Source organism: Thamnophis elegans, chromosome 3 (assembly GCF_009769535.1).
Source record: "Thamnophis elegans isolate rThaEle1 chromosome 3, rThaEle1.pri, whole genome shotgun sequence".
In the NCBI taxonomy this organism is placed as follows: Eukaryota; Metazoa; Chordata; class Lepidosauria; order Squamata; family Colubridae; genus Thamnophis; species Thamnophis elegans.
In genome coordinates this window covers 58707627-58779715 of record NC_045543.1, presented here as the reverse complement: position 1 = coordinate 58779715, position 72089 = coordinate 58707627, and the positions used below count along the sequence as shown (strand labels likewise).

The window sequence follows — 72089 nt, the reverse complement described above, 5'->3', positions numbered from 1 at the left end:
CTGCACCCATCCCATCCAAGGGTGAAATGGATGGGATGGGTTCTGGAGAACCGGTAGCAGAAATTTTGAGTAGTTCGGAAAACCGGTAGCAAAATTTTTGAGTAGTTCAGAGAACTGGCAAATGCCACATTTGGCTGGCCCCAGAGTGGGATGGGAATGGAGATTTTGCAGTATTCTTCCCCTGCCATGCCCACCAAGCCATGCGCCCCAAGCCCGCCCACAGAACTGGTAGTAAACAAATTTGAATTTCACCATTGAATCTCATCCTATAGAATATCATTCTCCCCAGGCCCAACCTTGATGGCCTTCTGGGCTGACCTGAAGACCAGGCTTCCCCACCTGGCCTGATCAGAGAATGGTGTGGAGCCCCTAAAATGCCTATAGTGTTCTTAAATTTTCTGTGCTCCCCCATTTATTTATTTATTATATGCTTTTAATTGTTCAAATGTTTTTATAGCTGTTATTTATTATGTCTTTATTGATTGATTGGTATTGTTTATGTTTTAATTGTATGCCACTAAAAATCACAAATGTAAGATGGACAGCCGTATGTAAATTGAATAAATACCAAAACATAAGAATGTAAATAAATAAATAGTAACATCTGTGAAGACTTTGAATGCAACAAGATGTGAAGCCAGGGATACATTATTGTGGATAAATAACAGGCTAGTAGATAGGATGTCAATCTAGGGGATCTTAGTGTAGGCATAGCTTATGGCTACCAAATCTGAAACTGCAAAAATATGACGGATCACTAGTTGGCTTCCCAAGATTTGCAGCTTTGGTTTTCTCTTTGCTGCCAGCTAGTACTTAACTGGAGGTTTGGTGAGTGAACTATTGATTCTTGTGTAACTAGTTCTTCAGATGACTTAGACTCAGCTCAAGTAAGTCCAGAAATACCCTGGCAACTGGTTTAACTGGTACAGGACAACCAATCTCTCCAGCCCAATGATGCATTTGACATTTGAGGGTGACTGAAGCTTGCATGGAGTGTTGGACCACATTATACATATGTATAGAGCTGGCTTTAAGAAACATGCCTTTTTTCTTTTGTTCTCTCTATACAGACATGCTTATTTTAGAACTTACACTACATTATCCATCTGTTTTCCATTTGAAAAATAGCAAAATATTTTCCCATTAGCTTCCAACATTCTTGCTAGGAGCAGAGGATTTTGTGCTGTGAAAACCACAAAATGGAGAAGACCTGGTAAGCTGCATAAGGCTATACGATCAGCCAATGGCCCTCTCTTCACTTTAGCCCCAACAAGAAGCCTTCTAAATCTAAATCTAAATCTAAATCTACTGATTACATTCTGAGGTTTCCAAGTCGTAGATCTGTATAAAATATAATTCAGTGTTGATGCATAGTTGAGGATATGTTCGTTATGCCCTCTGCAGCTGATAAAAGACATTACTGCACATTGCCACCACTTGTCTCGATTCCATGGGCCTCAGCAGATCTAGAAACAACTCCAAGCAAGGAATAAGAACACTAATAATGCTGACACAATTTGAGAGCAGCACTAAAATTGGAAAGTGCAAGAAAATTCCATTCAATACTTAGTCTGGAAGTTAAGAGAATAGTTATATTCCAGATCAAAAGGAGAAGGCCAGTCAAGATTTGGATTCAATTCATTGTAATTTAAGCATGTGCATAAAATCCACCCCTATTTGTTTTGGACTGACCTCTCTTTAAGAGCTTCAATAGTGGCATGCCATTCAAAAGACAGGCGTCATTTGTGACTTGAGAAAAGCTAGTATACCCTTTGTTTATGTGTACACAATGTTTGAGTTGATAGCAACGGAGTTGCGTGAGTATATGCAAGAGTGAATGTGGTGTATGGAAGAAGATCCAGGCAACTCTATAGAAAGGATTTCATGGCAACAGAAGAATGACCTCTTGGGTTATGGTCAAAGCATGTGATACCTAACAAAACAATTCAATATTAGCACACAAAATAATTTCCATCTTCAGCTTCCATCCTTTCGCCCACAACTGTATTCTTATTCTTATTTTTTTATTTTATTTGTACCCTGCCTTCATTATTTTTACAAATAACCCAAGGCAGCAAATGTATCCAACACACTTTCCTACTACTACTTTTTGTGAGCTGGATTGAGAGAGATTGACTGGCTCAAAATCACCCAACAAGCTTTCATAGCTAAGGTGGGACTTCCACTTTCTACTTACAGGGATTGGGTATGTCTAGTCTAGTGATGTGATCTAGTCTAGTGATGTGATCTAGGGGTACGATGGCTCAGTGAACTGAGCTTGTCAGCTGGAAAGCTGGCAGCCTGGTTTTAAGACCCAAGTATGACAAGGTTTTCATTACTTGCCTCAGCTGCCCACCTAGCCGTTGAAAAGCATGCATATGTGATAGATAAATAGGTACCCCTTCAGTGGGAAGGTAATAGCATTCTATGTCCCTTGGAATATAGTCATGTTGGCTACAACTTATCAATTAATGGTGGACAGGATCACATGGCTTGAACTCCTTAGCAGAATCACATGACCTGAGTTTCTGAGCAGAAAAAGGGCAGAGATGCTGAGAGTCCCTGGATTTATGCCCACTCTGGGGGTCCATTTTTGTTTCCTGTTCCTGTGTAAGAAATGTATTCTGATTGGTTGCCTGGTTCCTTAACCACTAGATCAAACTGGCTCCCTTTTATATTTTCTTTCATTAGTTGTTTGCCATTTTACTTTACCATATTTAAAGAACCCGAATATGCACAAAAGCAGCTTTACATAACTTCCTTTAACTTGGTAGATTGGCTTGCATCCCACCACATGGATTACTATGAATACACGGTAAATGTAAATGAAAACAACAAAACAGAGGGAATCCGATTGTTCTAAAGCTACCCTGGATATTCTTGAGCACCATCTACTCACTATATTTAGGATCGAGGAGCTGGAAAACGCATGAAGTGATTGATCCCAGAGGCTACACGCTTTTTCTCAGTTCACAAAGTTTAATAGGTCTTTCCATTTACCGATAAAAACCTAAGCAGGGTTGGATTGTCTGAATCACATTGTAACTCTGTGGCAGCCTTTCTCCAGTATTCTCAATCTCCACCATTTTGAGAATAATGAAGTGTCACACGTGCATTGCATTATGCTTTCAGCACGCAATGACAAAAAGGTTAACCATCACCGGTATATACCATTCAAAAATTCTCTGTTCCCAATTTTCACAAGAACTGACTATATCATCTCTATTATCCTCTAGGCCCTGTACTGTATCCAGTCATGTTAGCTACTTGCATTTCAACAGATTCTTGTGAAACCAAGCAATCATCTGTACTGAGCCGGATCTGGTTTTCCATCCTGCTGAACCACAACTGCTTTCATCCTTCGCCACATCACATCCGTCATGCCACTAGATAACGTACCTTCAAAAAATTATCAGAAGGGATAAGAGGACAGATTGGGGACAGATCTTCATGGAGTAAACGTATCTAAATTATTGCTAAAGACTGACACTGAGTTCATGACACATGATCAAACAACCAACCATCCATCAAAAGGACTGCTGCTTGAGAATATCTTGATGAATTGTGCCATAAATGTATAGTAACAGGATGTACAGAAAGAAGTAAACAGTGTCGTAAGATACCCATCTAAAGTTGTTTTTAATGGAGTAATACGGCAGAAAAAGACAGCCTCCTTATCATAGAAGTGAAGATGAAAAATAATGACAATGCGTAAAAGCACATTTCATAATTATAAATGACAATAGTCCAAACTCCCAGATGTCAAAATATTTTTCAGTTTCAGCTGCAGCATCCCAGCCTCCTCGAGTCATTTGTTCCGCATTTCATTCGGAATGGCCTCAGCAATAGCACTTAGATTTATATACCACTTCAATAGTGCTTTACAGCCTTCTCTAAGGGTCAGCATGTTGTCCCCCATAATCTGGGTCCTCATTTTATCCATCTAGGAAGAATGGAAGGCTGAGTCAACCTTGAGCTGGTCAGGATCGAATGACTGGCAGTCGGTAGAATTAGCAATACTGCATTCTAACTACTGTGCGACCTGAGCTCTTTGGCAACAAACAGCAATTGAAATTTCAGTCTTTGCAAGAAGGATATAGGGGGAAAAAGATTTTAGCCTCGGTGTTGTAATGTCAGCTGGATCTCATGACTCAAGTCCATGGGCTAACAACTGGGCAGCTGTGGTGGTGGAGGGGAATAGGGGGGAAATGACTGGGCAGAGTGTCAAAGGCTTAGGGCATGCGTCTCCAAACTTGGCAACTTTAAGACTTGTGGACTTCAACTTCCAAAATTCCCCAGCCAGCAGCTGGCTGGGGAATTCTGAAAGTTGAAGTTCACAAGTCTTAAATTTGCTAAATTTGAGAGACCCCTGAATTAGGGAAAAAGCAAATTGGCCCCCTCTTTACAGGAGGAATGTTGGAGTGACAGAACATTTCCAGTATCCATGTTAATTTATGTTTGCTGTGTTTTCTTAGAAATTGTTAGCTGGAAGATATAAATGGAGTATTTGTATAGAGTTTTTGTCTATTTACCAGTATAAATAAAATAATGATTTATCAAGAACCCTTTGGGCACATCCAAGTTATATACTACAGAAGCTGATTTGATAGCCTAAAAGTGTTTTGCTTCTAAAACATGGTGCTTTTGTCACAACAAAGTGGGCCTCATTCCCAGATAGAAACTAAGCACTGAATTCTGTTTTGCTTCTTGTAGATATAGTAGTATTTCTATTTAATAGGTTTTGAAATGCAACAATTCTGACTATGCATAGTTAATCAGAGGGGGCTTGTGCTTACTGTTAACAGTCTGGCTCCCTGTGCTGTAATTCAGCCCTTTCGGGTGAGAAGGGAGAGCTGAGGAAGTTATAAATGACAGTTTTGGCAGCCACAAGCAGACATTGAGAGGGGAGTAAGAATATAAATTCACTTTTAGTTCTTATCCCTCTGGCTTCCAGGATCAACAGAAATCCAGGAAGCCCCAAAGCTCCAAATCCAACTAGAATCCAATTTTTAAAAAGTGGAAGGAGAACAGGAAAGGAAAAGAAAGGGAAAACATTCAAAGGCTTCAGTTAGTAGATATCATAGATGGTAAAGACAACAAACCTAGAAAGTCCTTTGACAGAACAGAATGTCTTCTTTAAAAAGGCTGGAGCCAGAGATGGGTGGGTCTTGATATCTCAATGACACGGCATGCAATCTTGGGTCTCCAGGATTGCTGTCAATATCTGTTTCTGGACAGTCCTTTTGGACCTAAACTGTTCTGATGTGATAGAGAAGAGCATGTCCTGCTGATCTCAGGGGCATCGCAAAGCCCCTGATTGATCCAGGAGAAAGCTCTTTTTGCCCAGCTACAAGAGAAGCAACCAAAATGGCTACCAAAGATTGGGACAAGCCTCTGAAACAGAAGTAGGACAGGAATGGTGTCGAATTGGTGAGAAAAATGTTTATTATTAGAGAAGGGAAACCCAAAAGAATTGGATTTTTTTAAAAAAATGAAGACAGAAGAAAACAAGCAGCGAATCAACTCTGGTTTAAGACAATTGTGTTATCTTTTCTACCTTAACTTTATTTGTTTTCTATGGATGGACTTTTTACAAATGCCTCTTACTTTTAAACTGGACTGGTCTCTTTTTCTTCCTTCTTTCTCTATACTTTCTCCATTTTTGGTATTCATGAGTTAAAAGTTTCTTCTCTTGTAAGGCTGGGAAACAGATGGAAAAGAGGTAACACTGCCATCTAGTGGCTAGAGGCTTGGCAATATCTGATAAAGCTATAAGCTTTGTTAACTGAAAGGCGCAGTGGAAAACATTTTGTTGATTCAGGTGTTCCTTTGAAGGAAAGAGAAAGCTTTGATTTGAAAAACTCCACTGAATTTGTTTGACCTAAAAAGTCTCGGATGTTTTGGCAGTGTTTATAATTTGGAAAATGGCACAACGTGAAGAAGAAAAGGCACTAACTTTGCAACGATTTTTCTTAGAAATTCAAAAAGTTTTAATAATTACAGAGAGAATTGAAAAGAGATTTGAATTATAGATCAAAATACAAAAAGTAAGGAGACAGCGATGAAGTTTGAGGACAGAGCTGAAAAAATAACAGAGACATATGAAAGTGATAAGAAAATTGTTGATACTGACAGCAAACTGAGAGAGGAGGGAAATGACAGGTGTGAAATACGGAAAGGAGAAATTATTGAACCGGATCTTCATTTCGGATGTCAGAAAATAGATGAAGAAAGAAGAGAAAATTTGGCAGAAATAATGAGAGTAATCTCGGCAAAAGCACTAATGATAACAAAAGTGAAGCTGATAAATAGAGCAGATAAAGGTTTTGAATTCTTATAATGAACAAGTTCTTAAGAGAAGTCCACATAAGACTTATCAAGAAAACATTTAGAATACAGACTTTACAAATGGCAAGAGATATTGGACTACACTATCTCTGGAAGGATACAGGATGATGAAATGAAATGTCACAATAAATTTTAGTTAAATATAGTTAAATTTTGAGTACTATGTACAACATAATAATAGCTAGTGTCAAATAAATGATTAATAATGATAACAAAGCATTTATATATACTGGATTGATAATATGAAATTTTATACAATATTGTATGTGAGGATATGGAGATGATGTTGAAAAGTCTTTTTATAAAAATTAAATGATTTTATATAGAATAGAATATAAAGATGTAATATCATTGGATAATTTCAGGATAATGTAATAAAATGTTATAATATGAATTTACTTCAAATTTAATATACCTTATGTTGAAAGGATGTAATAATAACTGGACTTAATGGATGTTTAATAATTATAACAATTTGTATACATGTATATTAGATTGATGATACTAATAATGGGAAAAACATGGAATTGGAAATTATTAGAGAATGTTATCAATGCTAAAATAATAGAATGACTTAGAATAGGAGGAAGCATAATAACAAACAATGTATACAAAGATATCTTGATTGTCAATATGTGAATTTTGATAAAATTCAAGTGAGGACCACAGAAAGGACACAGAAAGACTTTGTAACCAATCAATACACTGTGTGTAATTGAAGAGGCTTTTATGTTATATGTGTTGTGTGTTTGTGTTTGTCTGAAAATAAAAATTTTATTTAAAAAAAGGGCTGGAGCCATGCATAGTAGGTTCCTCTAACCTAAGAGATCTAATCTAAGAGATCCTGGAGCACCGGGGAACTACCAGAGGACTGGAAAAAAGCTGATGTGGTTCCCATCTTCAAAAAAGGGAAAAAACAGATCCAGGAAACTACAGACCTATCAGCCTGACCTCAATACCAGGAAAGATTCTGGAAAAGATAATCAAGCAACAAATTAGCGAACACTTAGAAGCAAACAAAGTAATAGCCAAAAGCCAACATGGGTTTGTCAAAAACAAATCATGCCAGACTAATCTTATTGCATTCTTTGACAAAATGACATAATTAGTGGACCAGAGGAATGCAGTTGATATAGTTTACTTGGACTTCAGTAAGGCATTTGATAAGGTAGACCATAACCTACTACTAGATAAAGTAGAAGAATGTGGGTTAGACACTATCACCACCAGATGGATTTGTAACTGGCTGATCGACCGCACTCAACGTGTAATCCTCAATGGAACTGCATCTTCATGGAGGGAAGTATGCAGTGGAGTACCCCAAGGCTCTATTTTGGGCCCAGTACTCTTCAACATCTTCATCAATGATTTGGATGAGAGAATAAATGGGAAACTCATCAAATTTGCAGATGACACCAAACTGGCAGGAATAGCCAACATTCCAGAAGACAGGCTTAAGATACAGAAGGATCTTGACAAACTTGAACATTGGGCACTAGCTAACAAAATGAAATTCAATGGTGAAAAGAGTAAGGTTCTACATTTAGGCAAGAAAAACGAAATGCACAGGTACGATATAGGCGGTACCTTGCTCAACAGTAGTAATTGTGAAAGGGATCTTGGAGTCCTAGTGGACAACCATTTAAATATGAGCCAGCAGTGTGCAGCAGCTGCCAAAAAAGCCAACACAGTTCTAGGCTGCATAAACAGAGGGATAGAATCAAGATCACATGAAGGCTTAATACCACTTTAAAATACCTTGGTAAGGCCACACTTGGAATACTGCATTCAGTTTTGGTCACCACGATATAGAAAAGATGTGGAGACTCTAGAAAGAGTGCAGAGAAGAGCAATAAAGATGATTAGGTGACTGGAGACTAAAACATATGAAGAACGGTTGCAGGAACTGGGTTTGTCTAGTTTAATAGAAATAAGGACTTGCCATGTCCACCAAGCCACTCCCACCAAATCGGTAGTAAAAAAAAATGAATTTCACCACTGCCCCACCCCCAATCTCCAAAATGGTACCAATCCATGGCTCATTGGGAACTGGGCCATGCAAGGGGCAGGCAAGCACATGTAGCTCCATTTGTGCAAACAGCAGGCACACATGTGAAACCATCCCCTGCCTTCCAACACCACGTCTGCCAGTCTATGGAGCATGAAAGGTTGGGGGGCAGCTGCTCTAACTTACTCAGGTGGCCTGAGCGACAAGCTCCTATTCTTCTCTCAACCACCTCTACTGATGGCCAGCTGGGAGTTGACTTTTGTAGACTTGGGCTCCCTTTTCCAATCCCTCCATAGTTCCTACCTCAGCTGTGCCCAAGAAAGTCAGCCAATTGTTCTGCCAAGCCAACTTCTAATGGCTTGACAGGAACTCAGTTTTAATCATGGTTAGTCTCATGTTACTCCTTTCTGAGACACCAGAGTGTTCTGATGCAGTAGGGTTACCAGATTTCCATTAAAAGGAGGTCGTATTGTCCAGTTTTGGGAGTATCTTGAGGTTGTCTTTTTTTTTTTACTGTTTCCACAACAGTAGTTGTTTAAAAGTTAATGAATTGTGACTTTGTAAGTTTCTTTTCCTCATCTGTTGACAGACTCAACAGTCTAGATTTACATTATTTAGTTTATTTCCTGATCCCACAAATTGGCATTAACCCAGCCCCTTCAAATTTGCAATCACTGGAGTCTGTAGATTGTGTGACTTGTCATGGGTTTCTGTGGTAAAGCTCGAAAAGAATGCAATTTATGATTCTATATAATTGCTGGCATGTGTTCCTGAAAATAAAGACTTATTGGGAAAATGTTACAATGGGTGGTGGTGTGTGTCAGCCTTTCTGATGCTGGAAAAAGTATATTCATTAAAAGTCCATTTTCACTGTATTTTTTTGTTGTGGATGCCAAGAAAGATAAATAGTATTTTCTTCTCTTGACCCTCCTTTGTCCTTCTTTCCAGTTGTATGTTTCCATCTTTGCTTGTTCAGATATCTGGCACCCACAGCTCCAAGGAGTTTGTGGGATCAGTTCCTAGTCACTAGCTCCTATCCTCTAGTGGCCATCTGGATTTTTTCAATCCAGAAATGGAAACTGTTATATATTGAGTATATAAATTGTGTTAAGCCCTGCTAAAGTGAAACTAACCTTTAGATGACCCTACAGTTAACTTTAACTGTTTGGAGGGAAATTTAGAACATTCATATTTGGGCAGGCTTTTTCAAGTATTGTGATTGGTTGGTTACAGGGATTTGCCTGCAATTCCTCAGTTCCAGTTTTGAGTCAATAAATGCTGTTGTATCTATGCTGGTCTGTTCTTGCCTACTGCAGTCCACTACACAATATAAGCCTTACTGTAGTTTTAACTGTAGTTACTGTAGTTTTAGCGTGCATTTCCAAAAGCAGCATTTGCAAACTTAAGATTCTATGAAAGCACGCGTATTCCTATATTAAAAATCCCTCAGAGGGCATCAGAGGAAAAGATGCGTTATTCTTTCTCAGATTGGAATCATGTTTCTCCACATCCTTCCCATCATCATCAAACTTCCTTTGATTCTTCCTCTCTAGATCCAAATTACTATGTGTTATGGAAGGAGCTGTTCTACATTGATTTCTTTGAGAGAAATGGATACAGATCAGAGCATTACCTTCCAAACTGACCACTGCAGCATAGATGGTTTCTTTTTTAAAAAAATATTTTTATTGAACAGAGTTTTTTCCCCAGTTTTATAACACCATTGTCATCTTTGCAACATTTCTACATTGGTATATCTCCGTTATACCATTTTTCCCTTTATATCCATACATGTGTACTTATACTTCTTTTATACATATTAATCTACTAATGTACTAATTTATATACATCTTATATCCATACATGTGTAGATGGTTTCTAACGTCGGAAGTGCACATCACATTTATGCTGACTAAAGAACAGTTCACTTTAATTTAAGAGAAATAATAATTTGGTGAAGTCAGCATTCTGCTGAAATCTTTGTCCTCAAACATAGGTGGAGATCTGAATGCCTATCAATTATGCTGTGAGCTTGGGGAAGTACACTCTTCACATAACTGATGGAGACAGCCTTCCCCTGAAGCTCAATTTTGGGAGAATTAATCTTTTTCCTTTGAAGCAAAAAGCAGCTCTGCATAACCACATGGGGTTGTCCCTACCTCAGCGATGTAATAAAATCTGCTAGGTTGGATTAAGGAGTCCTAAAGCTAGAGCTTAAGTGGAAACTAAACATTACAACAGCCAAGCCAAGCGAGGAAACTACTGTTCCTGCCCCATAAGTCAGCAACCTATTTTAGGCGGCATAATATAACATTCGGCGTCTGAATTATTCCTCTGCTTTTCCTAGAATGGTCATATTTACACTCCTTTGTTTATTTAGTTCCCAAATGGCCATAGACCAAAAGTCCCAATTCTGTGGAACTATATAATAAAAGAAGTAAAGAGAGGCATTTGTTAACTAGCAAAGGTCAACATCTCAAGGGCTAAATCTAACTCAACCAAAGAATACTGTAATGAGTAATAAGTTTCTATACATAGATTAATAGAAGGGTTAATAAATGTAAAAATGAGTAATAATGAATAAAATGAATAGAACCCTGCTTTGTGGAACATCCTCCCTTGGTAGATCAGAATGCCCCCCCCCCAACCCGTTAGTCTTTCGCAAGACCCTAAAATCCTGGCTATATTTCCAAGGTGTTAAATTTATTAAGGGCCCATTTTCCTGGCTATATTGCTAGCTGGGCAAGTATCTCAGTTACCAGGTATATTTAGTTCGGATGTTTTTATTGTTTTGTTATTGTTTCAAAAAGTTTTAGAGTTTTAACTGTAATATATATTCTTGGACTGTAAGCTCATCTCAGATCACTGCTTGAGATGAGCAGCTATAGAAATTGAATAAATAAATAAATAACTTGAGCTTAGCTATTTATAGAGCAAACATGCTGGTTTCTGATGGCTGTTAATACAGCTAAATATTTTGTGGACTTCTCAGATATTTCAGTCTGCTGATCTTGCAGCGGCTGATCTGTAATCCCAGACTGGTAGATGAGGAAAGTTACCAATAAGTGGTTTGATGACTTCAAGACACCCATTGTAAGAGAAGGATCACTTGGTAGCTTATGTGCTATAGACTCAACCTTGTTCTTTGAGCATGCACAAAAGTGCTCAGGAGAAGATAAGATATGGTACAATATATACCTGCAGTAACCATTAAGAGCAGGCAATGAAACCACAGCAATGAAGAAACCTTTTTTTATGTGGGACAAGAAAATATGATGTAGGACATTAAAACCCACCCCTCTCCTAGAAAATGAAATATTTTAGGAAATATTAAAAGGACAGAATATTTCCCCTAAAAATGGCTGGAGCTGGAGAAGCCGCGGCAGGGCGTGGCTGAGCAGGAGAGACAGTCGCTGGGCAAGCAGGCCCCAGCTGTGGTGGTTTCAGAGCGTTGGTTTCAGCTGGAGACGAGGAAGCCACGGCTGGTGGTGGCTGGGTAGGCAATGCGGCTGCTGGGTAGGCAGACCCCGGCTGCAATGGTTGCTCGGGCCTGGCAGAGGTTGATTGCGGTCTCTCCGTTGCCCGACGCCGAAGTTGATTTAAATGGCGCCGCCATACTCTTCCATCAGCCAGCAGGACCCTGTAAGAACAGGGCCTTGTTAGCTTGATAATAACCCCAGGCAGCCATTTTGGGTCCCCCGCAAAGTTTTGGGCGAATACCCCCTCACCCACCAGAAATGCCCTCGGTGGGTCAAGTGTGGGCCCCGAGGTGGGGGAAAAGGAAGGGTGCAGCCTGTCAAGGGTGGTCCGCAGGCGGCAGCCCATGAGGACCTCGGCGGGGCTCTTCCCGGTGGACTGGCAGGGGGTAGTATGCTGGGCGAGCAGATAGGTGCGAAGTCTAAGTGGCCAGGGCAGGTGGCTAAGGCGGGCCAGGCCTTCTTTAGCTGACCGTACAGCTCGTTCAGCCAAGCCATTGGCAGCCGGGTGGTAGGGAGCAGTGGGGGTGTGCCTGATGCCCAGGGATTCCAAGAAGGAGAGGAAAGGGGTGGATTGGAATTGGGGCCCGTTGTCGGAGACAATGATGTTGTGAGTTGTAAAGAGGGACTGGAGGATTTGGATGGTGGCGGCCGCGGTAGTGGATGCCATGGGAAAAACATCCACCCATTTGGACATGGCATCCACTACGAGGAAGAAAGATCGGCCGTCCAGGGGACCAAAAAAGTCTATATGGAGGCGGCTCCATGGGGAGGAAGGGGCCTCCCAGGAACGGGTCGGGGCGGCAGCAGGTGCCGGCCGGCCGGCCTGGCAGGGGGAACACCGCTGGACCCAGGTCGTGATGTCCGCGCCCATGGAAGGCCGCCAGGCATAGCTGCGGCCAAGGGCCTTCATCCGCACTATGCCTGGGTGGCCTTCGTGGAGACGATCCAGGACTTGCTGGCGGAGGGCAGTGGGTATGACGACCCGGGAGCCCCAGAGTAGGCAGTCTTGTGAGACTGACAGTTCATCGCGGCGGTGGTAAAACGGAAAGAACTCGCCGGAGCAAGTCTCCTCCATCCAGCCCCGCCGAACTGCGTCTAGGACCCTCTGGAGGATGGGGTCAATACGGGAGGCCTGCGATATGTCGGTGGCCGAGAGAAGACAATTTAGGTCGTCGGTCAGGGCCGCGACCGAGACGGAGGGAGCTGGATCAGAAACTGGAAGGGGCAAGGGGCAGCGGCTGAGGACGTCCACCTGGCCCATCTGTTTCCCCGGGTGGTAGAGGAGAGTATAGGAGTAGGTGGAGAGAAACTCCGACCAGCGGCCCATGCGGGGAGACAGGATGGGAGGGGTGGGTCGGTTTCCTAAAAGAATGCAAAAGAGAGGCTTGTGGTTGGTTAGAAGGGTGAAGGGGCGGCCGTAAAGGTAGAGGTGGAATCGCTTTACTCCCGCAACGGCCGCAAGGGTCTCCTTGTCCAACTGGCTGTAAATCCACTCAGGTTTGGAGAAGGTGTGGGAGTAGAAAGCGATGGGGCCTCGGAGCCATCGGGGTAGGAGTGGCTGAGGACAGCCCACACCCCGAAGGGGGAAGCATCGCACGCTAGAAGTAGGGGGAGGTGCTCGTCATACTGGACGAGCACAGGGGCCGTGGTCAGGAGAGTTTTGACAGCCGCAAGCGCATGCGCTTCGTGGTCTGTCCAGACCCAGGGGGCGGAGGCATCGAGGAGGCGATGCAAAGGCTCCGCAATGGAGGCCTTATGCGGAATAAAGGAGGAATAAAAGTTTAGTAGCCCCAGGAAGGCCTGGAGCTCCACCTTGGACGTGGGGGTGGGGGTGGAGGCGATGGCCTCTATTTTGGAAGGGGTGGGGTGGATTCCACGGGAATCCACAAGAAACCCCAGGAACTCCACGGATGGCACACCGAGCTTGCACTTGGAGCGCTTCAAGTGCAAGCCGGCGGCACGGAAACGGGAGAAGACGGCCCTCAGTGTTTTGACGAGTCCTGATTGGTCAGGGGCGGCAATCAGAACATCGTCAAAGTAGGGTACGACCCCCGGGATGCCATGGAGCACGCGCTCCATCAGCCCTTGGAAAATCCCAGGAGCCACACTGACCCCGAACTGTAGCCGGCGGCACCTAAAAGCACTGCAGTGGGTCACTATAGTTTGCACCGTGGCGGAGACCTCATCCACCGGCAGCTGTTGGTATGCTTGGGCCAGGTCCAGCTTGGCAAAGATCTGGCCCTGGCCCAAGGAGTGCAGGACGTGCTGCACAACGGGAACAGGATAAGGGTACGCCTGCAAGGCCTTGTTCAAAGTGGCCTTGTAATCGGCGCAGAGCCTCAGGGAGCCATCAGATTTTAAAGGAAGGACAATAGGGGTTTCCCAGGGGGCGTGGTCGACGGGTTCCAGGACGCCTTGAGAGACAAGTTTGTCAATCTCGGCATCCACGCGAGTCCAGAGGGTGAAAGGAACCCATCGGGTCTTTAGGCGGATGGGCGCCACCTTGGGGTCTAGGTTTAGGGAGATTGGGGTGCCGGTATAGCACCTCAGGGAATTGGAAAAAACATCAGAGAACTCTGACAAGAGGGAATCTAGGGAGGAGGTAAGGCGGAGGGAATTTATCCCAGCTATAGTAAGACCAAAGGCACGAAACCAGTCGAGCCCTAGGAGGGACGCTAGGGGTGACTGGACAACTACCAGAGGAAGGGAGCCCTTGAATTTTCGGAAGGAGACAGGGAAATGGCCACAACCCAGTATGGGGATGGAATTTCCCTGATAGTCGCAGAGGAGGCAGTCAGCAGGGCCCAACTGGCTAGCCTTGAGGGTCGGTATAAGTGACCTCAGGGTGGCCCACGACATAATGGTGCGGGCGGAGCCCGTGTCCAACTCCATCTTGCAGGGGCGGCCTGCGAATAAGATGCGGAGATGCATCCTACCCTGGCCGCCATAGGAGGAAACAGCAGTGGAATCGGTCTGCCAATCGGGCAGGGAAGGCTCAGGAGCGGAGACAATGTAGCAGCTCATGCGGGCTGACGAAGAGGGACCGGCAAGCTGGTGTCGGCTAGCAGCAGGCTGAGGAGGAGGAGGAGGAGGAGGTGGGGGCCTCGGGTTTCAAGCGTCCCCTGAAGCAGAGCGGCAGACATTCAAAATGTAGCCCTTCTTGCCACAACGGCGGCAGATGGTCATGCGGAACTGGCAGGAAGCTCTGGGATGGTGGCCACCGCAACTGAGGCACAGGCCGCCATCTCGAGGAGGCTGAGAACGGAGGCGGTCGACTGAGGACATGGTGTCTGCACACGGGTCGAGAGCCAACATCTGGCTGTGGACAGCGGAGTTGGGAAGCGCCGGCATCGCTGAAGGCGGGAAATGGCAGACATCAGGGGTGGACTGCCCAGCCATCTTGTAAGCCTGGGCTTCGTCCACAGCTATCTTCATGGATAGCTCAGTGCGCGCCAGGATCTTCCTGTCAAGATTGATGTTGAGGAGCCCGTGAATGAATTGTTCGAGGAGGACATCCTCTAAATCTGCAAACTCGCAGTTGATGGCAGCTGCGCGCAGTTCGGTGACATACTGTGCTATGGATTGGCCCTGCCTCTGAATACACCGCCGGAAGTATTGACGACGGGTGTACTTGGAGGGCGAAGGCTCATAATGGATTTTGAGCCGCTCCATGAGAATGTCCAGAGGCAAAGAATGTACTGGGGCCAGTGCAGCTAAAGCCCGGGCAGTGGCAAACATTTCAGGCCCGCAATAATGAAGGAAAGTGCCTCGACGCCTCCCCTCAGGGAGCTCAGAGAGGTCGTGGGCCATGAGGAAAACCTCAAACCTTTCTAAAAAGGTGTCCCATGATTCGGCCTATGGCCTGAAAGTGGCAAACACTGACGATGGAGCCAGGGCAGGGACGATGACAGGGTCCGAGTCGGTCATCCTCGTCGCCAGTATTAAATAAGAGGCGTGAGGTAAATGGCAACAGCTTTATTAACAGTTAGAACTACAACAGAACTTCAGGACTCGGACAGTGCTCGCTCGCCTGACAGCTCTTTATATACTAGAGCTGTCAGGCGGCTGACCAATAGTTGACCAGCAATTCTCCCGCCAGCCGGCGGGCGCGTCAGGGCCAGTCAGGATCTTGCGACTCTGGCCCCTTCCACCGGCTGGAACGGCAGGACGTAACACTTAGCACATAACCTACGAAGTTAGTTAAGGTCCCCCCGCCCCTGGGAGTCTGACAACTAATCAGAGTACATTTCTTACACAGGAACAGGAAACAGAGAGGTGGGGCCCCAGAGCGGGCATAAAACCCAGGGACTCTCAGGTTCTCTGCCCTTTTCTGTTCAGGAGTTCAAGCCGTATGATCCTATCCCCCATTAAATCATCTTTCCAAGCAGCCTTCATGTTTCCAGCGGGGGTGGGTTGCTGCCAGTCCCCGACGGTTCTCACAAACTGGTTGATAACCGGACCCGGAAGTAAGCCTGCCCCGCCCCCAGCCCTGTATATCCGTCCCGGATGGACGGTATTTTGTCCCTTCTGTCTCCCTGTTGCTCAGAAAAGCAACTTTGGGAATATCCTTTGCTAGCAGGCAGGTTCTAGGACACCTACCGCCACCAAAGGTCCTTCCCAGAGTTGCTTTTCTGAGCAACCGGGAGACACAATCTCCTTTCATTCTCCCTCTGCCTCATTCACTCGTTCGGGCAGCAGAGAATGAAAGGAAATTGCATAGCCGAAGACAAAGGAGCCTGCAGCCCGCCTCCTTCATTCAAACGTTCAGGCAGCGGGGATGGGGAGGACTTTCTCGCATGCCTTCTTTCTCTGAAGCTGCGCTGGATTCAGCAAACTGGGCAGCACGTGCCCTTGGCCTTGTGCAGCAGCCGAAGAACAGGAGGCGAGGATTCGGCTGCTGCACAAGCCCACGGGCACGCGCTGCCCTCTTCTCTCTGATAGCTGCCTGGTTAAAAGGAAGGAGGTGGCTCCACCCCTGCGGATGGGCTCCGGACCAGCGGAGTCTCCTCCTCCTTTTTAACCAGGCGGCTATCAGAGAGAAGAGGGCAGCGCATGCCCGTGGGCTTATGCAGCAGCCGAAGATCGCCTGGTTAAAAAGATTGCCTGGTTAAAAAGGAAGAAGAGGGGAGTCCGCTGGTCCGGAGCCCAACTGCGGGGGCAGGGATCAGATCATCTGGGGACTTCACGCACCTGCTCACTCGCATGGCCTGCATGCTTCTAGCAGGAATGGGAAACACAGGGATCTTAATGTAGTAGGGCAAGGGAGACTGGAGCGGGAGGCTCCCCGGTGCTTGCGGTCACGGCCGCTGCTTTAGAGAAAATCAGCCGGATTCTCGAGTGAGAGCTGCGGGGCGAGCCACAAGCAACGAAATGGGTCACAGCGGGCATAAAAAGCACTGTCAGATCGCCTCCCATGGTCTCGGAACCAACCAACCAAATAAATAAATAAAGTTGGCTTTGCTTCCTTGTGCGGCAAGAGAGAAAGTTGCCTGAGACGCCGCTGGGAGAATGTCCCCTTCAGGTTGCCGGGACACCAAGTTTCAAGGCAAAACGCAGCTGCTGCAATCAGTGCGCCTGCAAATTAATGTTCTCCAAGAAGCTTGTGTTACCCGGAGCAGCAGCAGCAGTGGGCACTACCTCCACCTCCCGGTGTCCAGTGTCCTCCTCGGGAGGTTGATGGCCATTTGCACATCTTTTCTGAGATTATCTTGGGGGGCGACCGCGGCAGAGCCTCCAGGTGGAAGACGAGTGAAAGGCACACTTTAGAGGTCAACGGAGGATCGGCTGTGGCAACCTGGCCCCAGCCGCATTTCGCCAAACTGGACAGTACTACTCCCGCTTCCAGCGCTTTTCTCCAGCCAGGCTGCAAAGCACAGGGAGCAGAGACCAGCCGCCGCCACCGCTGCTAGCCCGCTGTTGCTGCTGGTGATGATAGTAATAGTAGACATGGACGCATCTTTGCTGTATGTTCCGCTGCACCCAGTCTGGTGGGAGGAAAAATGGGAGACGCCCCACTGGCAGAGCCTCCGGGTGGAAGGCAAGTGAAGGGTGCAGTGGTGGGAGAGGCTGGCTGTCCTCGAGGCTAGGCCCGGGGCTCACTTCTCTGCCTCCTTCCTCCGAGAGCTGCAGGCGGCAGGGAAAACAAGTCTTCTTTGCCAGCCTCCCAGCTGGCAAAACAGAATTTTTCACCAACTGGAAGGTATGTGTGTGTGTGAGAGGGGGGGGCAAGAGAGAGAGAAAGAAAGAGAAAGAGTAAGAGAGAAAGAACGGAAGGAAGGGAGAGAGAGAGAGAAAAGAGAGAAACAAAGATAGAAAGAGAAAGAGAACGAAGGAAAGAGAAAGAAGAGAGAGACATAGGAAAGAAGTAAGGAAGAAAGTAAATAAGTAAGTGGGGGAAAGAAAGAAAGAAAGAAAGAAAGAAAGAAAGAAGGAAGGAAGGAAGGAAGGAAGGAAGAAAGAAAAAGGAAGGGAGGAAAGAAAGAAAGAGGGAGAGAGAGAGACAAGAAAGAAAGAAGAAAGAAAGAAAGAAAGAAAGAAAGAAAGAAAGAAAGAAAGAAAGAAAGAGGAAAGAAAGAGAACTTGTAATCACAATTGAGCCCAAACTTTTGGTTGCTAAGCAAGAGTGTTGTTAAATGAGTTTCACCACATTTTACAAGTTGACCACTCCCACCCAATCACATGACCACCAAGCCATGCCCACAAAATAGGCCACACCTACAGAATAGGTTCTAAAAAAAAATGAAACCCACCACTGGTTTCCAGTGTCTTTTCCCCCACCTGGAACTGAACCCAGAAGGACATTTCTTCCAACAATGATAAGAACAGGTATGAAAAAAGGAGACATGTAAGCTTGAGACAATAGACATGTGAAATGTCTTCTCTATAATTTTGGACATCTAAGATTTCCCATTTAAGCTATGTCAAGACTCTACCTACACTCCATAGAACATATAGCTGGGGGTGGATGTGAAGGCAATTACAATAAGTCAAATTCAAATCTATTTTTAAAAGAAAAATATTAAACACCTAAAATGCCCAAATGAGCCCATTTTTAAAAAATTTTAACCAGAATTTAAATCTGCAAACTGTTAGCAAACCTCAAAAAAGATGCTGTTAAGATCCAGCTAAGGGAGTATACATGTTGTTGATCACAGGACACAAAGCAGAGTCTTTAAAGTTGAATTGCTCCCAAGGTAGATGCATCCCAGTTAAATACAGAGTTGCACAACAGGCAGCAGCAAACTGAAGACTTTTGCTTTAAATAATTCGATTACTGCAGGCACATTCAAACCCTTTACGACTTGAAAATCGGATACTGAGTCTTTTTTGTGCTCTGAACAAAAGCTTACTTATATGGTGACTCCAGAGTTGAATGGCTGGAAGGGAATTACTAAGACAGTCAAAGCCCTTGAATTGCTCTGTAGATTTAACATTAAATCTATTTATTCATTCAGTCAATCAATTTGTATGGCCACCCATCTCAATAAATGACTCTTTCCAATTATAAAAAAGGTCAAAACACTTTTTGGTTTTAAAAAAATGTAGGACCTTTGCTTTAATTATTAATAATTTATTTCTATGTTTTCCCAAAAACAAAAGGATGCTAGTGTATTTCCGAATTCTGTAGTGCATTTCCTTGGCAACTGTGAAGACCAAGAGGAGATATAGGTAGAACAATTACACTGTCTGCATAGAGCAAAACTTAAATAGGCTACTAGATGAGGACTGGTGATGGAATTTGTATTTAATAAAGGTCAAAACAACATTGATGCTATAGAAATTAAAGTCCCAAAAGTGCTTTTTAAAAAGACCACATGGGCTTTTGTTTTTTCCTTAAAGATTTTTCATTTCTCATCCAAGAAGCTTCTTCAGTTCTGAAACTTGTCATCCAAGCTTCTTGGATGAGAAATGAAACCTCTTCAAAGAACAAAGTCCAGTTAGTTGCTTGTTAAAAAAGCATCTTTGGGACAACCATGACTGAGATGACTGAGAATCTCCATAAACATACAGAAATTAAACAAGGTGTGGCAGAATACACCCCTGCTTCCCTCTGTTTGAGATGGAAATAAGGGCAACTATGGTTCACCATTGTTCTTGCATTTAAATTGCATTTCGTGGAATGGCATTATTTTCATGAGAAGATAACCATTCTTTATTAAAAGTATCTTCTGACTGAAGGGCTGTTCTGCCCTATGACCACTGTTAAGAACAGTGTCTCTTTACATATCTGACTCATTCTTATTTCATATGACGCAGGCTGAAACTTGGTTTTCTGTCATTATTTTCATTATTCTCTTGTCCAAATCTCTTTTTGTTCATGTAGAGCCATCAATGCAACATCTCAGATTTGCACCTCAGATAAACTTACCTCACACTGCAACATGCTATTCCAGTCAGCCAACTGCTCTTCCACAATACGCCATCCTACTTAATTCCACAATTATGTGCCACTGCCAGCCAATCTTCTATACCTTAAATTGCTTTTGAATCCTCACTCCACCTAGTGTGGGATTATTATTTTTAAAATTGCAGGTAGTTCAAACAATGGGACATTTCCTAATCCTATCAGTCCCTGCTTTTTATGTGGGAATAGCATCATTGCAAAAATAGCATTGATACTCCTCTTCAAACCCTGAGAAAAACCATCTGATGTGGTTTTTTTATCTCTCCAGTCTAAAATTATAGGAGTTCTGAGTGGCAAAGAAGAAGTGTGTGAGATAATTTTAAGTCATCTGATCATGCCAAAGATTGCTTCACCAATCAGCAGGATGATATGTTCAGTATATGGCCACACATCTATGGAGAGTCTCAATCACCCCGAGCATGGTTGCCCCAAAAGTGCTTTCCAAAAGGCAACTAGACATTCTTGGGGGGGGGGGGTTCCCCTTGAAAACCTTTCATTTCTCATCCAAGAAGTGAAGAAGCTTCTTAGATGAGAAGTGAAATGATTTCAAAGGGGGGGAAACCTGCCAGGGAAGTCTAGTTGCCTTTTGAAAAGCACTTGTAGGAAGTTAACATCCACCCCTCTCCTAGAAAAATGAAATATTTTAGGAAATATTCAGAATATTTCCCCTAAAAGGGAGGCAGAAATTCATCCCCCGCCCCCTTTGTCAATGGGCCATTAAGACCTGAGCCAGTCTATTCTACATAACAAAGATCTATCTCCTTCAGGCAGAGCCATAGTAGGAATTGTCCAAAGCCCTTTCATTACATCATCATCCAGCAAGGCTCAACCAAGCTTGGGACTCAGGACAGCCTACAGAGTTGCCTCTGCATGGCCCCATGGAGTGTGACAACCAATCAGAATACAAGCTCAAATTCAAAAGCCCAGAGAGGGCATAAAACCAAGGCACTCTCAGCATCTCTTCCCTTTTCCTCCCAGGACCTCAAACCATGTGGTCCTGTCCATCATCAATAAATCTTCCCAAGCAACTTCCATGAATCCAGTGTCTTTTTCCCCACTTGGAACTGAAACCAGAAGGATATTTCTTCCAACACACCTTTGAGATACTTATGGACATCTATCTATCTATCTATCTATCTATCTATCTATCTATCTATCTATCTATCTATCTATCTATCTATCTATCTATCATCTATCTAGGTGAGGCAGAGACATACACATACATACTGAGATTACAGAACCAAGAAGAGATGCACCTGCATGTGCTAGCATTTCCACCATACTCCTCATATTTCATAATGGAAATCTATACTTGGGTTCATGCACAGGAGTCTATCAAACACAAGTACAGGTAGTCTTTGACTTACGACCGCAATTGAATCAAAATTTCTATTGTTAAGCGAGACAGTTTTTAAATGAGCTTTGCCCCATTTTATGGTCTTTCTTGCCAGAGTTAAATGAATCACTGCAGTATTAATAACAGGGTTGTTAAGTGATTTTGGCTTCTCCATTGACTCTGTTTATCAGAAGGCCACAAAAGGTGATCCCATGACCCCGTGGCCACTGCAACTGTCATAAACACACACACACACACGTTTGTGTGTGTGTGTGTGTGTGTGTGTGTTTGTAGATTTTCACAGGTACAGGTATGCAGGTCTTGGCGTGTTCAGGTCTTTTCCCATGTAAGATTGAGAGTATATTGGTGACGTTTCAACGAGGTCCCATTCGCCATCTTCAGGCTGGTGCCTTCGGCTTCCTCCTTGTGCGAGCAAAGCGTGATCGGAGCTGCCGTCTTTCTATAATATTGGTGGGGGTGTGTGGACTGCTGGCTTTGTTGCTGTAAGCGGGTTGGTTGGCTGTGTTGTTACATCTTGATTAGTTGATGGAGTTGATGTATGCAGATTAATTGGCTGTTTTGTAACTTCTTGTGTGGCTGAGGTACTAGCTGTGTGCCCATTAGTCTTTTGTGTTGTAACGACCTGGGTAATGGGCTATGTGATGACATCCTGAGCTCTAGTGTAGTGATATCCTGAATCCTGTGATGCTACATCCTGGGAGGATACAACATCCTGTAACCAACCTGCTTACAGCAACAAAGCCAGCACTCCACACACACACACCAATATTTATAGAAAGATGGCAGCTCTGATCATGCTTTGCTCGCACAAGCAGGAAGCCGAAGGCACCAGCCTGAAGATGGCGAGTGAGACCTCATCGAAATGTTGCCAAGATACTCTCAATCTTACACAGGAAATATATATATAATGTTTTCGTAGATTTTCACAGGTGTAGGTATGCTGGTCTTGTTGTATTCAGGTCTTGTCCCATGTAAGATTGAGATTGTCTTGCCGACGTTTCGGTGAGATCTCACTTGTCAACCTCAGGCTGGTGTTTTTGGCTTAAAGTGTGGCCGGAGCTGCCGTCTTTCTATAAATCTTGGTGGGGGTGTGTGGAGTGCTGGCTTTGTTTCAGTAAGTGGATTGATTGGATGTGTGGCTGTATCATGATTGGTAGATTGGTGCTGATTGATGCTGGCTGTGGGTCCGTTGTTGTTTTGTGTTGTAACGGCCTGGATGGTGGGTGGGGCTCATTTATTTACCAGTGCTGGTTTCCAGATGTTTGGTAGGCGGGAGGTATCATCACGTTTATTCATGTTGTGGGGGTGTTTCTCTATTTCGATAGCTTCCATAATTATTCTCTTGTTGAAGTGTTCAGTTTTGGAGATTAACCTGGTTCCTTCAAAATTAATTTCATGTCCTGTAGCTTTAACGTGCTGGAGAAGGGAGGAGGTTTTTTCTGTTTTTTCTTACTGTGTTCTTCTGTTCTGTGATCCGTACATCGCATTGTGTTCTGCGATGCATGTAAAATCAGCAAAATTCTCCACAAACACAATATCAAGACAGCCTTCAACACTAACCAAAAAATAGCCAACGTCTTAAGAAACCCCAAAGGCAAAATCCAGCTAGAAAACCAAGAAGTCTACGAAATACCATGCAAAATCTGCCCTGCAACATACATAGGACAAGCGAACAGGAAAATAAATGCACGCATCACAGAACACAAGAACACACACTCACATACATACACACATACAATTATCCTTTTATTGTCTTGCTTTTTTTCCTGTTTGTTTCTTCCGTTTTGAAATCTTTTGCTTTATTTGTGTGCACAGATTTGGTTCTGTCTTCTCTTTCTGTTAAAGCTGTACGGTAAAAATCAGCATCCTCTCTTTTCTTATGTCTAGAAATACAAGCTGAAATATATCAAATTTCAGGGCTCAGCCTGGTTCCATGGAACACTGATGAATGTCTTTAAAAGAAGTCCAAACAGAAATAGATACATAAATACAACACATCCTCTGCTTGGGAATTTTTTGCTGATAGCAGCACATCAAAGTTATTAATGGTTTGGTTACAACAGAACATGGGAAGTTTGCTTTAAGGTTGGCACTGCTCAAAGCCTGAGAAAGATCCCTGATTGGATAGAGACTAAAAGACTATCTTCTCCAAGCAGCAGCTGAGCACCAGCGTGACTCACAGCACATCACATGAAAAGTGTGGTTGTTTTTCCAACTTTCCTCTCATCAGCTTGCTCATAAAACTGACAATGGCCTTTCCCCCTTCTATTTTTCATAGTTTCCCAAAGTCTTGCTCAGCACAGGCAGAATGCGCCACCTACTGGCCTCTTCCAGGATACGATATCTAATCTTTGCCTTTTCCTACCAAAGAAAATCTTTTTTACAGGGAAAACTGCCTGTACTGCCTTACGATCACAACGGAGACCAAAATTTTTGTTGCTAAGCGAGGCATTGGTCAAGCCAGTTTCCCCCCCTTTTACAACCTTCCTTGCCGCATTTTGAAGTGAATCAGTGCAAATTGTTAAGTTAGTAACAGGATTTCAACTGAATGTGTCTTCCCCATTAGCTTTGCTTATCAGAAGGGGACAAGCAAACATGACCCTGGGACATGGCAACCGTCATAAATGTGAACTAGTTGTCAAGCATCTCAATTTTGATCACATGACCATCAGGATGCTGCAGTGGTTGTAAGTGTGAAAAATGGTAATAAGTCACTATTTTTCAGTGACGTTTTTAACTTTGAATGGTCACTAAGTGAACTGTTGTCAATTGAGGATTGTCTGTTCTTTTCGGCCATGTTTACCAGCATGTACGGCCTACACTTATGCAATTTGTGCAGGGGATAGTTTTGCACACATGCGCTGCTTTCACAAATGCTGCTTCATGCACACACCTATACACACGGAATCACACAATTCTGTGGTCTGGTTCTAAATGGCCTGCAGCCCAGTTGGAGATGCAGGCCATTTGGGGACCTCTGTTCTAAAATGTAGATATTAATATGGATCACTCTGTGAGAAAACAGCATAGGCTGTACAAAGTTTTAGTTTACTTTATTGATTAGCGCCATATCAAAGTGCAGAGTTCCAGACACAAATTATTACTCAAATCTGATAAACACAATTTAAAATGAAATTGGAATAAAATACACTTTAAAATGACATTGGAATAAAATACAACAATGTAATATATAGATCAATAAAATATGATAAAATTATATTTCAGTGTCACCCCCTACAATCTACCCCAATCAGTCCCACATATGCCGATCTCAACTGAATCATTTTGCTCAAGTAGAAAGTGAGCATTAACATGTTTGGAGAAAACACAAGGTTTACAGTAGAAACAAAACCTTTAAGGGGAAAAAAAGTAACTCAAGGAAGAAAATTCCCCAAAGCCCAGCATGGGAGGCATAGCTTGGACTATGATCAGAAAATGCCAAGAGTTTTGAGCTGAGAGAATTCAAAAAGATGGAATTAAATATGGATATGTGTTGTTAGTTTGAAACCCTGTCACACCTGCCATCTTATTGGAACTTCCCATTGTAAAATGGATACACCAATGAAATTGAAATGTTTGTTGTATTGAAATTAAAAGGAGAACCAATGCCTTTTCCTTCCTGTAAAAACAAACCACAAAACCAGGAAAGTTTAACAAACTTTTTCAAATAAATTTCACGAGCACCATGTTCCCTTACAATGTTTGTGGGATTGTTTGTGGAGGGAAAAGAATCCTTCTTGGACACTTTGAAGAAGGGTTAGGGGACTGACAACCATTTTGTGACTTGTGGACTTCAATCATAAAGGGGCCATTGTCCCTCACTTCTGCTTTAGAGCTACATTCCTTCAGAAACATCATACGTAATAGAGATGGCCATCAACAATCCATCTTCCACCACTCTGATTTTGCTTCCTCAGTGTCTCCATATTGCATCATCAAATCCAGCACTAAATTGCCAAAATACAGTGGGATTCCTGTTCTGGAGGAATATGAAGTCTTTAAGGGTGATGATAAGAATAGTTTATCTCCTAGATATCATCCAGTCCCACTCCCATACTGCTACTCCTCCACCCCAAAATAAGAACACACCATAAATGCGATTTTACCCCAGCTGCTTTGGGTAACTTCATAGTAACAGCAGCAGCTCACTTCTTCAGTAGGCCAGGAGGACAAAATGAGGCCCCTAATCTCTCAAGTGTTGTGCTCACCTAATAGCCCTACCTGTAGCCTCTGGGAAGGCGCAACCCTGAGAAAAGATATTATGCCTCCCTCATCTTCAGAGATGATACCTTGAAATGGTGCTGCTGTCTTGATGGCAGCCCAGTTACCCTCCAAAGTTAAGATAGGACTTCTGTTGTAACTGTAAGCCTGGGGGTTTCCATCCCTATTCACAAGTGATGGAATGACAGTTGACATATGCGAACCAGGGGAAGTTCTCTTATGAAAATCACTCTCTTCACATTGGAACTGGGTTTTTTGGATTTTTATGACTGCCATCCTATGTTTACTGAGTGATGCACAAGGGCCATTGCAAATATCCTATTACTACGACTTCCAAATGTCCTAGTATAAAATAGAAGAGGCCAAAATGATGCAAACGCTACAAGTTAAAAAGATCCTGTTATCTCACAAAACAAGCAGGCAGCCTATCAACCTAATATGTACACCTTGCTGATATATCCCTGTGGTTGGAGCCTGTGATGAGATATGCAATGTTTTGCCAATACATTTGTCTACAATAATTCTTTACAAGGCCACACCTTGATCAGAGTGATTTATTTTGCCTTATTATTATGCCAACACAAGCTATTCTATAAATTCATTTTGGCTCAGAAATGTCTTTAAGCAGCCAGCCGCAGCCTGATGCTTCTTATATATCCTAGATTATAACCTTCTCATACCCATGAAATAATTGCTAGGATGAAGGGAGATGTAAGCGGACCAGGCTTTATCTAAAGATTATTTTAGAAATAGAAAAATTTGAGGTAGGAAGGAAATCTGGATTAAGGTGCTGCTTTATCCAGGTGGATAAAATTTTACCATCCTGCAGGTGAAAATAGCTAATAGGTTCACTAAAGGCGATCTATATGTAGACATCAGACAGTGATGCTAGGAGTCTGGGAGGGCTCTTAAATTTGTCAAAGCGCCAAGGAGTATAATTTAGCAATAGCTCACTTTTTGTTGGAAAGCAAGAGGGGAAAAAAACCAAGTATGTTTTACACAATTATGTAAGTTGCTTGTAACTGAATGATTTGAAATGCATACATATTTTTACCATTCTAATAGGCCATACATAAACCTGATAATCTCAGGGAGGAAGGCTGTGTGATGTGAAACATTACTAAAACCACAATACATTTCAAAATAAGAAAGAAAAGGATAACTCAGTGAAAAATAAGATTTTCTTTAATACTCAAGGGATTATCAAAATTCTGTAAACATTTCTGCTTAACTGGTTTCTATCAATTATTTCTTAAAATTGTAAGTCAAAAACTACATTTAAAACAAAGTTCTAAGGACAAATACATCTGAGTTAGAAGTTTCCGGGGTTTGAGGATTGTGTTGAAATATATCTTCCAATTTGCCAAACATTTACTTCCATGAAAGAAACTTTTTTTTTCTCTATTATTTTCTGGATAAACATTTAAACTGAACAGCGGGGGACAGAGAATTAATTGATACAGAACATTTCTGTCCCCAGCAATCTAAAACTCATAGGGTTTTCAGTACATGTAACATAGATATTTGTGCGGGTAAGATTATCATTCCTGCTGTCAAGCAAAACCAAGCATTTAATAGTGAGTGCCATACTATGTGCATGAATCATACAAGTGGCAAGAAAATAGGGGCAGTCAGGCATAACACAGGTTATGTAGACAGTAAACACAGGGTCAATCAAAATGGACTCAAATGTCTATACACCAATGCACAGAGTATGAGGAATAAACAGGGTGAAGTAGAAATGCAAGTAAATGAGGGCAGATATGATATTGTTGCCATTACAGAAACTTGGTGGGATGAAACCCACAAATGGAATATACAGCTAGAAGGATTTAAATTATTTAAAAGAAATAGACCAAATAAAAGAGGAGGTGGAGTTGCACTATATATGTAAGAAATAACTACATCTGTACATCTCTACAGAAATAGAGCACAACAATGATTGGGGGGGGGGGGAATGTTAACTACCCTGACATCAACTTGGAAACAAACTCTGCACCAAGTGGAAGATCCAACAGGTTCCTAATGAACCTAGCAGGCAACTTTGTTTCCCAAAAAGTAGAGAAGGGAACAAGGGGAACAGACTTAATTCTCACTAACAGAGAGGAAATGATAGAAGGTGTTGAAACCATAGGAACCCTGGGGGCAAGTGACCATGCAATATTGGAATTCAACATTATGCAAACACAAGTAGTAGAAAAAAGTCAAACTAGAATCTTGGATTTTAAGAGAGCTAATTTCAATAAACTTAGAGAGAGCTTGGGAAGAATTCCATGGATGAGAATCCTCAAGGGGAAAACAACTCAAGAAGCTTGAGAAATTTTGAAAAATGAGATTACAAAAGCCCAGTCTAGCACAATACCAATGAAGAAAAAAAATAACAGCTCCCAAAAGAAACCAGCATGGCTGCATAAAGAACTCTCTGACCAATTGAAAGACAAAAAAGTTAAGTATAAAAAGTGGAAAGAGGGGGACCATAACTAAGGCAGAATATCAGCAAATAGCTCGAGCCTGTAAAGATGAAGTAATGAAAGCTAAGGCTCACAATGAAGGCTTGCCACAAAAGTAAAAAATAACAAAAAAAGTTTCTTCCAACATGATAAAAACAAGAAAAGGGTTAAGGAAACAATTGGTCCATTGCTGGGAGAAAGTGGCAAGAAGGTGACAAGCAACAGGGAGAAAGCAGAACTATTTAACTCATTTTTTGCAACTGTCTTTACACAAAGGGATAAAACAGTCCAACCTATCAAAAACAGCACCACAAAAATCAGATTAGAAACACAAGTTAAAATAGGGAAGAGAATGATAAGTGAGCACCTGTCTACCCTAGACGAGCTCAAATCACCAGGACCAGATGGATTACACCCTAGGGTTCTGAAGGAACTGGCAGATGAGATCTCAGAACCACTGAACTATATCTTTCAGAGATCCTGGAGCACCGGGGAAGTGCCAGAGGACTGGAAAAGAGCTGATGTGGTTCCCATCTTTAGAAAAGAAAAAAAATAGATCCAGGAAACTATAGACCTCTCAGCCTGACCTCAATACCAGGAAAGATTCTGGAAAAGATAATCAAGCAACGAATTAGCAACACTTAGAAGTAAACAAAGTAATAGCCAAAAACCAACTGTGGTTTGTCAAAAACAGATCATGCCAGACTACTCTTACTGCATTCTTTGACAATGTAACAATTAGTGGACCAGAGGAATGCTGTCGATATAGTTTACTTGGACTTCAGTAAGGCATTTGATAAGGTAGACCATAGCCTACTACTAGATAAAGTAGAAGAATGTGGGTTGGACAGCATCACCACTAGATGGATTCGTAACTGGCTGATCAACCGCACTCAACGTGTAGTCCTCAATGGAATGGCATCTACATGGAGGGAAGTATGCAGTGGAGTACTCCAAGGCTCTGTTTTAGGCCCAGTACTCTTCAACATCTTCATCAATGATTTAGATGAGGGAATAAATGGGGAACTCATCAAATTTGCAGATGATACCAAGCTGGCAGGAATAGCCAACACTCCAGAAGATAGGCTAAAGATACAGAAGGATCTTGACAAACTCGAACATTGGGCGCTTTCTAACAAAATGAAATTCAATGGTGAAAAAAGTAAGGTTCTACATTAGGCAAGAAAAACAAAATGCACAGGTACAGTATATATGGTATCTTGCTCAATATTAATAACTGTGAGAGGGATCTTGGAGTCCTAGTGGACAACCATTTAAATATGAGCCAGCAGTGTGCAGCAGCTACCAAAACAGCCAACACAGTTCTAGGCTGCATAAACATAGGAATAGAATCAAGATCACATGAAGTGTTAATACCACTTTATAATGCCTTGGTAAGGCCACACTTGGAATACTGCATCCAGTTTTGGTCGCCACGATGTAGAAAAGATGTGGAGACTCTAGAAAGAGTGCAGAGAAGAGCAACAAAGATGATTAGGCGACAGGAGACTAAAACATATGAAGAACGGTTGCAGGAACTGGGTATGTCTAGTTTAATGAAAAGAAAGGCTAGGGGAAACATGATAGCAGTGTTCCAATATCTCAGGGGTTGCCACAAAGAAGAAGGAGTCAAACTATTCTCCAAGGCACCTGAGGGTAGAACAAGAAGCAATGGGTGGAAACTAATCAAGGAGAGAAGCAACTTAGAACTGAGGAGAAATTTCCTGACAGTTAAAACAATTAATGAGTGGAACGCCTTGCCTCCAGAAGTTGTTAATGCCGCAACACTGGAAGTCTTTAAGAAGATGTTGGATAGCCATTTGTCTGAAATGGTATAGGGTTTCCTGCCTAGGCAGGGGGTTGGACTAGAAATCTCCAAGGTCTCTTCCAACTCTGCTATTGTATTGTATTGTATTGTATTTTGCTTGGAAAATTCTTTTGGTTGCTTTTTTGTTTTCTTTTCTTTTGGAAACAATTTCACTTTTGAACGGAAAATGTAATGGTGTTTTTTTTTCTTTGCAGATCATGGAATACCAGGAATTAGCAAGTTACAGCCCAAGGCAACAGAATGTCCAAGAATGTCAACTGAATAGCAAAATAGAATTTTTGATAGGGGAGTTTTAGCATTTTCAATTTAAAGAGAAAATTAATGTAAGTTTTACATTTTTCACTTAAAGCTTTAAAATGGATGGATTAAATCTCCAGGACATCCAGAGGGTTGAAGACGTGAGTCTAATCTCTCCAATGTCAACACTGCCTTCCGTAATCCTTGAAAGCTAATAATCATAAGTCTTAAAATGAATACCATTTCTTCTTGCTTTCTACCCATGCTTCTAATCTTTAAAAAAAACTTTGAAAGATATTCAAGATAATTTGAAGTGCAATGTGGGAACTGTGGGAGGCTACAAAATACTGTAAAGTTCTCGAGAAATGAAAATTTCACCAAATTTAGCTTTTTTGCAAATTATGAAAGTAGTAAAATTTTCTGAAAGTTATGAGAATGGTTTTTTTTAAACCCCACATATTTTTAGCCTAGTCCCATTAAACAACGCAGTAGAAATGTACACCTAATGAGTGGATCCAAATTACAAAAGTAAGGATAGATATTATTGAAATAAAGGGAAAAGTCCTCTTACTTTCAAAGGAAAACAAATTCAGCTTTAACTCATTTTCAGAAATGCGTATTTCTGGTTTTAACTTGGCCCTCTAATATAAATGTTCTATTTTTAAAGAGTTACTAAAGATTCTTATTTAAAAATATTTAGTAACTCCCCATACAAAAATAAATTCAATGTCTTAACATGAACTGAAACAGAAGACACACACGCTCTGGATGTAAAATGTGTATGTGTGTTAACAAACATAACAAGCTTCAAGATTGAAAATTACATGAAGAAAACAAGGTATGAAAACCTATTTTTAAACGAGAGAAGACAGATGATATTTTGCACAAGGGGTTTCCACCTCTTGAGCACTGAAGGATAGCTCTGTATTTCTATGTCTTGTTTTTATTCTCTTCCAAATGATCAGGAGTTGTATCTATTAGACAAAAGCATTTGCAGAACCATGCATTGCTTTCTTGGGCAGTATTGATAGCAGTTGATAAATATCCAGTCTATCAAAAAAAAAAACATTTTCTTGGCGGTTCAGCTGGAGTTGAATGTGCTGCTGCAGAGAGGAGTCGGAGAAACATTGGAGAAAGAATGAAAAACGTTAAGCCCAGTTAAACCAGTTGAAACAAAGAAATACAGAAAATAAGACAGTTACAAAATCAGTCAATAGTCAAATGCAAATGTAGCCACTCAGATATTTTGAGCAGCTTAGTTTTCTCAGCAGCAACATTTGGTATGTTGGTTTGGCTGACAAATATATGATCTGTCTGAATCCCTTATTAAACAGCAGAATATAATGTTTCCAGTGATAATATTTTACAAGATTCACACAAATAATAATTTTGAAAAGTAAAACATAAAGGCAGATCCTTTTAAAAGAGTTCTACATGAATATATACTTTTATAATACACTAGAAAAATTAATAGCTAAATGTTTACAGCTAATTTTATATCGCTCTTCATAGTAGTCATTTAATATAGATTCGATAGATAGATCATAGACATAGAGATGGATAGGTAGGTAGGTAGATAGGTAGGTAGACAGACTGATAGACAGATAGACAGACGAGGTAGATAGTATATTGCATATATTGTATATCATACATATGCTATATATTGCAAAAGGAGAACTGAGACAATATCTATGGACCCCTCACATCCTGGACATAAACTGTTTCAACTCCTCCCCTCGGGATGGCACTGCATTCCAAAACAACAGGAATAGGATTTTCCCTTGCGCCATCAATGTGATGTACTCCTAATTCTCATAGTGCTGTCTAATGTCTATGTATAGTTGCACTGGTGCAGTTACTAGCATGCAGTATTGCAGCCTAACTGTACTGACTGCAGCAGTTCGATCCTGAATGGCTCAAGCTTGACTCAGCCTTCCACGTTCGTCAGTAAAGTCAGTAAAATGAGGACCCAGATTGTTGGGGTGGGGGGCAATTATGCTGACTCCGTAAACCTCTTAGAGAGGCTGTAAAGCACTGTAAAGTTCTCTATCTATCTATCTATCTATCTATCTATCTATCTATCTCTTTATCTCCAGCTTATTGCTTATCTTGAATTCATTGTGAAAGGAATAACTGATCTTTGAGCTTAAATAACATATAGGTCACTTAACGTTACCTACCATGCTAGGCAGAGTAATAATAAAAAGATGGTACTGATAGCAGCAACTGAGCTTAAAATAACAATAGTCAAGTGCTGTACTGGAAATGATATATCTGAAAGAAAGAAAAAATAAAACAACATTTGCCATGTAACATGTAATAAAGGAATTTAGCAAAGGTCTGTAACCATTTGAGATACACATAGACACTATTGTTTTCCCATGCTTTGCAGTGGGAATTGCCAGAAATCTCCTCTCTGATCTGCAATTTGCACTGAACAAGCTGTACAATTCAAGTACAAGCAAAAAACCATCATCAGTACGGCGTGTAACCTTTAGTCGTTATTAAAAATGGGAAGAATATCAAAGTTGGTGGCAAAACTAAATTGAGAGGCTCCTTGTTCTGACGTGAAGGCTATCTCTTACGTACAAAGATTATTAGATGCCATTACCTCCAAAAACAAATTAAAAACAACAGTGAGTCGAAAACCTGAACTGTTTCCGGGGGACAGGAAAGTTCATCAAGAGATAAGCAAAGGAAGTTCAGGATTTTTAACCACCATCAAATTACAACTTGTGCAAACTGTCCTCCTTAAAGAAAAGATATTCGAGCAATCCACAAAACATTTGCCCACTGACAATTTCATCCTCATTGCAATTTCAATCTTACATCAGTTGAGCCACTCGGCTGCATCCGACAAAGAGAGCTATGCCTTTTAATAACATTTGTTAGTTGGAAAAGGTGCCATCAGACTCCTAATTTTGCGACACCACAGGCTAACATAGCTCTTCTCCTACAATTAAATGGGACATATCATGGTCTATATTTAATACATTGAGAGGAAACCCTAGAGCTGCAAACCTATGGCATATGCAGCCTTCTCTGCGGGCACACGAACCATTTCCCAGCTTAGGTGCAGCACACATGGGTGTGCGCCTCCCACCAGCCGGCTGATTTTCGTGGTCTCTGCTGCACGTGCAGGGTGTGGGGGGCATAAGGAGACACATGCACATGTGTTGGGGTTGGGGGGAGCACGGGGGGGTTGCGTTCCCCTCCATGGCCCATTTTTGGTCCCAGGAGACTGCAAGGAGGCCTGCTAGGCCCCAAACAGGGCACGGGGGTGCATGCGCGGAGGTGTGTGTGCATGCAGGGGGGTGTCACAGACACATTGCATTATGGGTGTGGGCGCACGCGTAGGTGCATTTTCAGCACGCAACGATAAAAAGGTTTGACATCACTTCCCTAGAGGATGAGGGAACTGGTTTTCAGTATAGATTTCTGTTGACTGGACTTAAAATTAGCAAACAGCATTTTCTTTTAATGTGTTGCATAGACCTAGGCCTTAGTGTTCAGTTGAAAGTGATTTTAATTTTAGCCAGCGTCTATCCACTGAAGTATGAAGACCTCTTCCGTGTGTGTCCAACCCATACGATCCTGAGCTTTCTTTTGCAAATTGGGTCCCTGCAATACTTGCTGATGTCGTTGATCCATCTTCTTTTAGGTCTCTTTCGTGGATGCTTTTCATCAAAGTGGGATCCATTCTATGACTGCCTTGGTTCACCAGCCATCAGTTCTTGCTATGTGACCAGCCCATTTCCATTTCAATTCTTTTACTGTCTTGATATTCGTTTGTTCTCTAATCCATGTGCAGGTCTTTCTGTCTTGTCTTGTAATGCCAAGCATGTATCTTCTCATGGCTCTTTGCACCACTCGTAGCTTTTCTATCAATTGTGGGGTTAGTGATTTGCATGTGTTCCTAATTATCTCCCAGCTGTTGACCCAGGCTGTGTGTCTTGTCTACTCTAGCTACATCTATCTGGAAAACCCAGGTAGAAAGGTGAATGGGAAGGTTTACAGATTCTGTATGCCTCAACAGATTGTGACTGCGTGACTGAGCAACCACAGACTGAACCTGGGATGTGTGTAACACCTGACGCATGGCACAAAAGGCATTTGAGCCAATGCTAACTAGCTTCCTGCGCAAGCCTTTCAGCATTTAATGCAAAGAACTGGTTTCATTGAATGTCAATGTTCAATGGGGCTGAAGCAAGCAAAGATGAGGGTAGAAAGATGACACCTTTCTCTCTTTTTCTCTCGTAATTTGCTTGAAAAGATTTTTGAATTAGGCCGAGCAATACATAAACTTGCCCTCTGTCTAATCTATCTCCTGAAAATGCTCCATATTCTGCAGCTTCTGGAGGAGTTTTACCAGCATCAAATCATATGAATGTAACTTGTTTAGAAATTTGTAATGGTGTTATTGATGTTAATGTGTCTATCTCCTAAATCTAGATTTACAGCAGTGTGGGGGTGGTAATAAACTGTTATTAATAATGCTTCACTTGACAATTTAGAAGAAAAAAATATTTCGTAAAGATCTGTTCCTGTGTGAATTGCTCTTGTGTGTATCCTTGGACAAGTTTCTTCCCCCCCCGCCCTATCATTTTGTCTCCCTGCCTCAACAACCCAGTACTATTTTATCAGTAGAAAACGTACCTCTAATATGGGCCCATATTACACAGGACTGCGTTCTCATCTGAGGGAAAAAAGACATGTAATATATATTTTTTTCTCAATACATAAAAAACTCTTAATCCTCATAAGGATGTGGAGATCTTTCAATTTTAGAATGTGGGTGCTCCTCACTTTCTTATATAACATCTTACATTTCTCTACTCAGTCTCACAACTTAAATTTAAAACTTTTTTGAAAAAAATATTTGTATGTATTTCACATAATTTCTATATTTTTGCATGGCACTCCGCCATAATATGCAAAGCATTAAAATGCTATTTTACATATTCATTTTTCATGCATATTCATTAAAATGAAAATTAGAATTGATCTGATCCTTAGTTTCACCTGACCGCAGGATGCTGAGACCATCATAAAAATGTGCCAATCACAAAATACTCAAACTATGATCATGTTACTGCAAGAAACTGTGACAAGTTACAAAATGCCCAAATGGCAATCACAGGAGCACTATGATGACAGGTTATAAACCTACTTTTGCAATGCCATCCTAACTTCAAATGGTCACTGAATGAGGCAGTTGGTAAGTGAAGACTACCTATATCATCATAAATGTATTGAATACTCAGTTTCTTTTTTTCTCTCTATAAAATAACCTTGGAAACAATTGTACTTGATCACAGACTACCTCCATCTGGAATCTTAAAACAGGTCACATCACATTTCCTGTCCTGGGCTTCTGTACTTTTAAAAAAAAAATCAAAACAGAGAAATAATAGAAAGGGGTCAACATAACATCCCAATATATCAATATTGAGTTGACTAACAGGTCAATTTAGTATCATCTGAACTTGACTTTGGGGGGCAGGGGAGAGGTCTTATCAAATGGGGGAGAAGCATGATCCTGCCCTTGTTCCCACATATCCCTGACAGTAAATATATTCTGACTCTTAAGGATCCTGGGATTGAAGGTTTGATTGGTGATCCATTTGGTGGTCATGCTCTAATTATTGATTTTTTTAAAAAAAAATTCACTTCACTTACCAACTGCCTCATTTAGTGATTGTCTGAAGTTATCATGACCTTGCAAATGGAGTTTATTACCAGTGCTGCCTGAGCTAATATCACTTCAATTTAACTGAAATTTCTCTTGATCTTAAAAGAGGCAGGTAAACACCTTTTTACATTCTTTCGTAAATAGTTTTGATTGTTTTGCATTCTTCTAAATACTATTATATTCTTTTTGGCATGGTCATGTTAAAAAGCCTTTGTTTTCAATTCATTTCATTGCCAACTTCTCTTTTGTAAGCTGCCTAGCAATCTGTGGAAATGCAAATATAAAAGGAGCAAAAAAAAAAATGGGAAGAATTTTAAGAGTCTTCATACCCAATTCCACTTGCTGACAGTCCTAAGTACAATGCAATACGCTTTTCTTGGTTTCAAGGGAGCATTATAAAATCCTCCATAATATAGTCGGTCTCCGAGAACAAAGGTCAACCTGTTCTCAGGGATGCTCTTGGCTGAGAACTCAGCTGTCACGTAGCCACCAGATTCTGAACCTTTGGTGAAGTAGGAGTGGTTGGTCAAGGAGTAGCAATTAAAGTTGCAGAGCGGAATCCCAGGAATGACAATCACTTGGTAAGAACTAGAAATCAGAAGATAAAAACATCAAGTCACCCGAAGAACTATTTTTACTGCTATTGAACTTTGCGACCTAGCCTGATGCTGCTTTCAGTGTCAGTTGCTCAGGTGGCCAATATTAAATGATTTTTGTACCTATGACCTACCTTATTTGCAGGGCCTTGGCCACAAGAGACAATAATCAATCAGAACAGAGCTGAAAGGGACCTTGGAGGTCTTCTAGTCCAACCCCCTGCTTAAGCAGGAGACCCTATTCCAGACAAGTGGCTGTCCAGTCTCTTCTTGAAAGCCTCCAGTGATGGAGTGCCTACAATTTCTGAAGGGAAGCTGTTCCACTGGTTAATTGTTCTCACTGTTAGGATGTTTTTCCTTTCCAAAATGAACAGATTCCTTAATGCAAATTAAATAATTGTCACTACTCCTTATCTTCAAAAACCTCCCAGAACCAATGTTTCTGAATAGGGTGAAATGGTGAAAGTTCCTACCTGCCTCTGAACAAAGCTCAAGAGTCAACTGAATGAACTAACCAAAATGATCTAGTAAGCACTTTGGGATGTTAAACTGCAATCCATATGCAAGAGGAACAAATCCATATTTCCCATATACAGGTAGCCCTCGACTTATGGCCACAATTGAGCCCAAAATTTCCATTGCTAAGTTAGGTGAGTTTTGTCCCATTTTATGATCTTTTTTGCCACCGTTGTTAGGTAGATCACTGAAATGTTAATGTTAAGTGAATCTAGCTGTCCCCATTTGCTTGTCAGAAGCTGGCTGGGAGGGTTACAAATGGTGATGACAAGACGCTGGGACAGTGCAGCTGCCAAAAATATATGCCTGTTGCCAAGCGTCTAATTTTGATCATGTAACCATAGGAATGCTGCAATGGTTGTAAGTGTGAAAACCAGTCATAAGCAGTGATGGGATTCAATTTTTTTTACTACTGGTTCTGTAGGCGTGGCTTGGTGGGCATGACATTGCAGGCTTGGTGGGCGTGGCATGGGCATGGCAGGGGAAGGATACTGTGCAATTTCCATTCTCTCCCCACACTAGGGGAAGGTTACTGCAAAATCCCCATTTCCTCCCGATCAGCTGGGTCTCGGGAGGCAGAGAATAGATGGGGGCGGGGACAGTCAGAGGTGGTATTTACCGGTTCTCCAAACTACTCAAAATTTCCGCTACCAGTTCTCCAGAAGTGGTCAGAACCTGCTAATACTACCTCTGGTCATGTCCCTTTTTTTCAGTGCCATTATAATTTCAAAAGATCACTAAATGAATGGTATAAGTCAAGGACTACTTGTACTATTGCTTTGAACAACAGTGATATTTGAAAGGAGAGGAAACAAAATAATCAGAGCAAGTAACGTTAAAAAACAAAACAATTACATGGAAGTAAGCGTTCTTGGGTGTCTGAAATATGTAGCGTAAAAGCCAGAGACCTGATTGGACCATTTTTTCCTTCAGCTTTCAGAAAGCTCAATAATGGTATAAAGTGTTGTGTTGACATGAATTCTACTTGTGGTGATGGTGGATCTAAAAAAGAAATAGGCAGTTATTATTGTAACATTTTTAATGTATTCATTCAGCATTTATTTATTCATTCTTTTAAAAAAAATCACACCCTTTTTTATTAGGAATCCAAAACAACATGCAAGCAGCAAAATCAAATCATATCAGAACTGGCAACAATAAAACAGAACAAAAATAATGTTTAACAGAAAATGCAGCCTGGTTTATAAAAATGAGATTAGTCTACACCAAAAACTTTCTTAAGACTTTTTTGTAAAAAAAATACCTTGGCTGAAAAAGCGTAACCTGCCAGCACTGTTGGCAACTACTGTCTATTTTCCAAAAATGACCATCTCCTCATACAGGGCCCAAAACTCAACTCTTAAACTCTATGTGAAGGGGAAAATGATGAATATTTCTCTTTGACCAGAAGTTTTCTCATTGTTCCAAAGCTTAAAAAAAACCCAAACAGATGTAAATTATATTTAACAGTACATTGTCATTGGGACACAGCAGTCAGTAAAATTTTATATACCTTTTTTGTGCATAAAATGCTGCCAGTATGCATGTTATCATTATTTGGTCCTTGTCCTACAAATAAACTACTGACCACCATTAATTCTGTTACACATTAACAGGATTAACATTAATCCTTAGTGCACTCTAGAAAGGATTCAATATACCTGATGGATTCAGTAAGATTCCAGATGGGACTTGAAGAGTTTCCCAGTGACCTGGGGGAATATTATTTTAATTTTTACTTGTTTTCAGTACCTGATATATGATAGGGATGGGTAAAACTCACTGATTCAAAAATGAAATATTGCACAAAACTCTGGAATGCTCTGTTCCACCTCTGGACCAATCTGAACTCTTCTTGAATCACTAGCAGTTTGCCTAAGCTGTGGTGGTCTTCCAGACATTTTCAAATTCAATTTCTATAATTTTGGATAGGAATTCTGGAAGGAGAAGTCCAATAGACCTGGAGAACTTCAGTTTGGGGAAAACTGCTGTATGGTTAGACACAGTGCAGGGAGTCCTTAACTTATGACTGGTGTCTTAGCAACCATTTGAAGTCACAACCGACCGCCGCAGAGCTACTTATGGCCTAGTTTTAAAGTTCCAATGGCTGTTCTCCCCACAGTCACATAATTATATTTGGGGTGCTTGATAACCAGCCCATATTTACAATTGTTTGCAGCATCCCATGATCATGTGACCACAATCCACATTGGGTTTTTTTGCTGGAAACGGGTAATTATTTCCTATTTCCTGGGGAAAAAAACATTCAGAACAATGGGTCCTCTTCACAAGGGTGCCCAGGCAGTTTCTGTGTGGGAAACATACTCATTAATAAGGAATGAAGAGCCACTGAAGGAAGGACAGTTTAACAATAAACCCACACTGTTATTAACTTTTAAAGATCTGCTACCTTGCTTCTTATAAAGTATGACTCATGAGGGGAACAAGTCATATTTTAGGTCTGATTTCTGCAGAAATATTGAAAATGACTGTATATAAAATTATTTAATCAAACATGGAAACTGGAGCTCTGGAGAATGTAAAGTATCTTCAGCTGTGATAGATTCTCATACTGAAGGAACAACCTTGGAATAAGAAAAAAGAAGAAAAATTGTAAATCAAGGCACTACCTGCTAATGGGATGCTCAAATTGATGAGGACACTATGATTTAGGTCAGCAGTGGAGATGTTTACAGTGTAATTGCTGCCTGAAGATAAATTGAGGCACAATTCTGGATTCCAAGAATCTGTGGTAAAATTAAGAATCATTTCATGACTGAATTCCTTCTGATACCAGCGTAGGCCCACTAGGTGAATCTGTAACAAGAAATGCATAATTAAACACATCTGACACTGTGAATTATGCTGTGTGTATGACACTAATGGACAGTCTAAATATACATGTACTGAAAATAATGTCTAATCTGAGAGAAAAAAGGTATGATGGGAAAGAAGCTTTCTCTAACCTGATGCTTCCTGGTGAATTGGAACTACAATTCCCAGCCAACAAGGATCATTCCAAATGATCTGGAAGTTATGGACTGAGGAAAGCTGGGTTAAATGTATACAGTAATGAGGGGTGGGGGGATGCCAAACTAGATAGCAATAACACTTAGACTTATATACCACTTTACGGTTCTTTACAGCCCTCTCTAAGTGGTTTACAGAGTCAACATATTGCCCCCAACCGTCTGGGTCCTCATTTTATTGACCTCGAAAGAATGGAAGGCTGAGTCAACCTTTAACCGGTCAGGATAAAACTCCTGGCAGCAGGCAGAGTTAGCCTGCAATACTGCATTCTAACTACTGCACCACCCTGGCTCTTGATGATAAATAATCCATGCCCTGAGCCTTATTTCAAAACACTTGAAAGTGATTTTTCCAGACTTCTGACAAGAGCAGTCCACCAGGCAGAGAGGAAAAGGTAAAGAAAGAGATTGACTTCACAGTCCATGGTATGCATGCATGAGTACGGTAATTTAAAAGCTGCATCTGCAAACCATTCACCAGGACCAGGAAGTCCACTCCACCCCCACTTCACATGTTTGTACATCAAGAGATAGATTGCCTTGTTCCTTAGGTTTATTAAAGCTAGCTGTTGCTATTTGGATATGTAGTTCTGCAACATCTGAAGAGCACCTGCTTTATACCTTACAGGCCTATTCAAATTTTGATACAGTTTATTACAATCTAAGAAGAGAAGAGGCATAACATAACACTTTTTCATAACAGACACAAGAATACTTGTGATTAGAACTGAGGGAGGAGCCAACGTCGCGATGACACATCGCGCGGACCTGACAGTATGGGTCCGCCGATGAAACTTTTGTCCTTGGACGGTCCGGTAGGACCTAAACCGTCCCGAAGAGACGGTGACAGGGAAGCCAAAGCCTTGCTGGTCACAGGGACATCACAAAGTCCCTGTTTGACCCAAGGGTAGAGCTTCCAACCGAAGACAAACAGGCAGCCCCCAGGCTGGCTAGTCGGAGATGGCTCCCGAGGAAAAGGCGAAGCGAAAGCGTTCCATCTGGTGAGGGTTTTTTTTTCTTTTTTTACTTTTAGAAGATCTGCGTTAAGAAACTTTAAAAAAAATAATATTAACTAGTCCTCAAAGTAAGAACAAAGCGGCGAATTTGCTACTTATTGGACTGCTGATAGAAAATTTCCTGCTCTAGTTCGTAATGATGTTTTGTGGATTGAAGTAATTGCAACATTTCCTGTCTCCCCACTTGTAATCTATGGACTGATCTTTTTTTCTCTATTTTTTTCTTTTTACTACCCTAATTTTTTCTGTTGGCTAAATTAAACTTCTTTTCTTACTTCAACAAATTTTTGCTTCTACTGGTTAAAATTATATTAAAGATATCTAAGGGAAAGATAAAAAAATAACTGATTAATTATTGAATCTGCCACTTGGAAGCCAAAGTCTGAACTTTGTTTCTGTTTTGGATACAATGTTTCCTGTGTTCTGCTTCACTTGGTTTTACTGACCTTGCAATGGAAGTGTTTGGAATTCGCTTATAAAACCTGATAAAGACTTAATAAGCACGAAACCTGTTTTCTTAGTGCTTCTGGTAAACATTCTGGCAAGAGAAGGAAAAGACAAGCAAGAGATAAAAACCCTCCTATTTTAAAAACCTTGAAAGAACTTGTGTTTAAGATTTAAAATATATACAGACACATTTCCTAAAATTTTGACAGGCTAGAGTGGCAGATTCCTTTTCCTATTTTTTCTTTATATTCCTTCACATTTTGAAAAATGGACCAATACTCAGAGGAAGAAAATCTAATAATTCAAAACATCCTGGCTGGACTTCAAAATATTTCGGAAGGACTTGAGAGATTTGACAAGAAATGGCACAGTCTATGGGGTGCTACAGTTAAAGAGGAGGGGGTTGGAGCCCCAGAGATCAAAGAAGAGAATGGAAACATAGAAAATAAAGATAAGATGTTAGATGAATCCATTAATGGACTAAATACGAGTGAAAGCGAAAAGAAGGGAAGCTGGAAAAGTGTTTTTGACAACTTGGAGCCTTTCTTTCAACTTTAAGATGCAGGAGGGAAAAAAAGAGGGAAAAGGATGGAATTAAGAAGAAAAATATATCCAGAAACAACCTTGATAACCAAAGCTAAGCCTACGTTAGTAATAATTAAAGAGCAATGAAACTACATGAGAGATCCTTTAAGCTACAGGGTGCGGAGAGAAGCTTTAAACTCTGAAAAGATCCCAATAAGAGAAATAACGCAGCTGCTGGTGAGAGAGAAAGGACCATTTTGCTACTGGAAAGACACTGGTTGATAATGCCAATTGATGACAAAAATTAGCTAATTTTTGATGATTAATAAGTAGGGACGTTAGTATTTTGTAGACTCTTATAGGTTATCATTGAATGTTTATTCGTTAACATATAATATATCATGATATTAACAACGAATTGATAACCTTATTAGGATAACCAACCAGGCCACAAATTGTAACTGAGATTTGGTGAAATGACTTATAAATCTTATAAATTTGTGTTTAGATCCTGTTATGAAGCTATAAATAATTTGGATTAGAATGAGAGGTGATGTGACATAAATAGCAAACAATTGTTTTCTCTTTTCTTTTCTGTCTTTTTCTAATTACAATAATAAAAGGGAATGTTAATGCATACTTTGGTGATTATCAACTAGAAATTCTAATTTGGATTAGAAATGGTAAACAATTGGTTTTTTTTCCTGTCTTCTAACTACAAAAACAAAAGGGAATGTTAATGTATACTTTGGTGATTATCAACTAGAAATGTCAACTTTTTTTTAAAAGATTGTCTTAGATTTTAAATGGTCATTTTGTTAACACATATTAATAGATTGTTGTTTAGAGATTGTTGCTTTTTTGCGCCTGTGGAGAGAAGAGGAGAGAAAGATAGTAAATAACCCCTAGTTAACTATAATAATAAAGAATATGCTAGAAAGAGGAAATGTTAGATGTCCTATCAATTGACTTTTTTTCGTTAGAATATGTTATAAAGATATAAAGATATGGCAGACTAATTGAGTGGGGGAAGGAAAAAAAAATGCCAGCAGATGGCTGTGTTTTTGAAATCTTAATTAAATGAACATGGTGGTATGGTGATAGTAAAATATATAAATTTTTAACATATACAATTTAAACTGAATGGAATATATGTGATTGTGGAAGGAACACACGAAATGTACTTGTGACCAATGGATACGCTTTCTACAAGATGTAATAAAAGATTATTTTTTTCTTTTTGTGTTTTTTTCTGTAATAAAACTAATAAAAATTTTTTTTAAAAAAAGAATACTTGTGATTCAATTCTACCTGATAGGGAAAATAAATTTAAATAGATCTATACTATTCCTTTGCAGGTAGTTCTCAACTTACGACTAGTTACATAGCAACTGTTGGAAGTTTGGACGTACATGGAAAAAGGAAATTATGACTTGGTTTCAATGGTTGCCCCCACCCCTCACATGACTACACTTTGGGTAATAGGAATTTATGGATGTTTGCAGCATCCTGGAGTCACGTGGCTCTATTTTACAGTATAAGAGTTTTGCCAGTTGCAGTTTTCAGCTAAATCATAGTGTAGTGATGGTTTGCTTAATGACTGTTGTGTTCGCTTAACAACCATTGCAGAAAAGGTCATAAAATTGGGTTGGTTGCATTACAATCCAATTTATGACGGTAACAACATACAACTGTAATGGGCAGGCTCCATTGCAGTTGTTTGTCAAAGTTCCATTTTGGCTTCTGAAGAGACAGCTAAAGAGCTACCAAAATCAACAAAGCCTATGAATTTGAAGAGATAATGGTTCCACCTGTGTGTTTCAGACAACGTCACTCTCAAAACTTCACCATCAACAGAAGTGTGAAAAAAGTATTTCTCAAAGCTCTTCCATTACTTTCCATTCACTTATAACTGTGCCTAACTTACCAGGTAGTTTTCCTCAGACTGTCTTCTTCCTGGGACTCTCTGCCATTTAATACAGGTGTCATTAAATATGGAGATATTGTTGAATACTGTCTTTTCTAGAAAGGAAAAAGGAAGTGGAAGGCACTGAATTAAATACTTACAAATCTTATTTTTATTGGAATTATGTATTAATAAAGATATTGAATGTATATATAAAAGCAGAGGCCTGGGGCCAAAACAACTGGTAAGTTACAGCTACTCTTCTCCTTGTTTTTCATAGGTCTTTTCAGATCAAAACACGGCAATGCAGAGAGGATATTACTGAAATATAATTCCCAAGATTCTTGACAAGACATTCCCTATTGACAGATTGTCTTGCCTGATTTCTTCTGGATCAAAAAAACCTGCACTTCCTTTCTCTAAATACTACATATAGCACACTTATCCTCCAGTCCTATTTGCTCTTTTGTTCTATGGTTTTCTCAGCCTTTCTATGACTCTATATCCTTTCCTTATTTCAGCAGACTATTTTCTAAGCTAATGTATATTTTGATCCAGTATTTAGCATGCTCTTTCCCTCGCCTCTGAATCCTACAGAATATTGTTTTTCCTGATACAAATACTACCTGTTTTTAAAGTAACATTTCTTACACCAACCTCTTCTTTTTCAATTTCCAATTCTAACTTCATTGATCCACTACTTCATTGTTGTTGTGCATAGCGCTTTAATTTCACAATTTTTCAAGATTTCTTCTAAATCCATTTAATCCTTCATTTAATTCTAGTTCCATTCACTCATTGAAAAGTTGACTACAAATTTTAGTTTTTACATTAAATTAATGGGTTGATTTAATGCATTCAGGGATTGCATTCCCTGTCAATCACTAACAATTCACCATTCAGAAATAGCATAGCATAGCATGACATCATATGATATGATAGCATATCGCCCATTTGCATGTTTTTGCAAGCAAACAAGCTTGCAGGCTCAGATAGTACCAAGGACTGCCCAGTTTAATACTGATATTCTCTTTTCTTGGAACTAATATGGGCATCAATTGCTTCAGAAAGCATTCAAATGAGGGAAATTTGCATGTAGGCAAACTTCCACCAAGGAACAATTATTCTTTTTGAATAAATATCTAAACCCCACTCTCAATAGCACTGAAGATGTTACCTACTTGTGTAATAAAATGTCTGCAAGTAAACAACCAGTTTGTGAGAACATCAAGAACTCCACAATTCACTATCCAATTTTGCACTGTAAATTATACCATATATTTCAGCTAATTTAAGTAGTATCTCACTAATTAATCTTGGTTGATCTTGAAAACCACTGGACATTGTTAATATCTGGATAGGAGGTTACCAAAATGCACCAGGACTATACAATGCATTGGAAAGTTAACAAAATATCAAAGTAACCAATGGCAAATCACAGGAGTAAAGCATGATTAAAGGCAAACATTACATTTATCTTTTACTTTTTTAGTAAAAAGTGTTCCTTTTCTTTAAAGAGAAACAATGTTGCTTGTTAAATCTCATTTGGTATCCACCAGAAGTGATAGAATTGCATGACAACTGCCCCAAATTGCACAAATATGTAAAAAAATCAAATATGGGATTAGCTTTACACATACAAATTTAAGCGCATGGGTTCTGCTCCCTCCCAGATTGCTTTTATACCTGTTTGCTTCTAAATCACTTTGTGTCAGTGTATTTATATTTCAGAATCACATTTCCATACAATACAATGCAATTTTTTTCCATGAGAAAAGTATCAACATCAGTGCAATATACTGGGGAAAAATAACTTCCTTTTCTTTCTCATTATCACAAGATCTGGAAGAGTAGTTTATGTTCCACAATAATAATTTAAGGCAAAATTTCTATTATTAATGGTTAATATTTTCTAGAAGTACAGAACCTACCAACCACTGGATGAATTACTGGATGTGCTATTCTGAGCCGTAAACGCAAATTAAGAGAGTCTGCAATAATGTCCACAGTGTAATTTGTGTGTTGCCGTAATTGCAAACACACATTTACAGTCATTTCAGTGGCGGGTGGTTTGATCAACATATCTGTCGTGTCCTCTGATTCATTTCCTAGCATCAACATAGTAACCTGTAAGCAAAAAGAGAAAAAAAATATAACAAGCAAGAGTCCACGGTCCATCTCTATAATTTAATATTTTTAAAATTCCAATTCCAACCCTCCAGAGAATTCTAGAGATTATAGTTCTGCAAGAGCAGCATCACAATACAGGTTCCCAAAGTTATTTGAAGAGAAAAGTCATGGCAATTGATTAAATTGCATGGCACTGACTTAGGCTCAACTTTTGGTATATACATGGATGAATGCTCATCATCTCTTTCTGTAATCTGCTTAACCCCATCCATCTCCCCTTTCTCAAATTCTCTCGGTCTTGTCAAGCATAGTCACTATTTTCACATCATCAGTCCAAAAGTCCACTATAGATTAGCTTCATGCCTTCCTTTTTTGATCCTACAGGCAAGGGTAATTGTGTCAAAAGCTCATATTCCTGCATCACTCCCAGAGCTACCTTCATGATACTGAACTAGGGGTGAAATGCTCTGAAGTCTGCCACCAGTTTGTGTTGCGCATGCATGCGCACTTTGCACCCCCACAGGCGCGAAGAAGCCTTTTCTAAGTCTGCAAAGGTACAGTAAGTAGAACAGTGGGGGTGGAACAGCTGTGCCACATGATTTAGATTCGCTAGAAAGCAGGATTTCCTGCTTTCTAGTGAATATAAATTGTGCGGCACAGCTGATTGTCGGAACTTTAAAAAAAACTTTTTAAGGAGGGCATAACAATTAAATTCTCAAAAACAAAATTAAAGGGTTTTATAGTGTAGATATATATTTCATAACTCTGAAGACAGCAAGAAACTAGAGCAAGATAGTAAATCTGCATTAAAAATGGTTTTGTTTACCAAAGCCTCCTGGTTTAGAAGTACAAATACAATTGTCTCCACAAAGTTTACAATGAATCCAGAACAATGCTATCTATTACCGAGCTAGAGAAAATCATAACCATCTAAATAATTTTATTTTGAAAATTACTTGCCTTTATTGCTAGTTTTGTAGTTCGGCAGAAGGAGGACGCGGAAGCCAGGATTAACAACAGTAGCAGGTTTATTTAACATTAAAAAAGAGGTGACAACGATTCCTGGCAGGGAAACACACGCCAAGATATTTATACAATTATACAACCAACCACTGGCCGAGAACTGGGCGGCCCCGCTAAGATCGTATCTCGGCCAATCAGCTGCGTCCCAGCCAATCAGGGCGCAAGGGGCTGTTGCCGGCTAAAACGTAATGCATACACAATCCAACTAATGAATATTCAACACCCCTTCCCCCCAGTCCATGCGTAGTCACGAAGATAGGCGGGGCGGTGCCGGACCCGCCCAGATCTCCTTAGTTCAACAGCAGTCGTCGGCGGAGGTGGACCTGCTCGTTGTAGCTCCTCCCCAAAGGGAGTGCAGCTCCGAGGGACGCCATCTCGGCACGGCCCAGAAGGCGGGTTCAACAACACAGGTAGGCTGGGCCGGGGTGGCGCGTCCACAGATGTAGGGGAGAGCATTGGAGAAGTGTCTCGGGGAATAGGAGCATAGGCCGGTAACTCTTCGATGGCGGTTTGAGCCGACAGTTTCGCTTCCCGGCAGGGGGCACTCGGACAGGCCGGGCCTGGCTTGGGGGAGGCCTGTTGTCGCGGTTCGTCGGATTGAGCAGTGTCTGGCTGTGGATAGACGAGGCCTGGATGTGTGAAGGCCTCACACGGCAACCCCGAGTGTGCAGCGTCGTCTCGTCCAGAGAAATCCGGGTTGCCCGTCTCCGCTGGGAGGCGCCTCCTTAACTGATCCAAGTGGCGCCTCCACTCAGATCCATCAGCCAATCCGACCCTAAAAGAACAGGGGCCTGTCAAGGCAGTTACTTTAGCTGGGAGCCACCTGGGCTCCCCAGCAAAAGAGCGGGCCCACACCAGATCCCCCTGTCTAAAGGAACGGGAAGGGAGAACCCCCAGATTGCATGACTGGTCCCCTGAATAGAGCGGATGGAGTCTATCCAGGGAGGTCCGCAGGCGCCGGCCCATCAAGAGCTCCGCGGGGCTTTTGTTGGTTATCGGGCAGGGGGTGGAATGCTGGCTTAATAAGTAAGCCGCCACTCTTGTCTGCCAGTCGCCCCGGTCCATACGGCCCAGTGCCTCCTTAGCTGAGCAGACCACCCGCTCCAGTAATGGCCGGGCGGTACGGGGCTATGGGCGCGTGCCGGATCCCCTGCTCGGCCAAGAACTCCTGAAATGTGGCAGCTGTGAATTGCGGGCCGTTATCCGAAACAAGTATGTCCGGCAACCCATGGGTTGCGAACAGTCTATGTAAGGCCCGAACCGTACTCTCGGCTGTGGTGGAGGCCATCAGGACCAGTTCCACCCACCGAGAGTAGGCATCCACCACAATTAGGAAATTCTGGCCGTGGAAGGGACCGGCAAAATCTACGTGGAGGCGTGACCACGGGCCTCTCGGAATCTCCCACTCCCGAGCAGGCCCGGCCAGAGGATTGGGCCTGGAGAGTTGACATGTAGCGCAGCGGCCCACATAAGCCGCTATCTCTGAGTCCAACAAAGGCCACCAGACATAGCTGCGGGCTAAAGCCTTCATCCGCGCTATGCCCGGGTGATCCTTGTGGAGCAGAGGCAGCACTTGTGGCCGTAGTGCAGCAGGGATCACTACCCGATCCCCCCAAATGAGACACCCCCCATGAATGGAAAGCTCCGCTTGCCGAGCTTTAAAGGGCCGGAAACCCTCCGCCACTTTATCTGTGGGCCATCCCCTCAAAACCCAGGAGGAGACCTGGGAAAGGATAGGATCGGCCTTCGTGTAGGCCGCGACCTCCGCGGCTGAAATGGGTAGGCCGGAGGCCGCGATGGATAGGACAGAGAGGGCTGGCACGGGGGCGGTATCAATCTCCGGCAGTGGGCAGCGGGTAAGGGCATCCGCATGCCCAAGCTGCTTGCCCGGACGATATTGCAGCGTATAAGAATACGCCGCAAGAAATTCCGTCCAGCGTGTCATGCGTGGGGAGAGAATGGGGGGGGTCGGCCTGTCACCTGCCAAAAGCCCAAGGAGCGGCTTATGGTCAGTTACAAGACTAAAGTGCCGACCGTAGAGGTAGTCGTGGAACCTCTTAATCCCGGACACCGCAGCCAGAGCCTCCTTGTCGATCTGGCTGTAATTGCGCTCCGCCGAGGAAAGTGTCCGGGAATAAAAGGCCACCGGGGCCTCCGAGCCATTTGGAAGGACATGGCTCAGGACCGCCCCCAGACCGTAGGGAGAGGCGTCACATGCTAGTGTCAGAGGCATCCTGTCATTATATTGAACCAGGACTGCCGATGACGTCAGCACCTCTCTGGCAGCCGCGAACGCATGCACTTCGCGGCTCCCCCAGCACCAGGCCGCGGATCGGTCGAGCAACCGATGCAGCGGCTCGACTAGTGACACCTTATGCGGAATGAATGGCGCGTAGAAGTTAAGTAGCCCCAGGAACGCCTGTAGCTCCGCCTTGGAGGTGGGTGCAGGGGCGTTCCTGATAGCTGCAACCTTAGAAGGCGTAGGGTGGATGCCTTGGGCGTCAATTAAGAAGCCCAAGAATTCCACCCTTGGGACAGCAAACGAACATTTGCTGCGCTTTAACTTAAGACCCGTGCCCCTAAAACGCAGGAGGACCTTCCTTAGTACTTCGACGAGTCCTGAGCGGCTGGAAGCAGTGATCAGAACATCGTCGAAATACGGTACTACGCCGGGAAGCCCGTGGAGCAACCGCTCCATGAGGCTCTGGAAGATCCCCGGGGCCACGGAAACGCCGAATTGAAGGCGGCGGCAACGAAAAGCCCCGCAGTGGGTGACGATGGTCTGCGCAGCCGCCGCATCATCATCCACCGGGAGCTGTTGGTAGGCCTGCGCCATATCCAGTTTAGCGAATGTGCAACCCTGCCCCAATGAGTGGAGCAGGTGTTGCACCACAGGGACTGGATAGGGGTTCACCTGAAGGGCCAGGTTGATCGTTGACTTATAGTCGGCGCAGATCCTCACCGAGCCATCCGGCTTAACTGGGAGAACGATCGGGGTCTCCCAGGGTGAGTGGTCAACGGGCTCGATGACTCCCTGCGCCAGGAGCTTATCAAGCTCAGCGTCAACCTTGGCCCTTAAGGCAAAAGGCACCCTGCGGGCCTTCAGCCTAATTGGAGCAACCTGGGGGTCAAGACTAAGGGATATGGGGGTGCCTTTATAACAGCCAAGCTGGCCGTCAAAAACATCCGCAAAATCAGACAGGACGCTTTCTAGGGAAGAAGAAACAACCCGGTGCACCCCCCCAATTGAAAGACCCAGAGCAGGGAACCAATCCAGGCCTAAAAGAGCAGGGAGGGAATCCCTAACTACCAGGACGGGCAATTTTCCCTCAAAGGGGCCATAAGAGACCGAAATGGGGAAAGAGCCCAAGGTGGGAATGAAATTCCCCTGATAGTCCCTTAAAGTGGTCTTAGCAGGCAGGAGCTGGCTTTGGGAGACCATGGGGCAGAGGCGAGAGAAAAGAGCCCAGGACAGCAGAGAACGAGAGGAGCCGGAGTCCACCTCCATCCGGCAGAGCTGACCTTCCAGCTGGACCGAGGTAGCGATCTTCCGGGCTCCAGCGGAGGCTTGGTTAAGAGAGCAGTCAAAGGCTTGCGATTGATCAATGGTGTAGCAGTCTTCAGCCCGCCGAGCAGGCCGCGATGGTTGGCGGCGTGGCTGCGCTTGGGGTTGGACAGCGGTTTGCAGGAAGGATGGGGCAGGCAGCGAGGCCCGGCAAACCCTAGCGATGTGCCCTTGCCCGTTGCAACGGCGGCAGGTTGCGTTGCGGAAAGGGCAGGCTGTACGGGCATGGCGACCGCCACAGCCACGGCAAGGGGCGCCAGCTGTTGGAGGCGCAACCGACTGCGGTTGAGGTTTGCGCTTCGGCTGCGTCCTAAGCTGCCCCACGATTTCATCAGTTGGGTCCTCCAGGGGTGGCAGGTCATCAACTAGGCTCATTTGCGAGAAAGGGCCAGCAGAGGTGTGAGTAGGCGAAGCCAGTTGTAGCCGCTCGATATCGTCCGTGGACTGCTCCGAGAGCTCCGCTGCTCTAGCAGTCTCCACGGCCTGGAGTAAGGTAATGTCTTGATGGCGGAACATACGGCTTCGCAGATTTACATCCCGCACACCACAAACAAATTGCTCCAACAGGTTTTCTTCCAAGTTGGTAAAGTCACATTGGGCAACCGTAGTCCGCAGGGACTCTAAAAATTGGCTAATTGACTCGTTAGGTCTCTGCACCCGGCGACGGAAAGCGAAGCGGCGGACGATCTTTGAGGGTGTCGGTGCATAATGTCCTTTGAGCCTGGCCATTAAAATGTCCCAGCCTAACTTATACGCTGGCCTTGGAGCGGCCAAGGCTCGGGCGGAGGCGAACATGGAGGGTTCGCAACAAGAAAGGAAGAAACTGCATTTTTCCTCGTCGGTCTGTGCCTGGCTCCTGGACGCAATGAGATAGCACTCAAAACGTTCCATAAATCCCTCCCAGGATTCTCCCCCCGAACCGTAGGGAGCAAACGGAGGCAAGGCAGAAGTCATCGTGGCTAGATGCGAAAAGGACTTGCGGAGTGGAGAGAAGAGACCAGAACTTTTTCCTTCCATAGGTCAGCGTTTGTTGCGGAGAATCCCACCTTCGTCGCCAGTTTTGTAGTTCGGCAGAAGGAGGACGCGGAAGCCAGGATTAACAACAGTAGCAGGTTTATTTAACATTAAAAAAGAGGTGACAACGATTCCTGGCGGGGAAACACACGGCAAGATATTTATACAATTATACAACCAACCACTGGCCGAGAACTGGGCGGCCCCGCTAAGATCGTATCTCGGCCAATCAGCTGCGTCCCAGCCAATCAGGGCGCAAGGGGCTGTTGCCGGCTAAAACGTAATGCATACACAATCCAACTAATGAATATTCAACAGCTAGCATTTTAATAAATGTTTATATACTCATACCTACAGATTGCCTGTACTAAGTAACAAAGATAATTTTATCTTTCAAAGACAGAAGATATCAAATGTCTCACGAACTTGATAAGTTTCATTTACTCCAGCGCTTCCATAATGTCTCTTCCATGATACACAAGGATCTTTCCATGTAACATCAACGAAGTCTTGCACTTCTACAACACAAGAAAACAACAACCATATACATTACTTAGCAAAATGACTTAAGAAAAAGAAAAAGTCATTTATCAACCCAATTTCTTATTTTTATCATGTACTGCTAACCAATACATGAAAATTGCATTGTAAATTAAAATGGTAAGAATGTAAGAAGAGCAATCAAGCCTTATCTTGTGCAATATTCTGTTATTTCTTTTTCTTTTTATGACCCTGTAGTCCCTTAATTAGGGGTAGAGTCAGGGCAATTGGATAGAGCTGAGTATTTACTGGCCGGATGCCCTTCCTGATGCCTAGATGGAGTTCACAGAGATATTTTTTCTTTGTGCCCTAAGAGAAAAACATCTGCCACTATCTAGCATTGAACTCTCAACCTTCCAAGTAGAAGGCGAGCGTCTTCATAACTAAGCCACCACGCCGCTCATTCAGTATTCTGGTTTTATTATTATTATTGTTAATTAAACTCTTCCATGACAGTCAACCAGATGCTTATCAAACCTAAAAAGTTAGCAGTTCTTGATTTACAACCACAATTGAACCTAAAATTTCCGTTGGCAAGCAAATTTTGCCACATTTTACAACCTTTCTTGCCACAATTGTTAAAGGAATCACTATAGTTGTTAAATTAGTAACATAGTTAAGTGAATCTGGCTTTCCCATTGACTTTGCTTGTCAGAAGGATGCAAAAGGTGATCACATGACCCTGGGCACTGCAATCGTCACAAATAGGAATCTTGATCTTTAGTCTCTTTAAATAATGTAATATCTTTTAATTTTTTTTCTCTGTCAATTTTTACAAAATTCTTCAAAGCTTTAACAAACTTCTTTTGTAATTCCAATATAGGAAAATTATTCAAGTGATTTTCTCGGTTGTTATTTGTACATGCCTTTTAATTATTAAAATATCAGCTGATTTCTTTTGTATGTTCAATGTAATATATTTTTCCATATCATTTTTATAGCCTGTTATTTTTAAATCCACTTTCACATCAGTCCCAATCATGTCAGGTAACACTTTTTCCTCTTTTTCCTCTAGCATCTTTTACACATAATCTTTCTATAGAGGCAAAAACCCTTAAAATTGATTTCTGGCTCCATTGTTCAAAAATATCCTTTAATATGACCGATGTTAAAATACTTTACTTCATTCTGCATTTGTGAGTTTGAGTATTATTATTCTTTAATTGTAATCTTTAGTTCATTCTAGTTCCCTCTTGTCTGTGAGTTTTTCAAGCCTTATCTCATTATTTTTTTTGAAGAATTAAAAACAAAACTATTTTCCTATGGGAAGGATTTTTTTATAATTAATTCCAAAATCTTCTTTCAAATTTATATGGACCCTTAAACTGTTTGTAATTTTCTAAAATCAAAGTTTTAACTACCGTATTTTTCAGAGTATAAAACGCTCCTTTTTTCCTCAAAAAAAGAGGGTGAAAATCTGGGTGTGTCTTATACATCGAATACAGCATTTTTTTGCCTCCCAAAGCCCCACCCCTTCACCATAATGGCCATGCATAGCCTTATGAAGGCTTTCAGAGAGCTTTTGGGGGCTGGGAAGGGCAGAAATTTGCAGAAAATGGGCCGTTCCCCCCCCCCCCCCCCAGCCAGCAGCAGCACTCTATAAGCCTCCATAAGGCTATGCATGCAATTTTTTTGACAGAAAACAGGCCCATTTTCTGTTCTTTTTTGGGCCCCCACTCCTCCAGGAGCACTCTGCGAGCCCCCCCCAAGACTATTCATGCTGTTTATTTGAAAAAAAAAAACAGGCCCATTTTCACGAAAAACGGGCCGTTTTGGGGAGGTTTGCACAGTGCAAAAACGTTTTTTTTTCCTTTCGGAAAGCTCTTTATTAAAGTGATTGATGAGAATTATATTGATCAAGTGCTGTGCCAGCAGAAACAAGTCTTGGGTGCTGCAGGTTGTCAGTGATTTCCTTCTCCAGCACATGGATAAATACACCTGGAAACATCTACCTACCTACCTACTCTCTCTCTCTCCCTCCCTACTTACCTACGGGGTGTGTGTGTGTGTGTGTGTGTGTATATATATATATAGTGTCACAACCCCTGGTAAGCCCCAATTATTTATATATATATATAAATGGCTAGCTGATGAGAGTTAAATAGCTTGAAATAGATCTATACTAGTCTCCCTTTATTTATTTATCAGCACAAATTTTTGTTATATTTGTGTTTTTTATTTGTGCTGATAAATAAATAAAGGGAGACTAGTATAGATCTATTTCAAGCTATTTAGCTCTCATCAGCTAGCCATCGAATCCCAGTAAGGGTATGGCTAGCTGATGAGAGCTAAATAGCTTGAAATAGATCTATACTAGTCTCCCTTTATTTATTTATCAGCACAAATAAAACACACACACACACACACACACACATATATATATCCCTCTACCTACCTACCTACCTACCCTCTCTCTCTCCCTACCTACTGTATTTATCTCTTTCTATCCCTTTACCTAGCTACTGTATTTCTCTCTCTCTCCCTCTCTCCCCCTACCTACCTACTGTATTATTCTCTCTCTCTCTGTCTCTCTCCCACTATCTACCTTCCTACCTACCCACTCTCTCTCTCCACCTACCTACCTACTGTATTTCTCTCTCTATCCCTCTCTATCCCTCTATCTACCTACTTACTTTTTTAAATTTGCCTCTTCAAAACCTTGGTGCATCTTATGCTCTGGTGCATCTTATACTCCGAAAAATATGGTACCCCTTTTCAGTTTATTTCTTAAACTTGTATTTAAAGCTTATTTTGCTAAGGATTGAAAGAAGGATTGAAAGAAATTTAACAATCCAGCATGGTTAAATCTGTTGATTCAAAGATTCCTAACAGCTGAAAAGCAGTTAACAAGAACTCACTGAAAATGATTAGAAAAGGAAGTAGGTGAACCCTAGTGTTGATTCAAAGGTGCAGACTGTAGATTCAGCAAGATAGCTATTCCCTTGTCTCCTAGAGTTCTGAACCCTTGGAAACCATTGTCTTACAGTCTGTTTTACAGAAGAAGAAACTGTCTGGAGGACTTGTGGGTGATCTCAACTTCTTTCTTCTGGAGAGGTATTATGAAGAGTCAATGGACTCTCTGGCTCTTTATCCATATTTTGGTTTGTTGTTGTTAGTTGCGAAGTTGTGTCCGACCCATTGCAACCCCATGGACAATGCAACTCCAGACCTTTCTGTCCTCTACTATCTTCTGGAGTCCATTTAAGCTCACGCCTACTGCTTCAGTGACTCCATCCAGCCACCTCATTCTCTATCATCCCCTTTTTCTTTTGTCCTCAATCTTTCCCAGCATTAGGCTCTTCTCAAGTGAGTCCTGCCTTCTCATTTGGTGGCCAAAGTATTTGAGTTTCATCTTCAGGATCTGGCTTTCTAAAGAGCAGTCAGGGCTGATCTCCTCTAGGACTGACTGGTTTGATCACCTTGTACTCCAAGGGACTCACAGGAGTCTTCTCCAGCACCATAGTTCAAAGGTCTCAATTCTTTGGCACTCAACCTTTCTTTATGGCATTTCAGTTGTCAACTAGCTATTCATCGAGCAGTCTTCAGTTCACCCTTTCTTCCAACATGTCTGAATAGTTTTCTGATCTTTGTTCATGGTGGTTAATAAGCAGATGCAGTGATAATTAAATGAACCCACTCATTTGAATGAATGCTTTTTGCTAAAACTGGCAAAAATGGCAGAAAACTAGCAAAAAAAATCACAATCACGACTGCAGAACAGCATACGTTATAAAGCTGACTCACCAACAAACATTTATGACGGCTGGGGATGCTTTAAAGCCCATAAGCACCTCTTCCTGTGGTAAAACTGATGGTCATTAAATGACCAGTATTTTTAAAATTATTAACAACAAATGAACAAATGAAATTTTACTTTTACTTTTTCCACAAGCTGATATCTCAGCAAAATTAGAGAGAAAATGCCATGTTAATTTTAAATCCAGGTTCATATCCTGCTTTGAGAATGTACTATGTATTATATTTATATATTAAAATAAAAAACACCCCATCTGATTTTAAGGCCCATAAATAGCATTTTTCTTTCTCCCCTCACATAAGAAATATGTCTTAGATCAGCAGTCCCCAACCTTTTGGGAAGCAAAGGCTGGTTCTGTGGAGAGGTGTTTCTTTGGACCAGAGGGGGTATGGTTTCACATCCCCCGCCAGATGGGGTTTCATCCCCCAGATGGGGGCTGCATCCCACAGATACATCTCTCAGGTGGGGCTTCCCTTGTTTGCATGACCTGGTTTCCAGCATGCCTCATCCCGGTGCCGGTCTACAGATATTACAAGAGTTTGGAAAACCACTTCAAATTATTTCCATATTTAGGAATACAAAGTTCAAGTGTACTTTACTGAAAATCAAAAACCAGATTAAACAACAAAAAAGGAATAAAGATGAAGCTATAATGCCAATTAATAATATTTAAATGCAACATGCATTAAACACATTACTTAAAAGCACATTATGCTTCAGTTCATAAGTAATTAATTCTAATTTTCTAAATAACTAATCTAATACGTGATATCAAAACTCCACAATTTCTTCCAGATCAAAAAGGAGCTCCAATAGGCACAGATATACATATGGCAAAATAGAAGCCTCAGTTTCCCCCATCACAATGAATGTGAACCAAAAGGTTTCCTCTGTGAATTACTGAAAACGAAGCTCTTGCAAGATATTAGAGCGCCAGAGGAATCTTATTCTCTTAACTTTATATTATGTCCCTGGGCCCAGTTTAGTGTCAATCTGCAATACTAGATTTATCATATGTATGCTGTTAATAAAAAAGGCCACTGGATGCCAGTACTGTTCTATTAAAATGCAAGACCCCAAAACTGTACCATTAAAAATTTAACAATCCTTTTCAAACTAGTGTTATAAAGAGATTAAGAAGAAGGGTGACTTTGTGACAAAATCAAACATTTAGATGGCTTTAAGGAAAATTTTATTGGAAATTTTATGTTTGGGTGCAAGAAGAGCTATTAAATTTATAATGGAACCAAAAGGTACTATTGAAAAGGAAGAAACTCTATTAAATAAAATTGAAATAGACTTTAAGGGAATTTAAAAACTACACCTTATAAGAAAGGGATAGAAATACTGGATTTACAAATGAAATTGAATTATGAATTAAAAAATCAAAAAGATACATGAAACATAAAACAAAAGAAGAATGTGTATTATTTTTTACATTGGACTTTGTGGAATTTCCTGAAGCTGTTTCAGTGGAACTGCAAAAGGATTTTAATGAGGATTACAAAAATTCTGAGAGAAGAGACTCGTAGATGTTGGCATTTTGTTGGAGAGATTGCCATTAAAATAATGGCCTGTTAATTCTGGTGATCTTTAAAGGGGGACTTTTTGGACAGGGATTGGATGATGAGTTTTAGTTTTGGTAATGTTTAACAAAGTGGAATGGATTAACTTGTAAAAGTATTTTTTACAATATTTAATTGTTAATTGGGATTCGGCTTTGAGTATTAGAAGAGATAGTTTGGGGGAATTTGCCAAAGTAGGGAAATATAAATATTTTAAGTTGTTATTTCTGTTAAGTCTTAGTGGATTTTTCTGATTAATAAGAGTAATTGAAAATTTACAGATGGGTTTATAGAAAGTCAGGTCAGGTAATCCAATGAAGAAGTGTCTTGTATTTTAAGAGACAGTGATAAGATGTTAATTTTGCCTATGCTTGCTAGGAATGAAGGGGGAAGAGTTCCCCCCCCCTCAATTTTTCCTCTTTGTATATATGTGTGTATGTATTCCTGAATTAGCTTTTATTATTTTCCTTATTTCTTAAATGTAATTTTTAATAAAATTATTGGGGGAAAACTTGGGATGGCAAATGTGTCATAGATAATATACTTCATTTCACTGTAGTTTAACAGTGGTCCCCTCTACAGTAGATCACAGTAGAAATCAATCTCCACAGCAAAAACTAGTAACTAAGGGTTACGAACCCTGTCCTTAGGATAGTTATTTATAATTTGAGACTCTATGCTATAATTAATTACCAAATAAAAAACCGGTAGGTTTTAAAAAAAAATAATTACAACCTAATCTGATAGCTGCTTCTTATAATTCAATATATTATATAGCATCAGATTAAGGGAGGGATTGTTCTAAACATTCACTTCTAATTCTACAATGTTTGTCAAGAAACTTTTTGTTTTTACATGTATAAGTTATTATGTCCTTATGCATCTTAATTTGAGTCTGTATAGACCTGCCTTTCCTAAACTGGCCAATGAAGTCACCACCTTTCGGATGTTCAAAATAAAAGATAGATATATCCTCAAGTCAAGCTCAATGTTTGACTATTAATACGGATTCATCCATGCATTTTCTTTTCAGGATATCTTTTCTATTCCACAATCTGGCCTCCAAATCCTGGAATTCTCTGGTGAGAATAAGCAATAACCAGGTCTAACGTAGCTTAGCTTCTGAATCTAAAAAGAACAGCCATGTGCTGCCAGCTGATGAAACACATGCACACACGCACACACAGTCTACTCTAAATGAACTCTGGGGAACTGGAAGATCTCAGAAAAATTTGAAATTATAGCTCAGATATTTGGGGAATTCAAACAAATCGCTTCTGTTCTTAGATCAGGAAACAACTGTAATACTGTTCTCCTTCTGTTTTCAGAGTGATATTCCCACTGTAACACTATGAATGTAACAACAAAATAAAATAAATCATATACATGACTAGAGAAATCACACTGAGGATTTCATTAGGCACTTACTTTTACATCTTAAATCCAACATTTCCCAAGATCCATTCCTGGTGCAAACAGAATGACTTTTTGTCCCCATGGAATAGAAACCTTTCATGCAGTTGTATTCTACGGTGCTTCCTGGATGAGTAGACCCATTCCATATCACGTTTGAGAAAGACAGTACAGGAGGTTGGCCACAAATGATTTCTAAATGGGAAAAGAAGGAATTTTTATTAAGAAATACATTTTGCAATATTGTACTACATCAGGAGGGTTTATTCCTTTATTTTAAATGGATTCTTTTAAAGACCCCAATGTTTAGACTGTGCTCTATAATTTGTCACAAACTCCCACTAATTGTGACAAGCAGGATGAGGTAGAGAGGCCACTACTATAAAACTCCCTTCTAATTCCCAATCAATGGATTACTTTTTATCAATGGATTATTACCAGCTAAATATGAGCCAGCAGTGTGCAGCAGCAGCCAAAAAAGTCAATGCAGTCCTAAATTGCATTAACAGAGGGATATAATCAAGACCAAGTGAGGTACTAATACCATTCTACAAAGCCCTAGTAAGACCACACCTAGAGTACTGCATCCAGTTTTGGTCAGCACACTATAAAAAAGATGTTGAGACTCTAGAAAAAGTGCAGAGGAGAGCAACCAGGATGATTAGGGGACGGGGGACTAAAACATACGAAGTACTGTTACAGGAACTGGCCATGGCTAGGCTAGTGAAGAGATGGACCAGGGGAGACATGATAGCAGTGTTCCAATATTTGAGGGACTGCCACAGAGAGGAGGGGGTCAAGCTATTTTCCAAAGAACCTGAAGGCCAGACAAGAAATAATGGATTGAAACTGACCAAGGAGAGATTCAACCTAGAAATAAGGAGGAACTTTCTGACAATGAGAACAATCAACCAATGGAACAGCTTGTCTTCGGAAGTTGTGGAAGCTTCATCACTTGAGACTTTCAAGAAGAGATTGGATTGCCATTTGCCAGAAATGATGTAGGGTCTCCTGCTTGAGCGGGGAGTTGGACTAGATGACCTATAACCATGATGGCGAACCTGTGGCACGTGTGGCACAGGTGGCAAGCGGAGCCATTTGTTAGGGCACGCAAGGCGATGCCCTGTCAGCTGACCAGCATGCCGTTTTTTGCCCTCCTGAAGGCCCCTGAAGGCTCTGGGGATCAAAAATTGGCCCTACTGGGAACCCGGAAATTTTGTAATTGTGACTTCTGGTTTGTCCATAGGGCTGATTTTCTTCTTTTTTTTTAATAATTTTATTTTTTATTACATAGACAACATCACATAACAATAGAATAAAAACAATGGGAAAAGGAGAGAAAAAAAAAGGAAAAAAAAAGACAAAAAAAACCACCCCATCATCACATACAATATGTCATTTGATCACAGGTGCATCCCTACTACGTTTATACATCCCGTATCTCTCTGTTGTATATTTAATAGACACCACAATAACCTAGGGTTTTAAAAAAAAAAAAAGAAGGGGGGGGAAGAAAAAAAAGAAAAAAAAACCATCATCACATGCAGCATGTCGTTTGGTTACAATTGTTTTAACCTCTGCATCTTCAAATAATATTTACCGTCTCAAATATTTCATCTAATATAACTAAAGGCCTCATTTTCATTCTACAATATATATTCAGTTAACATTAGCATTATTTTTCCCCAGAAAGTATACTTCTATTTATTGTTAACCTTGCATTTCATACCTTCAAACAGAGATCTTATTCCTTCATTTTTCAACAAAGCATCGCTGCCTATATATACCAGTTTTCATTTGTTCCCCTATTAGAATTGCTTTATCAGCAGCGAAATATCATTATAATAAGTTCTTAACCTTATACATTATATCCCCAGACCTTATATTAATACTTCATTGTGTCATTATTAGATTATTTCACAGCATAATTATATCATCATTTACTTTTTTCAATTAAGGCATAAGTATATCATTTTTCATTTCCAAAGTTTTTTTTTTCCTATAGGGCTGATTTTCAACCTCCTGAGACTTCAGGGGCCTTCAGGAGTGACTTCCGGTTTGCTTGCTTGCCCTCCTGAAGGCCCCTGAAGGCTCCAGAGGGCAAAAACTGGCCCTATGAGCTAACCAGAAGTGACTTCCAGTTTGTCTGTAAGTCCGTCTGGTGCCCTCCGGAGGCTTCCCTGAAGGCTCTGAAGGTCGAAAATCGGCCCTACAGACAAACCGGAAGTCACCATTCCCAAACTTCCGGGTTCCCCATAGTCCATTTTTTGCCCTCCGGAGCTTCAGGGAAGCTCCTGAAGCCTCCGGAGGACATCGGGGGCAGGGAGGCTGTTTTCGCTCTCCCCAGGCTCCTAGAAAGCCTCTGGAGCCTGGGGAAGGCGAAAAAACCATGGCAAAAGCGGGGGGGGGGGTGTCTCCTGATCACGCGCATTCGGTCACGCAAGGGGGCACATACATATAGCATTATGGGTGTGGCATTTCAGCGCATGACCCCTCTGTGCTCCCACCGCTTTTAGCACGGCAGCCAAAAAAGGTTTGCCATCACTGACCTATAAGATCCCTTCTAACTCTGTTTATCTGTTAAATCTGATTATAATCAGCTTTAGAGAAGAATAAGCTTCCTGCTTTAGGGATTGGTTTTTAAGGATAAAATAGAAACAAGATAATAAGTAAAATGAATAATATCTATGAAAGGTACACCACTGTCCAGCCCAGATGTGATGACCCTAATATTAGCCTCATTTAGTCATTTGTTATTTGGAACCATCAAAAACACCAAATAAACTCCCCTGCAACCAGTGTCATTTCAGTGACACTGGCTACAGGTGGCAAATACACATACATTCAGCATAAATGTCTGCAGCACTGAAGCCACATTGGGTTTCATGTGAAGTGATGGAGGATATAGTGTATGAACAGTTGTATATGTGAAGGCTTCCATGCTGCAAACACTTACATTCACTGGGTAGATGTTGCAATAGTTAATGCTTAACAGTTAAACAATTATTATAATGTTGGCAGGAAAATATGGTTATCTGGATAAGGAACATCTGCCTACATCCAAAGATAAAAGTGGAAACAATGAATCAGCCATTAGAATGGAGGGGATTAGAATCATCTACCGAAAAAGTACTTTTCGTATAACCATTCTGATTCTAAACTAGTTACTGGTTGGGTTATCAGGAATGAACAACTTGACAATAATAATGAGACTTTTTCCTCAGAAAGAAAATTGTATTTATGATGTAAAAGCAACCTTCTGGTACCATTACAATAGAAAGGATGGGGGCAAGATCATGTCACTACCTAGAGGGCAATGAATTTTCTATTTTTTCCTATTGAGGAGGGTATTTTTATATATTCAAAGTATTAGCCCTACATTAGAATATATGCTGTAGTTTTCAGCATTACTTCTTTCAAAATTGTGTCACCAATTTTAGACAGTATGGTAAGAAGGGGCTCCAGAGGCTGCAGAAAAGGAATCAAATAGGACTTGGAGCTGTTATTTGATTTTATTTACCCATAAAGAATATTTGAATAAAAGTAACAGATAATATATTTACCCTTGCATTCAAAAGTAATGTTTTCCCATTTGCGAGATATTTTACATTGTGAAAAATTATGTTCTCCAAAAGACTGAAATCCATCCTTGCATTTATAGTATACGGTGCTCCCTAAAGTTGTGCTGTTATTCCAGATAATGTCTGCATTTGGCAGCCACGGTGGTTTTCCACAGTCTATTTCTAAAGGGACAGGAGATAAAACAAAAATATGAGTATTGAAAATTGAATGCATATCAAATAGTTTAATAAGAATCTATATATTATATTGACTTATGTACTTAATTTCACATAAATAGACCCTTGCCAACGCAATGAAATTGTGGGGCAAAATGGATCCAGTAATTCAGGGAAAGTGTCTAGCACACATGTTCCTCTATTGGCATATTCTCTGTATAATGTGTTCATGTCAGGTTTAAGCATGATTGTCTACTTCATAGGTACTCCTAAAAGTTAAAGCCAGTTGACCTATTATGTCTCTTTTAAGAGGGGGTATGTTTTCTGTCTGCAGCTTGCAAAAGCTGTTAGCTCAGGAACAGAATCCATCTTCTCAGATTATAGACATTCTCAATACACATCCACAAGTGAGGCACAGCCTGCGAGCACTCTTGTGCACTCATGGCCAGTAGACAAGGAATCAGTTTTCAACCCTCCCTCTCTACTAAAGAGAAAAAAAAGATAATTGATAAAAAGCCGTTTATAGCGAGTACGAGGGCGATGGCCCCCAGCTACTCATGAGAAACAGCAAGACTTCCATCCTGCAATCTCCTGCAGAGGAGTAGCAGTTTGGAGCTCAGATGCGCGATCTCTACTGTTCTCCTTTATCTGGAAAGACTTTCACTGACCGGAAATCACTGCTGGCAGTGTTCACTTCACTGATCTACTACTTTGGAGGCAACTGGTCCACCATAGAACCACACCTAGGAATCTCACTGATTATTTTAAATCTTGAAGCAGAATTAGAGCAGAGAACAAAATGAGGAGTTGGGTATCAGGGCTAGGAAAAACACATAACTAACACAGCTTTTCTGAAATTTTGATTAAAATTCAGGGAAATATGCAGACATCTAAGGCAGAAAAGTGTGTTAGAATATACCTCTTTGTGTATTGCTTGTAAGCCCTTATTGTCTGTTTATTTCTTACAGAAATAATAAATTTTAGGTAAACTCAGTTTTCCTTTCTATTCCTCCCTTAGGATGTGACCAAGATGATTTATTGTTTTCTTCATTAATATCTTGTGGTCTGAAATATAGCAATAGCACTTAGACTTATATATCGTTTCACGGTGCTTTACAACTCTCTCTAAGCAGTTTTACAGAGTCAGCCTATTGCCCCCAACAATCTGGATCCTCATTTTACCGACCTCAAAAGGATGGAAGGCTGAGTTAACCTTGAGCCAGTCAGGATTGAACTCCAGGCTATCGGCAGTCAGTCTGCAATACTGCATTCTAATCACTGTGCCAAGGCTCTTATATAATCTAGAAGCTGTGACTCTTCTAATCTTGTTTCTTTTCCCATTTTTACCTTTTAGTCACCTTAACAGGTGGCAGAAAAACAGAGAACCCTAAGTGTCACAATTAGAGGGAAGATGACAGGATAGGCATACAATAGAGTAGAAATGATGGCAATATGAACTGCTGGACTAGGGTGTACAGTCTCAGAAGGTTTCTGAAAGAGGAGATTCAATTCTAAAAGGTCAGTTATATTGTTATACCCATTACTTCAATACAAAATAGTATAAAGAGTTTCAGAAAGCTGCAGGAAATATTCTGAAAGTAGCTTAGCCATATTCAGATACCATGTTATGAAATACCTATTATGTTTTAATAGTCCTCTCTCTTCTAATATAGCTATAATTAGGTATTGGGAAAATTCGTTTCTGTGGTGATTAACCACAACTTGTGTAAAAATTGGTTCTCAGACTGATAAAGATTCAAATGACTACTATGTAAACAGCCAGCTGTAGACTTCTCGGTTATCAAGAAAGGGAGCTATCATGCTTTCAGTTCACAATAAGGCTGTGAGAAAGAGATTCAAAAGTCTTTTTCCTAATATATACTAAAAGAAATTGGTTCCACATTGAAAAATTAGTTCCCTTGTTGAAATTCTTATATCCCTATTCTTTTCATCTGAATAAATCTTGCTAAAGAGAACTCTGTGAGAATTATGCTTGGGAAAGAATCATTTTCAGTTCAGGCAGTCTGTCATATTTGGATCAATAAACTGTTAACCATTATTTAAAAGTTAATGTTATGAATCATCACAACATTTGAAAGGGTGTAGGAAATACTCCAAGAAATAGGGCCACTGTGAAGTGAACTAAGAAGATGTTGGATAACTATTATCCATCAAAACAAAGGCAGCATCTAAATTTTAACTGAGCTGCACATAAAACCGTTTTGCACATCTTATAAGTTGACAACACTCTGGGTCTATTACTAAAAGCAAATTCCAAAAAGATCATAGAGTAGTTGTGAAACAACAATAACCAGTATGAGAAGGCAGATTTATGCACATGTATTTGTTTTCAAAATGGCTATTTTAACATCCCTTCAAGATCAGGAAGGCGTGTTTTTTTCCTTAAGCTTTTTTGATACAGTTTTAATCCTATTAAGTATTTTATGCAGCTTTTGTGCTTTATAGGTTAGGGGGGGTGTTTATATACATTTAATTTTTTTTCTTATTTTCTGAAAACCACTGAGAATATAATTGAAACACAGTATGAAAACAGTATGTAAACAAGCAAGCCTGGGTCAGTATGTCACAGTAACAGAGAACACAGTGAGACATTCATTAATTAATTTAAAAATAACACAGTGAAAGTTGTTTTTAAAAATAAATACAAAAGGTATAACTGATAGTATCATTAGGCAGCGTGAACTAGGAGAAGAAAGAAAAGGAATAATCATAAAATGCTACCTTTGACCTGCAGAGACAGCACAGATTCAAACCAGGGGTGGGTTCCTGCCGGCATTACTGCTGGCTCGGTGCCTCAAAAAATTTGCGCACATGTGCTGGCTTTGCTCAGGCGCACATCAGATGCACACTCTGTGCTCATGAACATTTGCAAATAAAAAGGTCTGTGCATGCGCAAAACCTTTAAAAAGTGAAAAAATAATATTTTTTTGCACTGAAAATTATTCTGAGCATGTGAACAAAACCGAATAACAAGATGGCAGCACCGGAGGAGAACCGGCTTGGTGATGTGGCAAGCCTAGGTGCTGCCAGTTCCAGTGACCCAGGCCACCAAATTACTACCAGTTTGGCCAAACCAGTCCGAACTGGTAGGAATCCACCTCTAATTCAAACCTGCCAATTTTCTCCTGTGAGAAAGGTAAAAGCCTCTATTATCCCAGAGAGATGCTGTCTAATGGCCAGCACTGAACTCAAAGTCAACTGCTCAAAATGTTTGCTTCTCCGGGAGACATTTTGGAGAAATCTCTTCTTCGCGCTAGTGTTAGGCTAGCCTAAGCAGCAAACAATCAAACAACAGCGAGTAGCCAAGATTAGTGCAATATCTTAAAACACGGATGTCCAAGCTTTGTGGCTTTAAGAGTATGGCTGGCTGGGGAATTCTGGGAGTGGAAGTTCACAAGTCTTAAAGTTACGGAAGTTGGACACCCCTATCTTAAAACTTCTACGGGATAAAAATCCAATAATAATAGGTAAACTTTTAAAAAAATATCTAGGGAGCTTGGGGGACATTGTATGGTTATCCTGGGTGGGTCTAACACTGAAAATCTTGGAATTATATAAAGTTGGCATTGATTTCTGTGAGATTTAAAGGAACCATTTTTTTTCCAAATGGACTGACTGACTCCTCTCATTGGATCAATTACATTTATCAATAGATTTTTCAAATGCTCTTTACCTTTACACACCATATCTGCACCTTCCCATTTTCCTTTGGCATTGCAAACCGCAGCTGAGTTTCCACTTTTAAGGATATAATTAGGCTGACAAACATAAAGAATTTGGTTTCCATAAGTGGTTTTATTCACAGGAGCTGACAGAGTGTTTGGAATATAAGGTGGAGGTCCACAATCCACAACTGCAGTAAAATGAAAGGAAAAATTAATTTGAGATGCTTCTCCCCAAATACTTTGACTTCTCTAGACCTATCAAGTGGAGAGGGAAGGGTTCCTTGAGAGAAAATATAAAACACCAAGTCTCATTTTCCTCAGAATCAAATCCTTGGAATGCCTAGGAATGAACAAAGTTGGAAGAATTTAAGAACTTTACCTGCTTGAGAAAAAAAGCAGCTGAAGGAAATGGCATTCCCATCTCATTTTTTTTTAGTTATTACCCACGTGAATAGTTCTCTTCCCTATTAGGTTCAGATCTGTAGTAGACTGAGATTTATTGTGAGAAAAATAGTGCTTTCCTTGGTTATATAAGAAAAAAATAAATTAAAAATTAAATTAAATGGGTTTTTAAGTTATTGTGCACCTTCTGCAGTTTTAAACCAATGTGTTCTAACTTGATATGTTTTAATAATTGATAATCAGTAAAAGCAAGAAATGTGCTTCTGATATATGAGGAATGCAAATCTTAAGAACAGAATGATGAACTGATAAGGTAAAAAGAAATAAGCACACTTAGTGTGGTTTATTCTGACAAATCCAAAGAATAAATAATATATTAATTTTAGCAGATTTAAGTATAAGATCGTAAGGATGATCCATGCAATGCCAATGCTATACAATACAAGCAGGGTATATTTTACTGCTTCTGCTAAATATTGCAGATGTAAATTTAACTTGCACTACATTCACTGTTTAATCTATTAATTATATGAGATTTTAAGAGAATCAGACACAAATGCATTTTGCTCACAAAGTTTAAAATATACTCAATGAAAAAGTCCATAGCCAAAAACTAAAACTAATTGTACAGACTGCACTTTAAATTAAATTAAAACAGGAAAAAAATGATTTATTGTTGCAGTACTTACCTATACATTTTGTGCCATCATTGGGAATAAATGTTTCATGTTTATTGGAAGGCTGGAAGCCTACGTGGCAAACACAGTAGTAGCTTCCGTGTGTGTTATGGCATACAGCATGTTCACCGCAAATGCCAGAAAGACATTCATTTTTATCTGACAATATATTTAAAATATATGACAGAGATTAATCAAATTAATAAAGAATCCAAACAGCATTATATAATAAGAAAAATAATATTGTTCTACCACTCTAATAATGGATGAAAATATCCTGATTATGTGTCAGTATAATACATATACATCTAACCTGGAGCAAGTAGGCAATATTATTTTGTTACCATCATGATGAATTAACAAGTAAAAGAAATATATATATATATATATATATTGTGAGCCTGTCATAAATAAATGCCAGGTGCCAAGCACCCAAATTTTGATCACATGATCATGGGAATGCTGTAATGGTTGTGTGAAGACTGATCATGTCAGTTTTTTTTAACGATAGTGTAACTTTGAATGATCACTAAACTAATGGTTGTAAGTTGAGCACTACTTGTACATTTAGCTCAAGGATTAAAGTATACTTTTGATCTATTATCCATACACCCAAGATTGATGCTGGCCACAACTATGGATATCCCTGTACTGTTGTCCCTGGATGGGAGGCAGAATGGTCTATGTATCCACGCATCTGTCTTTCATTTTCAGTGTATTTAAAAGCATACTGTTGTAGAACTCTCTAGACTGGATAGTAAATATTCACCTACCATGGCAGATTGTTATTCCATTTCCCATAAATCCATAGTTGCATTCACAGATATCTTTGCCATCTTTTTGTATACATGTGGCATTTGCATGGCAAGTAGCACAAATATCAAAAATTACATCTCTGGTGTTTTCTGCAAAAAAACAAAAGTGGGGATTAAATTAAGATGGGAAGTACCCTAAGAATAAGGTGAATCTGAAAACCTGAAAAACAAGGAGAACCTGGAAAGAGTAGCAAAGAAGAGAAGCATTGGAATAAAATGTTTTAAATTGTTAGAATTTTTAGTGTTCTGTACACTGCTTTGGACTCAATGAAAAGCAGGATTTAGTTTAATAAATTACATTTTTAATAAAGCAGTACGAGAAATGCACCCAATATGTAATTAGCAGACACACAAGGGAGATTCTCTGATGAGGATTGTCAGATGAGGAGACCTAAATTCAATCCCTCATGGGCCAGTTGCTTTATTGCAATCTAAGTTATTTCATAAGACTGTTGTGATAATAAATCATATGCTAGTGACAATTATTAACAATACAATGCACTGGGTTATGATTCTTAAATCAGCAATCAGCATGCCAAAAGACTATCTGACTATCCACGTTAAATTGTAGTCCAACATATTTGGAAGAAGCATGGTCTGCACCAGTATTTCTCAGACTTGGTTGGTATATGTGGACCAACTCCCAGAATTCCCTAGCCAGCATATTTGTTGCTGAGAATTCTGGGACTTGAAGTCTACACATCCAGAAATCATTAAGATTGAAAAATAGTATCAGCTTAAAAGGTGCACACACAAGGAATCCTTAGAATCACCTAAAGAATCAGCTTAAAAGGTGCACGCACAAGGAATCCTTAGAATCACCTAAAGAATCAGCTTAAAAGGTGCACGCACAAGGAATCCTTAGAATCACCTAAAGAAACAAGGAAGAGGGAATGGGGATTTTGGCATCCTCAGTTAGTGAGCTACAACTCCCAGCATCCTTCACTACTAGATAAACTGGCTGGGCCTGCTGGAAGCTCCCCATATAAATCTTGCAAACTGAAAAGTTTGCATAATATATCTAGAAGAAAATTTTGCAACTTGGCATGAAGTGCTGAGTGGCTCCCACCCACTTTTTAGCATGTAGGAAATAACGTTCAACGTTTGCTGGAAGACAACATCCTCATTTTGAAGATATTGGGCAAGCTCAATGGTTCACAAACATCTCTCTCTCTCTCTCCACATAATTTGCCATTGTTATATTTAGAATTTCTTTCTATAAAGATTAGGCCCATCATGTTTGAAAAGGGAGACACTGTTGAAATGACCATTGTATTTTTTAATAGTACTTTTACTCACTGAACAGAAGAATGATTGAAAGTTTGGGGGAAACTAGAATAAATATATCAGGAAAATGTTATGAAAAAGTAGAATTCATTCTGGGGATGTATTTGTTATATAGATGGGTTTTCCCTCCAAAACAATAGAACATCTGATGCATTCTTGAGCTATTTATCCATATGCATTCTGCACATGACCAGAGATACTTTCTCAGCATTATTCAGACAGCAGATGACTGGCCTTCACAACACATATGGAGGTCAACATGTTGGTTGCTTAATCACATTGTTCTAGGGCAGGGGTCGGCAAACCTAAACCAAAAGTCCTAACTGGAAGCCCCCTGTTCAATTCTGGAGCTGACCGGAAGTTCAGTTCCCCCACCATAGTCTCTCCTCCTAGCACAGCATACTTTTTCGTCTACCTGTCATAACCGAAAGCCCTATCAATTGTGGAAACAACCCTCCCCTTGCCATAGTTTTCTCCTGGTGCACTGTGCTTCTCTCCCCCCCCCCACCGGAAGCTCCTCTCAAAATTGTGGCACCAACCAGTGACGGAGCCACAGCAGAGGGAGGAAAGAGCCACATGCGGCTCCAGAACCACAGTTTGCTGACCCCTGTTCTAGGGTCTTGTTGCAGCCCTGCTTAATAACAGAATAACAGAGTTGGAAGGGACCTTGGAGGTCTTCTAGTCCAACCCCCTGCACAAGCAGGAAACCCTATGCCATTTCAGACAAATCGTTGTCCAATCTCTTCTTTAAAAACCTCCAGTGTTGGAGCACCCACAACTTCTGGAGGCAAGTTGTTCCACTGGTTAACTGTTCTAACTGTCAGGAAAAAAATATTTCACCACCTTGAGATAACTTGCCTCAGCCTTTCTATAGCATGTTGAAAAAAGCCGCAATTAATACGAGTAATACTTCTATTAGTATTAACAGTCCAAGATGTTTAATAAAGGAGCTTGGAAGAAAGAGGGGGGGAGGGAGGGATAACGAGAGAAAGAGAGAGAAGCAGCAAACATTTCATCAAAATTGACCCCTGGCTCCGCCTGTAATTGCCCAACCCTACGCCAAACCCAGCTTCGGATGCTTCAAAAGCCAAGACCTTGGCGCGGGAGCGGTGCTCCGAATTAAACTCCAAGTCGAGCCCAAGCGCCGGATTCCATGCGAAGTCCCCTCTCCCCTCAGTCCACGCTTACCCCGTTTCTTCTCTTCCTCCGAAGAGTGGGTCAGAAGCAGCAGCGCCCACAAGACCAGCAGCAGGAACTGAGGACGGCCCCGCGTCGCTCCAACAGGCCCCGACTTCATGTCGCCTCCAGCAGCCACGGTTCCCGCCTCAATTCGTCTCAACTTCGAGAGGCCCCTGGCGGAGGAGAGGCCCGGCTTAAGGCGCGGTCACCTTCTACTTCTTCCTCTCTCGACTCCAATCTGTCTTCGCCCCCTTCCTCCTGCCGCTTGTCACCCTTATGGGTTGCAGGAAGGAAGCGCTCAACACCCGCAGAGCGTGGGAAGTTTTTGGCTCGACTCTTCCTGCCCCTTCCATCGGGTGCAGCAACAGAGACCCCCGAGCCTCCTCCTGGCATCTGAATTGCTCCCCATCGTCACCCAAGTACACCTCACGGCCACTCTTCCCCCTTCCTTTTAGGGCCATTGAACCCCGAGCTTAATTGTTATCCAGGAGGCTGCCCCAAAAGCATTTTATAGTTTGCAGAATGGAAGATGTAGGAAGGTGGCACACCCGCATTTCCCACTCTGCTCATGGCTGACGTGGGAGACTGAAATTAGTAGACTAGGAATTGGCTGCACTGTGTTGTTGTTTAATAGGATCGATTTGCCAGATGCAAAGTCATCAATACCGTTTCTAACGTGAGAGTGTCGGAGTAGAGACACTTGGAAATTCTCACCTTTGGCCAGAATTAAAAAATTGCTGAAAAAATAAGGACGAAGCTCCCCTAAAGAAAGTTGCAAATATATTAATTATGTGAATTCTCCACGGAGACCCGCTAAATGTTTAAACAACAAAATACCTATCTTGATCTTTCAGTTCTGGACTATTTTTCGATAGGGTCGTTCTATCCAAGTGGCTGCCCTGATAAGAGTATCTATCAGTTGACTTTACAAGGGAGTAGTTACTTTATTAGCAGCCAGAAAGAAGATAGTATACTGGTTTCTTATATGATTTCATACATTTCATTGCCATATGATTTTTTTCTTTTTCTAGTACTGTAAACCCTTTTCTTGTTCAGATAGAGAATCACACTTCAAAAAAATATGTTAATAAAGTCAGAGGTTTTAAAGGTTTGGGGAGTATTTCTAGCCTCCTTATCACTTTCTCCAGAAGATGAAACTGATAATAGTATGATTTAGAGCAGAGTTTTCAAACTGAGCAAGAAAACTGCATATGTTGCCTGTGTGTTAACAAACCAGCTT

At 41.1% G+C, this 72089-nt stretch overlaps 1 protein-coding gene across 2 annotated transcripts; it reads right to left on the bottom strand.

Annotated features, from left to right (window-relative positions):
- Positions 1 to 30806: 30806 nt before the first annotated feature.
- On the bottom strand, positions 30807 to 71073 carry SUSD1 (sushi domain containing 1). 2 transcript variants are annotated; one of them, XM_032212472.1, is made up of 15 exons: positions 70859 to 71073; positions 68342 to 68473; positions 67581 to 67727; positions 66498 to 66677; positions 62630 to 62809; positions 59082 to 59261; positions 52218 to 52309; positions 45991 to 46186; positions 44081 to 44175; positions 39767 to 39953; positions 38045 to 38138; positions 36354 to 36612; positions 34989 to 35028; positions 32513 to 32606; positions 30807 to 31435 (listed from the first exon to the last, which is right to left on the bottom strand). In XM_032212472.1, exons 1-15 carry the CDS (start codon positions 70965 to 70967, stop codon positions 31414 to 31416), a joined length of 2007 nt encoding a protein of 668 aa, XP_032068363.1. In that variant the 5' UTR covers positions 70968 to 71073; the 3' UTR covers positions 30807 to 31413. The 2 variants fall into 2 exon arrangements, with proteins under 2 accessions (XP_032068363.1, XP_032068364.1); XM_032212473.1 differs by lacking the exons at positions 30807 to 31435; positions 32513 to 32606; positions 34989 to 35028 and having other exon boundaries at positions 36515 to 36612; positions 37992 to 38138.
- Between the last annotated feature and the right edge of the window lie 1016 nt (positions 71074 to 72089).

Bases quoted from the DNA above. Each gene is read 5' to 3' on its own strand.
- SUSD1 (XM_032212472.1), bottom strand. From the start codon at position 70,967: ATGAAGTCGGGGCCTGTTGGAGCGACGCGGGGCCGTCCTCAGTTCCTG. The intron at 67,728-68,341 runs GTAGGTGAATAT...ATATATTGTCAG, and splicing joins TGGAATAACAATCTGCCATG to ATAAAAATGAATGTCTTTCT. The intron at 31,436-32,512 runs GTAGGTAACGTT...TCCTCTCTGCAG, and splicing joins TTATTACTCTGCCTAGCATG to CAGCACATTCAACTCCAGCT.